The sequence below is a fragment of the Hibiscus syriacus genome, unplaced genomic scaffold (genome assembly GCF_006381635.1).
Source record: "Hibiscus syriacus cultivar Baekdansim isolate YM2019G1 unplaced genomic scaffold, ASM638163v2 tig00111427_pilon, whole genome shotgun sequence".
Classification (NCBI taxonomy): domain Eukaryota; kingdom Viridiplantae; phylum Streptophyta; class Magnoliopsida; order Malvales; family Malvaceae; genus Hibiscus; species Hibiscus syriacus.
This window is the reverse complement of record NW_024063088.1, coordinates 4,343,378-4,415,466: the sequence shown is the minus strand read 5'-3', so window position 1 is coordinate 4,415,466 and position 72,089 is coordinate 4,343,378. Positions and strand designations below refer to the sequence as shown.

Sequence of the window (72,089 nt, the reverse complement as noted above, 5' to 3'; positions counted from 1 at the left end):
TTTATATATATTTCAAGATAATGGATGAGTGGTTGATTGAATACAGGGGTTTGATTTGTTTTTATATATATTTCAAGATAATGGATGAGTGGTTGATTGAATACAGGGGTTTGATTTGTTTTTATATATATTTCAAGATAATGGATGAGTGATTGATTGAATACGAGGGATTGAAAATAAAAGAATTTTCTATTAATAATTTATTTCAAATATTTGGAACCAAATAAAGCAGAAGCTTAAAATCAAGGGATGTTCGCTTTCCTGGTCGTGATAAGGAGAGTTTGGCACCTATTTTTACCCCTTCTCGTTCAGTTTCTGCAACAGAAGTAGATGCTAGTCTTGCAAATCAGTTTCAACATGGCATGCAGCTTCAGGATGATGCGCATCTCCAAACCTTTACCGTTGAACAGACTAAGGAAGCATTTGATGTATCAAGAAATAACATCAAGCTTTTTTTTTTCAACTGTGTTATCCACATCACCACAACAAGACACTCTTGAGGATTATTTGACAACCATGCTTGTCCAGCAATGTTGACAGTCTCAATCCATTGTTCTCAGAATCATCGATACTACTGGAGAAAATGAGGCCCTGCTTTTCGAAGCTTTGAATGTGAACGATGAGATCTAGAAAACTCTCTCAAAGTATGAAGAATTGAAGATACCATCAGCGGTTCGTATGAGCCAGAACCTACTATGAATCTCGTGGCTGTCAAGCGTGATGATTCACTCTATCATGCGAGAGAAGATGTTTGGGATACAATGGTTGTCGGACTATTCGTGCAAGGGAAAAACTAATGAATGGAATGAGTTTTGACCATAGCTTTGGTCTTTGGTTCATTGCCACATCGCTACAACCAGATTTAATAATTAAGAGTGGTGCATTCAAGGGACACTCCACATGGGTTCTGTGGCAATGCTCGACACATCAATTATTTGAAAAATGGAGTTATGATTCCCAAAAGAAAAATCACGTGGGTGGTTAATAAAATAAGTGGAAAATCATCATGAGTCCTCAAGGCTTGGTAAGAACTTGGTCTTGTCTCACAGTTTCCTTTAGTTTTAGTTTATGGCTCAATAGTCAAATTAATTTAGTTGAGTCCCTAATTTTAATGATTAATTATTAATGTAGCCCCACAAGTATTCTATTTTACTAATTAGGTTTTCAAATTATTATTTCAATTCTAATAAGATATCTCTATGGCAAGAGAAATTATTTAGAAACGAGTTAGTAATTTTGATGGCCTGGATCGTGAGGAAAATATTTGAAGTTGAATTAAAGATCGAGGACGTTCGAATGCAATTTTTATGGTCGATCAGTATAACACAAAAATCGAGGTAATACATTACTACCTCTTTATACTTTATAGAACATGTTGGTATTGGTAAATGCATGAATGGAAATGTTTGGTCTCATATGTGTAATTAATGAAGTTCTACACTCGATTCGAATACAGTAAAAATTTTGTAACTGAATATGGATCATATGATTAATATAAGAAATTGATGGACAATTTGAATTCAATTACAAGTTCTGAGATTAAGTGATATAGGAATCAGCGCTGGATATGCAATTTATAATTTATCCCATTTGATAAGGTATGGAAATACTTCGATTAGATAAAATTACGAAATTACCCTTATGTTGGAAAATGACAAGAATTGCCACTGGAAGTTGATTAATAAATCAGAAAAGACATATTAATCTGATAAAACTACTGATGTGCATAAGGAATGTTAATTTTACTTGGAAATTTTGAATAATCGGTTTTGAACCCCAAGAGGGTTTGTGAAAGATATTAAAGTATGTTAAGGAATCATTTCAAGATCAGATAATGTTTGGGAAATCAATTAACTATAGGATCTCTAAATTATAATTATTTTTGTTAAGAGTTAATACTGAAGTTATCTGGTTAAGAAATTTCGAAAATGCCTTTGAGAGGTAAAAATAGTACGAGTTGACCCTGAATAATAAAGTACTTCGAGGATTCGTACTTAACTCGATAAATTACAGATTTAATTGTTAAGATCCTATCTTTGTATAGAAAATTCCTGATAACCTGTTGGTAACTTCTGAGAAGACAATTGACCTGAAAATCTCCGAGTGAAGAATAATTTATTGGGGGTGCTATTTTGTCAGAATTGTTTGAAATGACTGGAGTATATGATAAGTTTGAATTCGATAATAAGATCGGACGGAAGAAAATGATTGTAATACACTGGATCTGTAAAATGACCATAATACCCTGGAATAGAAATGACCCAAGAATAGTACTAAGCTCAGGAATGATTGGATATCCTCGAGCTCTGAAATGAATGAAATAAAATTGAGCACCAAAATGACCAAAATACCTTTATGTCCTAGACTAAGTAAATGTCTTGGATTAATTAAGGAATACAAATAAATAATGATATTGTACTGCTCTTAAAAGGTTTGGAACGCAGCTTAAGTGGTCAACCAACGCTAGTGCTATATCATTACTTGAATGATATAAATACCACTTGAATGTTTGTTCGTCTCATTAAGTATGGATCGATGATAATTTTGGAAGTCATCAGCTCAGCTCAACTCTGGATCACATCCGGTACTAAGAAATGAATATGCGTTAGAGAAATCAACCACGAAGATCAAATTGAATTGAACGAAAATACAATATGTATATGGAATTCAGAAACGTCTGTATTACTCTAGAAAATCCCGAAGTAACCGTAATGGACTTGAATGCTAAATGAACAAAATAATCTCAAGGACTGAGGATTAAATAATTTATTTGGATGAGTCTGGGAATGCTAATGAACTTACATGATGTATTGTACTTCTGGGTCATGAAGTGCAAATCAAACATGTCAGTATTTCATGATATTGTGGAAGCATGAAAATGAAATAAAGACACTGGAAGATCTATTCAGCAATAATTCTGTAGATGATTTATGGACAAGAATTTATGGTATTAAAGAGTAAATTTCCTGGAAGAACAATGAATTGACCAATCGACGAGCATTAGTTCTAGGAACTATTCATCTAAGAGTTGTTTGATAATCAGATCAAACGACATATTTTGTATAAAGGTTTCTGAACACTTTCCTGATGCATATGAATCATAACGAAATTCTAAAGTATCAACCTTAAATGTCAGATTAGATTGGTTAGGAATTGATTCCCTTAAATAGGACCTCATTTTTAGAATCTGATCAAATTACATCAGTTTTATGTTATCCATTTTGATAACTACCAAGTTTCTCTAAGAAATACTTGGATATCCTAGTGTGTTCCATATGCCGATTTTATATGTTTTAAATGAGTTTCACCAAAATTATCTATTTACTAGTTTATGAACCATGGTAACATGTTATATGTTTTTCGATTACTGGTTTCACCGAAAAATATGAATTATTCCTGATTTATGACATCATGGAATCTACTGGTTTTATGAACTATGTTTACTTGAAATATGTTATCGAGTTTCCTATTTTCATTGGAAAATATGTTCTTGATAAATCACATACTAATATTTTTATGAGACAATACCCGATGTTCTGAATACAGTTTATTTTGATATTTGATTTACCACATATTTTGATATAGTTTCTGGTTACGGTATTTTTGTACATGATTTCTAAATATGGAACATTTTCATATTTTAATGGATTAATTGCCGTTATAGCAGGTCCCTTTCCTGTGTGTAAGGGTAAGCCTTACAGTTTCCCAGGTTCCTTTGCTGTGTGCAAGGGTAATCCGTACAGTTTCCTAGGTCCCATTTGTTGTTTGCAAGGGTAAGCCTTACAGTTTCCCTAGGTCCCTTTGCTATGTACAAGGGTAAGCCTTACAGTTTCCCAGGTGTCTTTGCTATGTGCAAAGGTCAGCCTTACAGTTTCCCCAGGCTCTTTTGCTATGTGCAAGGATAAGACTTATAATTTTTGCATGCTCCTCTGCTTTGTTCACAAGGTAAATATGTTTTAAACTGCTAATGTTTTAAAAGATATGTATCTTTTAACTGGTTTTACGAGAACACACTAGATAACCTATTTAAATCTCCTGAACCTAGACATCTGAAATATTTATCTGATATGAAAACTCATTTTTCGTTACCACCTAAAATATCAGTAGGATCTTTGCTCAGCATAAAAATCTATAGATGTCGGAACCAATAAGGAAAGATATGTTTATTTGTATATGCACGTTCTTCAGCATCATTTGGTAGTTTGGTATTACTGAACTTTCCGAAGCTCACCCTATTACTCACCATTGCAGGTTAAAAGAATTGTACCAGTGCAGTTATCAACTTCAGTAAGGGAGTTCTTTCGGCGTTGCTTCCAGAGATTGGTATATGTGATTAGGGGGCATGTAATTGTATTTTGTTTTAAATACGAGTCCGAAAATATATTTTATTTTTTGAATACTGATAAATGATTTTATGAGTTTATATGTTCAGATAAAAAGTTTTAAATTTTTCGAGATTTTTACAGTGGGTCGCTCCGGTGGCCCTAATGTGACACTCCAGATCGGATTGGGTTACCCTCATCGGTATGGGGGTTACACTAGGGGTAAAAAGCTGTATGATTATTTTTGTTTTTAGTTATGAGTCGATTAGAGGATATATAGAATAAATCTATTCGATTATTATCGTTGCTAGCTATAAATTATTTGGAAGGTTATAAGATAAATTATATTAACAATTGATAATGCACACATAACTTATAGATATAACTACTCGAATTCAGGACTTCAATGAATAACATTCTCTTTAACCACTAAGACCACTCAATGAATTATTTAATTTATTTTAATATTAAGCCGAGCTTGAACATGTGTATATAATACATATATGTCATTAGAGATTATATTTTTTAATAAAAACTGTGTTGGGACTTTGAAATGGCTACAATAAGAGGTATACTGTTTTTTGAATAGTTTAGGTTGATTATAAGGTCATATATGTTCAAAACTTTTGAATGTTCTAATTTCATCTTCAAATTCATCCAAATATATAATTAGTTTCAACCATAATTTAATCTATTTTTTTCAAACATATAATAATATAACTTGGCCTAACGGTTTTATTAACAAGGGATGTGATTAATATATACATATAGTTTGGGATGAAATTGTAATATACAAAAACTTAAGGGACCAATTTAGAATGAAAGTTATACTTTGGGGATGAAATTGAAATGCTCAGAAGTCTGAGGACTAATTTAGAATAATAATATAGTACATGGATGAAATTGGAACATTTAAATGTTTAGGGACCAATTTAAATTAAGGGTCATACTTTGGGAATATTTGATGCTACTAACTTTAATAATAATAAGGCTTAATACAAAAATAAGTGCCTAAAGTATACCCAAAATTGACTGTTGGTGCCTAAAGAAATTTTCATTAAAAATATATGTCTAACGTTTTCTCCGTTATAATTTTAAGTGCCCAAGTCTAACTGTCGTTAAAAACGTGTTACGTGTCCTTTAATTTATTTTATGATATTTTCTTTAAACCCAAATATAAAAATAAAATAAAAATGTCACACCCTAATTTAGGGGCTAAATTTTAATAATTTTAAGTATCAAATTATCCTATTTTTATCGGTCAATGAAGAAATAAACCCCTTGATCGAGCTAGCAAAACCCCTAAACATTCAAACCCCAAACCCTAGCCCACCAAACCTCATTAAATCCTCGTCGTTTGGCCATCGTAGAACGCGTCACTACCCCTATTCGACTCCCAATCAGTCGGCGACCAAAGCACGAATATCGTGAAATACCTCATTCCGCTGCGAATCGACATTTAAATCACCGTCAAAACCATCTCCTGTCGCCTCGATTAATCACTTTTTCCGGCCGCCTCCATCGCCGTCTCACCTCACCGCCACCCTAGGAAGACTCCCTAGCTCTGTGCGATCAAAACCCCACCAGTTGGTGAGGCTGTTGCCGCCGATTTCCCTCAATCGCCGGTGTAGGTAAGTCTCGAGTGTTTCCTGATAATTTGGTTATGTTTGGTTAATGTTATTAGTCTGATTTTGGTCTGAAATGATGTATAAATGCTAGAGGAGTAATCGAACGACAACCCCGAGCCCGTCGCCGTCGTCATACGCCGGCACGCGCCTCCGCCTGCTCTTGGGCTTTCTCCCATGCCCTTGAAACATTCTAGAATTGGTCCAATCGATTTGGACCGGCCCGAATCGATCAATCCGATCTGAATAGAGTCTGTTTAACCCCACCAAGTCAACTCGTCAAATTCAACCCGACTTTGACTCGTTGACTTTGATCGAAAAAGTCAAAATTTTTGAAAATTCTTATTTTATGTTTTTTGACGTCCTGAGTCCAAATCCGAAGTATGTTTTTTCAAATTTTCACCTGGTAAGCTATTTTCAATGTTTTATCTTCGAATTCAAGTTAGTTTTTCGATTAAGTTCAGTTTTTTACGTAAATTTGTTTGCTATGTATCCGAGACATTATATGGCGTGGCATTAAATTTTGATGGCGATCGAATGGAGTTTAAATGTTAGATCGGTGGAGCACAAAAATCGAGGTAATACTCTACTACCTTTTGTATGCTTTCCGGAACACATTGATAATTGGTAAATGCATGAATGGAAATAATTGGTCCATGAGGTGTATTTAATTATCATTGGACTTAAAATGAATATGGATTAACGGTAGAACATTGTAGAAGACTCAGACTGCTCGCAAAATAAATTGGTAGTCCGATCGAAAATAATTTTAAGTCCATGAATATGTAATAATAAGTTGATCTCAGAACCCAAAATTTTGATTTATTTCTTTAAAGGTTAAATGTGGGGATTACATAACTATGAAATTATGAAAATACCCTTATGAGATAAAAATAACAAAGTTGAACTGAATGGAAATATCGTATGTATCCGAATTGTGGAAACGACTGAATTACTCTGGAAACTCCGAAGTGACAAATCTGGAATTAAGTGAATAAATTTGATAAGTCTGGAAATGATGATGAATTTATATGTTGTACCGTCCATAAGGGTTTTGAACTACGAATCCATCACGTCGATATTTCGTGATATCGTTGCAACACAGAAATGAATAAATACCATTAAAATACATGTTCGTCTCCATAAGATCCATTCAACGATGATCTTAATTTTGATCAGTTCAACTAGTACGAATGATTGACAAGTATTGTAGTGTTGGCAGTTGTAGTTCAATCAGACTCAGAATCCTGATAATTCAATATTTATATAATCTTGAAATCATAAATAACTCTAAACAGATATATCTGACAAATTACCCAAAAAGGTATATATTGTTTGGATTGAAATGAATTTATCAAAATATCATCGAGCTATGGAATATTAAAATAACATTGATACTCAAATGATTGAAATACCCCTGAATCTCAAAAGGATTAAAAATACCTTGAACTTCAAGATGACTTAAGTAACCTCGAGTGTTTAAGTGACCTGAATATCCTAACGGCTTAAACTAACCGAATTTGTTTGGATAAATTCTAAAAACATAACAAACTTATGTTGTATCATCCCTAAAGGTTATAAAACATAAATCAAGTGTGCTGATTTATTTTTGATACTGATACATCTCAAAAATGTGTAATACAATCAAATACTTGACCGCCTCCTCTAGTTCCGTTCGGTGGTGGTTCTAAAAGTGACTAGTTCAACAAGTGCAATCAATATTAAGAAGTGAATATTCGTGAAGTATATCAGTCCGAAATATTGACAAGTTTTACAGGGTGGAGATCAGTTAGTATGATTTGACTCAAAATCCTGATAATTTGGTATAAATTTGATATATTACAAACTACCATTTTACCCTTATTGGATTAAGTTACTAAGAATCCATCAGAAATTGAAATGCCTGGAATACTCCTAATTGACTGAATAATGGGAACACTTATATTATGATTAAATCTTCCATAATTCTGATGTAAAAGATTATGAATGTCTTCTTGATACTCAATTGCCTACGAAAAATTTATGAATAATGTATGATCTTGATAAATCACTTCCCGATTGAATGAAGAATCAATTAGCTATCAAACCCCCTTGTATAGGATTCTTAGTTAAAAAATCCTATTAAATTACAAAAGTTTCATGGTTCCCCACATGTTAAATATCAAGTATCTATGAATAGTATCTGGATCCTCTAGTCTGTTCCCTATGTGTTACATGACTGTTTCATCTGGTTTGAAATAAGTTTTACTGAAAATTATGATTTACTGGTTAAAAGTTTAAAGACTATGGTGGAATGATATATGTTATTTGAATATTTGTTTTCACTAGAAATATGATTATGCCGAATACAGATCATGGAAATTATTGTTTATTATGTGAAATGTTTTATTGAAACATTTTTTTGGGTAGGATAGAGTATAGAGGTTCAGCTCTAATCAAGCTGGTAAATCCTTACGGACCTAAGACGACCCTTGGGTAGGTTCTGAGGCCCCGAGAACTTTCTTGGGTAGGCTCTCAGGCCCCAAGATGCTCCCTTAAATTGGCTCATTATATCCAATGGGTACAAGGTAAGCCCTATGGATGCAGTTATGAGGAACTCATATGGTGTATGGGTGGAGTGCATTTATATGGTTTATTTCATTGTCGTGGAGTGCATTTATATGGTTTATTTCATTGTCACACTTACTAGATTTTACTGGATCACGATCCAGATATTACTGTTAATGTTAAATCTAATTTTTACTGGATACTATATGGGTAGGATTCTAGAGTATGGAGGTTCAACTCTGATCAAACTGGTAAATCCTTACGGGCCTAAGGTGACTTCCTTAGGGTGGCTCCTCTATTGTGGGCTTAGGTAAGTCTTTATGGATGCAGTTATGGGGAATTATATAAAGGTGTTCGGTTGGAGGGTATTACTATGGTTTTTGAAAATATGTTTTAAATTGTTACTATTTTAAAAAGATATGTACCTTTACACTGGTTTTGGTTGGAACGCACTAGACATCCTATTCTGATCTCCTGAAAACTTGGTACTTTGAATGTTTCTTATGAACTGAAATCTTCATGTCTTTTACTAGATGCAGTATCAGTGGAACCTCAGCTCATTACGAAAGTCTGTAGACGAATGAGTCAATGAGGAAAACTTATGTTCATTTTATCTGCATGTCCTTTAACATCACTTGGTAGTTCTGTATTACTGAGCTTCCTAAAGCTCACTTTTTTTTACTCACCATTTCAGGTTGCAATAATCAATCCAGTGCAACTATCAACTTCAATATTGGGAGTTCCATTCGAATTTACTTACAGAGTATGTTGTATTTGATTAGGGGGCATGTAGGTTGTATTCTATTTTTATATCTGTCTGAAATCTATTTTATTTTTTGGATATTGTTAAATTCTATTTTAATATATAAATTGTTTTATGATACTACACACTTTAACATAAATTTTAAATTTTCTCATATTTTTATCGTTGGTCACTCCGGTGGATCTAATGTGACACCTGGATCGGATCGAGTCACTCACATCGGTCTGCGGGTGTTACATTTAGTGGTATCGGAGCTTAGGTTGAGTCAAGTTTTCTGAGTAGACCGACCAGTCGAATGTCATAGGATGTTTGGTCAGTACATGCCCCTAGACTATAACAGTACTCCTCTAAGACGGAACTCCAAGGTCGAGTCCTTCTTTATAACGAGCTAACCTAATTTTTCTATCCGTTAGGGCTCGACTTATGAAGGATGATTTTGTTCAAATTTTTTTATTGGAATGAGGGAGAGTGTTAACGAGAATATACATTCAATTGGTTAAAGATTAGTAGAGGACCCATACTTCTGTAAAAACTATATGAAGATAATGAAGAATTGCTGAAAACTTCACTTATGTATTTCTGTGACTTGAGTGAATTTCGAGGACGAAATTCTTTTAAGGGGAGGAGATTTATCATACCCAAATTTAGGGGCTAAATTTTAATAATTTTAAGTATTGAATTAAAGTCATAACAAGGGAAAAATTGAGGACCAAATTGTAATTTTTTTAAAATTTGTAGTTTAAATTTGGAATTTATGTGAAATTCAGGGACTTAAACCTGAATTATCCAATTTTTATTGGTTAATAAAAATAAACTCTAGATCAAGCAAGCAAAACCCTAAAATTTATCCTTAAAATTTTAAACCTCGAACCCTAGCCAACTGGCCCTTATTGAATCCTCGCCGTCCAACCACCGTAGAACACGTCGCTACCCCTATTTGACTCTCAATCGGTCGATGACTAAAGCCCAAACATTATCACGCCGTGAAACACCTCATTCTTCCTTGAATCGACACTCAAAACACCATCGAAGCCATCACCCGCCGCCTTGATTAATCATTTTTTTGCCCGCCTCCATCGCCGTCTCGCCTCACCGTCACCCTAGGAAGACTCCCCAGCTCTATGCGATCAAAACCCAACCAGTGGGTGAGGTTGTCACCATTAATTTCCCTCTATCTTTAGTATAAGTAAGTCCCAAGTGTTTTCGGTTAATTTGGCTATGTCTGGTTAATGTTATTGGTCTGATTTTGGTCTGAAATGATGTATAGATGCTAGTGGAGTAATTGGCCGACAACCCCAAGCCCGTCGCCACCGCTACGCACCTCTGCGTGCGCGTGAGCCTCCTTCCCTACCCTAGAAACATTCTAGAATCGGTCTGGACCGACCTGAACCCGGTGTGTTTGACCCAACTGAGTCAACTCGTCCGAGTCAACCCATTGACTTTGACTGTTGACTTTGACCGAAAAAGTTAAAATTTATGGAAAGTCTTATTTTTTGTTTTCCGACATTCTGAATCCGAATCCGAAGTCTGTTTTGCCAAATTCACACCCGATAAGCTATTTTTAAGTGTTTTATCTTTGGATTCAAGTTGGTTTTTTGATTAAGTTCAGTTTCTGATGTAAATTCGTTTGTTATGTATCCGAGACATTATGGGGGCATGAAATTAAAGTTCGAGGGAGATTGAATTGAGTTTAAATGTTCGATCAGTGAAGCATAGAAATCGAGGTAATACTTGTACAGAGAGATTGAATTGAGTTCAAATGTTCGATCAGTGGAGCACAGAAATCGAGATTGAATTGGTAAATGCATGAATGGAAATAATTAGTCCATGAGGTGTATTTAATTATCATTGGACTTAAACTGAATATGGAATAACGGTAGAACGGTAGAACACTGTAGAATACTCAATCTGCTCGCAAAAAAATTAGTAGACAAATCCAAAACAATTTTAAGTCCATGAATTATGTAATAATAAGTTGATCCCATAACCCAAAATTATGATTTATTTATTTAAAGATTAAATGCGGGTATTACGTGACTATGAAATTATACCCTTATGAGGTAAAAATAACCAAGTTGAACTGAAATGAAATAATGTATGTATCCAAATTGTGGAAACGACTGAATTACTTTGGAAACTCCAAAGTGACCGGGCTAAACTTGAATACCAAATTACCTAAGTACACTCAAAGACCTAGAATTAAGCAAATAACTTGGATAACTCTGGAAATGATAATGAATTTATATGTTGTACCGTCCATAAGGGTTTTTAACTACAGATCCATCACATCGACATTTCGTGATACCATTGCAACACAGAAATGAATAAATAACATTGGGATACCTGTTCATCTCCATAAGATCCATTTAACAACGATCTTGATTTTGATCAGTTCAACTAGTGCACTCAATTTTAAGAAATGAATAATAGTGAAGTATCACGATAATTGAGTGCACTCAATATTTATTGAGTTATCAGGATTCCGAGTGCACTCAATTTGTCAGATATATCCGTTCAGGGTTTTTAAGAAATGAATAATAGTGAAGTATCACGATAATTCAATATTTATATAATCTTGAAATCTTAAATAACTCTGAACGGATATATCTGACAAATTACCCAAAAAGGTACATATGGTTTGGATTGAAATGAATTTATTGAAATGTCATCGAGCTGTGGAATATTAAAATAACTCTGATACTCAAATAACTAAAATACCCCTAAACCTCAAAAGAATTAAAAATACCTTGAACTTTAAGATGACTTAAGTAACCTCGAGTGTTGAAGTGACCTAAATATCCTAACAACTTAAAATAAGTGAATGTCTTTGGATAAATTCTAGAAACACCAACAAACTTATGTTGTATCATCCTTAAAGGTTATGGAACATAAATCAAGTGTGCTGATGTATTTTTGATACTGATATATCCCATAAATGTATAATGCCATCAAATACATGGTTGTCTCCTCTAGTTCCGTTTGGTGGTGATTCTGAAAGTGACCAATTCAACAAGTGTAATCAATATTAAGTAGTGATTATTCGTGAAGTATATTAATCCGAAATATTGACAAGTTTTACAGGGTGGAGATCAGTTAGTATATTTGACTCAAAATCATGATAATTTGGTATAAATTTAAAATATTGCAAACTACCATTTTACCCTTATTGGATTAAGTTTCTAAGAATCCATCAGAAATTGAAATGTCCGGAATACTCCTAATTGCCTGAATAATAGGAACACTTGTATTATGTCTAAATCTTCCATAATTCTAATGTAAAAGATTTTGAATATCTTCTTGATACTTAATTGCCTACGAGAAATTTCTGAATATTGTATGATCTTGATAAATCACTTCCCAATTGAATGATGAATCAGTTAGCTATCAAACCTCTTTGTATAGGGATCTTGATTATGAAATCCTATTAAATTACAAAAGTTTCATGGTTCCCTACCTATTAAATACCAAGTATTTCCAAATAGTATCTAGATCCTCTAGTGTGTTTCCTATGTGCTACACGACTGTTTCATCTGCTTTGAAATAAGTTTCACTGAAAATTATGATTTATTGATTTACTGGTTAAAAGTTTATGGACTATGGTGGAATGATATATGTTATTTGAATATTTATTTTCACTAGAAATATGATTATGCCGAATACGGATCATGGAAATTACTACTTATTATGTGAACTATTTTATTAAAACATTTTTTTGGGTTGGCTGGAGTATGGAGGTTCAGCTCTGATCAAGCTGTAAATCCTTACAGACATATGGTGACCCTTGGGTAGGCTCTAAGGCCCCGAGAAATTTGTTGGGTAGGCCCAGAGGCCCGAAGAACTTTCTTGGGTAGGCTCTCAGGCCCCAAGATGCTCCCTTAGGTTGACTTCTTATATCCAGTGGGTATAAGGTAAGCCATATGGATTCATATATGGGGAACTGCATATGGTGTACAGGTGGAGGGCATTTATATATTTTATTTCATTGTCACACTTAAGAGATTTTACTGGATCACAATCCATATATTACTGTTAATGTTAAATCTGATTTCTACTAGATACTGTATGGGTAGGATTTTGGAGTATGGAGGTTCGACTTTGATCAAGCTGGTAAATCCTTACGGACCTAAGGTGACCCTTGGGTAGACCCATAGTCCCCAAGACATTTCCTTAGGGTGGCTCCTCTGCTGTGTGCTTAGGGTAAGTCCTTATGGATGCAGTTATGGAGAACTGCATAAAGGTGTTCGGTTAGAGGGTATTATTATGGTTTTTGAAAATATGTTTTAAATTGTTATTGTTTTAAAAAGATATGTACCTTTACACTGGTTTTGGTTGGAATACATTAGACATCCTATTCCAATCTCCTGAAAACACGGTACTCTGAATGTTTCCTATAAACTGAAATCTTCATGGCTTTTACTATATGCAATATCACTAGAACCTCAGCTCATTATGGAAGTTTGTAGACGGTTGAGTCAATGAGGAAAACTTATCATGTTTCTTTTATCTGCATGTTCTTTAGCATCACTTGGTAGTTATGTATTGATGAGCTTCCCAAAGCTCACTCTTTTACTCACCATTTCAGGTTGCAAGAATTGATCCAGTGCATCTATCAACTTCAGTATTCGGCTTTGCTTGCGGAGTACGGTGCATATGATTAGGGGGCATGTATGTTGTATTCTATTTTTATATCTAAGTCTAGAATCTATTTTATTTTTGGATATTGTTAAATTCTATTTTTAATATCTAAATTGTTTTATGATACTACGCACTTTAACCTAAATTTTAAATTTTCCTGAATTTTTATCGTGGGTCGCTCTGGTAGCCCTAATGTGACACATCGGATCGGATCGGGTCACTCGTATCAGTCTGTGGGTGTTACGAAAAAAAATAACAAATAATATATTTTTAATTTTCATTTATTTTAACCCTATTTTTTCTAAAATTACAAAAAACTTCAAATCCTTAAAAATCTCGAATCCTAAATCTCAAATCTCTAAACTTACTTCCCTCGTCAGTCACAACCGTTGATGCCACCCTTACGATTCTCGTTATCGGCCGTCATCTCTTTTGTCGTCGTGGTTAGAATTGCACGGTGGTTCGAATGGTGGTAGCGGTGTGACTTATGGATATCAGGATCGATGAAAAACGGTAACGGTGGCTTAAAATATGACGAATATTTGAACGTTTATCTACGACAAACGGTGACACTTTACGATGAAAGACCAATGAGGTTTGGTTAGGGGTCGATGCTGATGCCAATGAAGGTGGTGGTAATGGTCACGGCTGGCCGACCGATGACAATAGAAAGGGAAGGGGTAAAATTAAAAGGGGACGAGGGTGACTGTTGGGTTTTTTTAAAATAAAAATATATTTTTAATTTTTTAAATAAATGTTCAAAAATACAAAAACATGACACATGTCACTTAACGGTCAAATTTAATGGTCATTACAGCCCAGATATCTAAAAATCTTCAATGAAAATGTTAGACATATTTTTAATGAAATTTTCTTTAGACACTAAAATATTTTTCGAGACAAAATTTAGACACGTTTTTCTATTAAGACTAAAAAAAACTTGAGGAAGCGCTAAAAGTCCTAAAACCTCGACAAAATTGCTAAACCCCAAGCCCCTGCTAATAGGAAAAAAGAATGGCAACATCGTATCCACTTCAACATTGTGGAATTAGACACAACTTATATTTCCTGCCGGCGACAGTAGATGCTCCGTCGTCGTCTTGGGTTGGAGCGATTCTCAATTCTTCTGCAAAACCCAACCCCCTATCTATCATCTTCGTATCATCAACAAGAAATGCTGTCACAGCAGCATAATCAGGGCCGCCGGCTCCGATTATTATTCAACTTTGAACATCAGTCGTGGTGCCACTTTGCAAGAGATTAAGGCCTCTTACAGGAATCTTGCTCGCTAGGTTCGTCGCTTTTTCCATTTAGTTTTATGCTGGTTTTGGAATTTCACAGTTGGCTTACATTGCATCTTTCTGGAATTACATTGGATTCGTTTTTTTTAAATGAGATGACATACGCTTTGGTTATAGATTGAACTCCTAGAAAAGGAAATCACGAGTTTTTAGTATTTACATGCCATTACTATATATCAGCCTCTATTGTTAGATGAATTGAATTAATCTTTAAGTTATACACTTCCATAGAAATTATCTAGCTCTAATAAGAGTTCGGCCTTACCGAAGCCATAGCAAGACATCTAATCAACTTGATCTCAAGCCAATCACCTAGTTGCTTAAAACATCGGGTGTTCTTTTGAAATATTCATGCAACCTTCAATGATCAGAATAGTGTATTTAGTTGTAGTGATGTCTTTCTATCCTTATTTTCTCTTTATTCAGCAACTATGAACTATCTTTCGTTCTAACACCAGTGAAATCAGTCCAAGAGCTCATTAATTATGCAGAGAAAGAAAACATTTAACTAAAACCTGGAATTTTTAGACTATATTCTAAATATTTCGGGTGCGGTGAACTATCTGGGTTTGCATGTAGGCTGTTTCTGATGATTGGCTTATGATTTTTGCTTAAGAGAACCAATATTTTCAGGATCATATTGAGTCAAGGGATGTATAGTTGTAGTTTGAAGTTGAAATAATGTCCATTAATCAGAGTGAGAATTTCTGTAAAATTTATGATAGTAGAAAGTCAAGAAGAATAGGTAAGATGATCTAAAAGTACTTGTATGTAATATATTCACTATAAGAGTTGCCTAAATTATTGAAATTTCAAATTAAATTCAAAAAGGCTTTGTAGATATATAAAACTGCTCCATTAATGGGGCCCTAATAATGTCCACTGTCCAGTCTTTAGTTTGCCACTGGTACATTGAGATTTTGAACAGATTTACAAAATATTTGGGTGCTTGCTAGTTCATTTGACATTTCGTTAGATGGAATCCCTTGGAATTGGGGGAATTGGAATCAAATTCCACCACTTTTCCATGTTTGGTTCAAGTTTTCCAAGGGAATTGGAATCCCTCATGGCTTCAACTTTCCCTCAAATGAGGGAAAGTGAATTCCATCCAAGAATTGATGAATTCAATTCTCTTGTCGAAGGGAATTGAAATTTGACCATACTACCCTCATCAATCTTTTGGTAATTCATATATTGAATAAAACTATTTTTTATTATTTTGTGTCGGGTCGGGTTTCTAATTCATATATTTGGGTCGGGTCGGGTCGGGTGAAACTTTATTTGGTCGGGTCGGGTCGGTTTTTTTAAGTGTGATATTCGGGTCGGGTCGAGTTCGGGTTTAGGGTGAAAAATACCCAACCTGAAAAATATATATAATTTTACCTTATATATTTAGGAATAATTTCAATAATACCCTCTCTATATATATATTTTTTCAATTAAGTCACTGTTTTTATTGAATAAAAATAATTTTTTATTATTTTGGGTCGGGTCGGATTTCTAATTCATATATTCGGGTCGGGTCGGGTGAAACTTTATTTTGTTCGGGTCGGGTCGGGTTTTTTAAGATTGATATTCGGGTCGAGTTGGGTCGGGTTTTTTTAAGTGTGATATTCGGGTCGGGTCGGGTTTTTTAAAGTGTGATACGGGTCGGGGTCAGGTTCGGGTTTAGGGTGAAAAAAACCGGACCGACCCGAAAAAAATATAATTTTACATTGTATATTTAGGAATAATTACAATAATACCGCTCTATATATAATTTTTTTCAATTAAGTCAATGTTTTTATTGAATAAAAATAATTTTTTTATTATTTTGTGTTGGGTCGGGTCGGGTTTCTAATTCATATGTTGAATAAAAATAGTTTTTGGTATATGATTTGGTAATTAATTAACATACTCCGATTGGAATGTATCGAAATATTGCTCTATCTTTTGGTAACTTATTAACATATTTTGATTGCGATGATTTTAACTTATGATGTTTATTAGCATGATTTTTATAATTTATTGAAATGAATAATCAATCAATAAAATGAAAATTTAATAATTTTTAATTTTTTATAATATATTACTACATGTAAGTTGTAAAACAAACTAAAATAAAGTAAAAAAAACAAGAAGGGCATTTATGTCATTTTACATTACTGAAATCAAATTCATCTGACATGTCTGCGAACCAAACAGAATATAGAATTAGATTCCAATTCCTGACAGATTTCAATTCCCTCATAAACATTCCAGCGAGTCAAACGCCACCTTATTATCCTCAAATTTCCATTTTCTTGACTGAACAAGAGGAAGGAAAAACCATTATCATAAGTCTTTTGATATTTTGTTACCCTCCTTTATTCCCCTTCACTTCTAGGTTGCATAGTGTTCTCTTCTTTCGCTTTCCTATCCCCAGAATTTCAAAGCTATAGTTTGCATCATATTTGGGTGGACTGACTTCCCTAGAATATATTAGATTGAAAAGTAGATCGAATAATAAGACTCATAAAGATATCCACTCTTTAGTTCATTTTATGTCTGCCATTAATTTTTCATTATCCTAACCAATCAAGATGGGAAAAAGAGTTTTCAAAAGTCTTCTAATATTTTCTTTCCCTTCTCTATCCCCCTTTCTTTATGGTAGTTTTTTCCGTAGGATTATAGAGTGGGAGTTGTTTCCTTTTGGGATAACTTTCCTGTAGTGCATTTCTTTGTAAGCATAACAACATTGTTGGTTGGAGAAACGAATGTTTTTCTTTTGTTATTTAAAGTAAATCTGCAGTTTTGAGCTTCGTCCTAAGCTCAATTTTAATAATTTAAAAAGGATAGAATATGATATATGTTGGCATTTGGAAAATGTTATGATCAATTGTACTATTGTTAGTTAAAAACTAGTAGGGTAGGGTCAAGTTATTGGTTCACATGTTGTGCGATAATTGATATATCATTCAAAACAATATCATCCAGATATGAATAAGAGTCCTGGTGCAGAAGAGAAGTTCAAAGAGATAAGTGCTGCATATGAGGTAACTATTGTTGTTTTAAAATCTTTTGTTATAGAAATGCAATTTTTTCATCTATGCTGCTTGTACTCTTAAAAGATGGAGCATTATCTGTGTTGACCTGACACAATCCTTGGCATGATATGGGATCTGTGTTTGGCATAGCAAAGAACTGACAGTTTGGTAACAGAGGGTAGCTTGATGTTGTTTCAATCAAAAGTTCTATTTTTCAAATCTCGTTTTCATTGGTTAGATGTTAAATATAAAAAACTAAAAATAAAGAGAAGATAATAAAGAGAAAATTAATTACCATAAACCTAAAAAAGAGGAAGGGGCCCTAGAGAGATGATGACAAGAAGAGAGCAAATTAATGAGGCCTATTTTCTTATAAATAAAAAAAAAAGAGCAAATGTAGAAGATAATTAAGATGGGTGATTGGCTTAGGATGTTGCTTGAAAGAGTAGGAATAGGGAGCGTGGTGGAAAGAGGTTGGACAAAACCTAAACAGTAGACATAAACACTAAACTTTAAAGAGAAAGAGGTAGAAGAATCATTCAAAGAGTCCTAATACGATTCGAAGAAAAGTAAAACCATATCTTTAAATTAAAATGATTACTCGATAATTTACAATTAAAGAAACATATCCTATTTTATTGAATTTGGAACAAACCCTCGTACCCTTATCCTACTTTTGAACCATATATTTGATTGACGACAATTGTATTGGAGGCCAAGATTGTGCACTGTTGAATCAGATACTCCATTTTTTAGAAGACCAAGCATCAAAGTTATTGGTAGTATTACACTTGCAATACATTAATCTTTTAAGTTGTCATAATGAAGCATTTATGTAGGTCCTATCAGATAATGAGAAAAGATCTTTATATGATCGCCTTGGCGAGGGAGGCTTACAGGGAGGATATGATGGATCAGGTGGTACTTCAGCGGCGGTAAGATAATGACTAATTCTATTTCACCCTGCAAGTATCAAATGGCATGCTTTATGTTCACTAGTAATCTCATCTACCCACGCTGCCCTTTTTTTTCTTCTTTTAATTTGTTTTGGGTCAATGCATAGTATGGGTAGGTGGGGTTGTTTTCTGGTTGTATGTGTGAAATATTTTGGATGCATGATTATGCTTCATGTTTTATGATCAATTTTTATGTTTAGGTTGATCCCTTTGAACTGTATAATGCATTCTTTGGTTGTTCTGATGGCTTCTTCAGTGGAATGGGGTGAACCAGGAGGCTTTAACATCAATTTGAGAAATAAGGGAAACAATGATCTTGACATTTGGTAACTATCTACTTGAACGATTTTTGCTGGTCATCACATGTTTATACTGTGATTTTTAAGAAAAATGTTTAGATCCCAAAAATCAAATTAACAAACTTAAACATAACCTTGTAGTTAATAAAATGCAAACTAAGATTACAAACGGTAATATAAATGTAATATTCTCAGTTAACCCTAATCTATGAAATATTAGATATAAAAGGAGATAGGATATATTTTTCCTTTTGATTAATTAATTAATTATTTTTTGATTTGGCCTAAGAAGTCATTTTTAAGTAAATAATTCCCGTTTTCTAACTTCAAATTTCGTAATGTTGTAGGAATGATCTTCAAGTGAGCTTTGAAGAATCTGTGTTCGGAGGAAAGCGTGAAATTATGGTACCCTGTCTTGAAACATGTGATGATTGCGGTGGAACAGGTGCTAAAACTAGTAGTTGCATAAAATCATGTACCGGTTGTGGAGGTAAAGGAGTGGAAATAAAATCCCAAAGGAGCCCATTTGGAATTGTATCACATGTATTATATCCTCACGACAACATTAAAGTGATTGATGTTGCAATAGTTGTTGATTCTCCAAATTCCCCCCCTAAATTGTTGTTCCCTATTTTCAGTTTTCTTGCCAATTTATGGAGGATATTATAATTGTTCGCATTGTACTATCTATATATGTAATATATAACTTGTATCGTAGGCTTAGCTTAATTCATGTTTCTTTTGAGCTCATTCGCACTAAAACTAATGTGTTCTATTTGAACTTGGCTTATTCATTTAAAATGGGAAGAATGGAATAAATTTTTGTGCATTCATGTTGTGGGAAATAGCTAGTTTTGGGAGGAAAAGAAAATCAAGACATGCAAAAACAAGTAAAAATATAAGCAAAATTTAAATAAAAGAGAGGAAAGTGAAGGAAAGAATAAAGGGGTATCACTTTTTGGTATCTATTAGTGCTTGGATATCTTTAAGGACTCCCTTCATTGCAATTGATGTAGGTTATAGTCTTATAGAGTTGATGTGAGAGAGAATAAAGCATGTGTCAGTTCTAGTTCATTTGGGAGAAGAAATTTTTGTGGTTTCATGTCATAAAAAGTAACCAGATATGAAAGAAAGAAAACAAAATGTAAAGAAAAAGAGGTCTTTTTAAAAGGTGAGAGTGACATCATGGTTGAAGGTTTGCTTTAAAATATATATGGGATGAGTGGTATTAGTATATACTACCATATAGTTGAGAGTATGAGATGGACGGAAGGGTTTTATTGTCGATGAACCTAATCCTCAGTCTGACCTGAAGTGATATGCCTCCTAGTAGATGATTCCTAAATGCAACAATGTATTCTTTTTGGAATGACATGATGTGGCTTTTTTATTCTTCTAAACTCAGCTTTGCACGGTTGCACCCCTTGCTTTGTGACTTAAATAAATCTCTGCCTCTTCTATTTGTTTCTTTTAGTTTATGATTTAGGCAATCCTTATTGTTCTCTCTTTTTTTTCATTTTTTCATCCGACATTTTTTATATTAACGCTAACAGTATTATGATAATTGATTGTGTGTTTCTTTTAATGCTCTCAAGCTGACATAAATACGCTCCATAGACTCATATTTTAAGAAATATTGTTCATTTTGAGGGAATCAATGTTGTTAAGGTGTGTGCCTAAATTCTCCAAACAAAAAATGCATCTCAAACCGCTTTGTACAAGTCATGTTTGATCAGATGCCTACCTAGTGTGCATAGTCACTTTTTTTTATATAAAAAGGGAGGCCTCGTTAAAAACCCCCTTCATAACCGTCAAGCTATAAGAGTGGCTCAACGTACATTGGAAGGAGGAAAAGAGTTCCTCAAAATTTTATTGCATAGATGCCAAGTACAAGAAGAGTACAGTACACCACCAAACACAACCTGACTACCACCTCAACAGTTAACAACATTAAACTACAGAAACACAACAATGACCAAACCCAACTCAAGAAAACTATATTCTAAAAACAATCAACCAAACATAAACATAACACAATTGACAAATATAACCAAAATTGTAGAAATCAAAGTAATTCTCTGTATTTTCTTATTTATTCAATAGGACATATTGCATCTTTATATACAAATTATATCTCTAAATTAGGAAACTCTAAGTAAGGAAATATACTAATCCTAAGAGATATGATCCCTTAAAATAAGGGATTATAGAAAATTATTTACAAAATCCCTTAACTGAAGGGATGGTAACAACTCATATATCTCTATAATTCCTACAATCCCCTCAAGTTGGAGAATAAACATTGTATAATCCCAGCTTGAATATGAATTTATTGAAAACAGGCTTTGGCAAAGCCTTAGTAAGAATGTCTGCAATTTGTCCTTATGAAGGAATGTATGAAAGTGTTGTCGTGTTTTTGTTAACTTGATCAGCAATAAAATGCCTATCAATCTCAACATGCTTTGTCCGATCATGTTGAGCTGGGTTCTTGGCAATCTGAATAGCAGATTGATTATCACACAAAACTTTAAAGTGATCCTCTTGATTAGTACCAAGTTCTTTTAATAGTTTAAGTAGCCAAATTCCTTCGCATATTCCTAATGCTAGTGCTCTAAATTCAACTTCAACACTACTTCTTGAAACGACAGATTGTTTCTTACTTCTCCAAGTTATCAGATTACCCCAAACAAAATTGCAGTAGCCACTAGTGGATCTCCTTTCAGTGAGATCTCCGGCCCAACTAGAGTCTGTAAAAATCTTAACAGTTCTGTCTTGTGTCTTCTTAAACATTAAGTTGTGTCCTGGAGTTTTCTTCAAGTACTTGAGAATTCTATTTGTTGCTGCTATATGCTCTTCAGTAGGATTAGTCATGTCTTGACTTATCACATTTACGGGAAAGGTTATATCTGCCCTTGTCAAGGATAAGTAAATTAGTTTCCCAACTAATCTTTGAAATTTCTCTCTGTCTACTAAGGACCCATCTTCTTTTTTGAATCTTAAGTTTGTCTCCTTTGTTGTATCAGCCGACTTACAACAAAGAAAACCAGTTTCTTTGAGTAAATCAAGTACATACTTTATTTGGTTGATCACAAGTCCTTCTTTTGATCTTGCCACCTCCATTCCTAGGAAAAACCTTAGCTTTCCCAAGTATTTGTTTTCGAATTCCCTATTTAACAACTTCTTCAAATTGCTAATCTCTTCTTCATCATCTCCAGTAAAAATTATGTCATCCACGTACACAATTACTTATTTGTAGAAGTTGCCTTGATGAAAAGAGTACGATCGGCAATGGACTGCTTGTATCCATTTTTAAGAATGACTTTAGTGAACCTCTCAAACCAAGCTCTGGGTGATTGTTTTAACCCGTATAGAGACTTGTTGAGCTTGTAAACCTTGTTGCTACCTTCAACAGACTTTAAGCCAGATGACAATTTCATATAGATTTCATCTTCTAGCTTGCCATTAAGAAATGTGTTTTTTACATCAAGTTGGTGTAATTGACAATTGCAATTTACAATCAAACTTAGGATTACTAGAACAGTGTTAAGCTTCACCACAGGTGCAAAAGTTTCTATGAAATCTATCACATATGTTTTCTTAAAGCCTCTGGCCACTAGTTTAGCTTTATATCGTTGGATACTACCATTTGAATTATACTTTACATCAAAGATCCATTTATAACCAACAACCTTTTTTCCTTTAGGAAGGTTTGTAATAGTCCAAGTAGCATTTTTCTCTCATGTTCAAATTTCCTCTTCAACAATCCTTCTTCATTTTGAATCCTTTAGAGCTTCAACTATACTTGTGGGAACATGTTCTTTATCCAAGGTTGATATAAATGCTTGAAAAGAAGGCATTAATGAATTATAACCAACAAATTTTTCAATATGATGCTTGGTGCACTGTCTAACCCCTTTTCTAATAGCAATAGGGAAGTCATCTAGAGTAGGGGAAGTAGACTTAGTGATTTCTTCTTCCATTTCGACAGCTGGACCCAAATCCAATTCTCGACAAGAATTATATTGCAAAACAACCTCAGGAATATGTTTTCTTTTCCTTGTATAGACAAGAAGTTGTTTGATTGGTATTGTTTTTAGAATATTTTTAATGGCAGTAGGTGTATTTTTAGGAAGGGTGTTTAAAGTAAGTGTGAGTGAATTAGTGATATGTATTACAGATGAATCAATGAGAGTAGTTGCAGGTGACAAATATGTAGGTAAAGGAAAAAATGGTGGCAATTTTGAAGGTTAAGAATGAAGAGTAGGAGGAGATACCTGATGTGGTTGAAAATCCCTTCATGTCTCCCCTTGAATTTCAGCTTGAGTGAAATAGGGATCCTACTCATAAAATGTTATATCCATAGTGATAAAAAATCATTTAGAAGGAGGATGATAGCATTTATAACCCTTCTTAAGTGAAGAATACCCAACTAGTACACGCTTTAAACTTGGACTTATTAGGAGCAATGTTTTGGATAAAAACAGTATAACCAAAGATTTTAAGTGGCATAAAGGAGGAGATGTTTAAAATGGGGAAAATGTTACAAAAATATAGATTGATGTGTTTGAAATTGTAAAATCTTACTAGGCATTCGATTGATTAAATGTGTGGCAGATAATAAGGCTTCCCCCCCACAAATATTTTGGAACATTAGTGGTAAATAGAAGGTGTCTATTTTTTCTTTCGGCAATGTCGTTTTGTTGTGGGGTTCCAACACAAGAACTAAACTGAACTATGCCCTTTTACCTAAAAAAATACCCAAAAACTTAGCAAAAATTTCAATGCCATTATCAGATTTAAAGAGCTGGGTTTTATACCCAAATTGAGTGAGAACCATGTTATAAAATTGGGAAAAAACACAAGCAGTTTCATATTTATCTTTTAGCAAATAAGTCCAAGTTATCCTACTGTGATCATCAATGAAAGTGATAAACCACTTACAATTATCAACATTCTTCACCCGAGAAGGGCCCCAAATATCACTGTGGATTAAAGCAAAATGGTGAGAATGCTTGTATGTAGAAATAGAATAAGATGATTTAGTATGTTTGGCAAGAGAGCAGACTTTGCAAGAAAAAGAATTTGGCATTTATTAATGAATAGATCATGGAACAATTTTGCAAGATAGTGGAAACGAGGATGGCCTAAATGAAAGTGCCATAACATAACATTATCAACTTTTTCTAAAATGTTGAAAGATTTATAGTTCTCGATTGTAGTAGAGAAAAGGATAATTTATAGACCATTCTGCAAGTTGGCCATACCAATCATCTTCTTCGAGTTCAGTGCCTGCAAATTAAAATCAATATCAATAAAAATTGTAGAGCAGTGCAAGTCCATGGAAAGTTTACTAACTGAAATGAGATTGCAAGCCAGATTTGGTACAAAAAGAACGTTTTTAAGTGCAACATGCTTTTTTATAAGAAGAGGATGCCTCGTTAAAAACCCTCTTCATGATTAGAGGAACACCTAATAGAATTCCTTAATTAGCGGAAGAAGGAAAAAAGTGCATCAAATTTTATTAATAAAAAAATATTACAAAGAGAAGACAACATCCAATATCATCCCCCTTACAACTGAAAGCCTGAAAATCAAAAAGAAAAACAACCCAAACAGAAACTCCCTAACTTTGCGAATACCAGATTTAGCTAAACCATCAGCCTTTATATTAGTTGTCCTAGCTACACAGCGAAGTAAACCCTCCAAAACTCTTAACCTATCAACAATATCCTTAACAATAGTAACAAACACATCTAGACATTTATCTAGATTCTTTACCCACTGCACTGACAACTTACTATCACTTTCAATAATTAAATGTTTCTTAAAGCACCATCGAAAGGAATCAAATAAGATTAAACCCTGCTTAATTACCTTAAGCTCCATTAAGGTAGGTGGGCCTAGACAAACAACTTCTTGGAAAGAAACTAGCACCGAACCAGCTTCATCTATTAAAATCCCGCCTAGTCCACTTGACTTCCAATCACCACTGACGGTTGCATCCATATTCAGCTTTAGAAAGCCTTTGGGAGGAGGTGACCAAGGAACCTATTTAGCTATCAAACTTTTAGAAGTCGAGCAGAAATACCCTAGAGAAGGATCACTAATGAGAAAGTCTTTAGAAATATAAACATCTTTAAACTTTGTTAAGAACCAAGAAGCAAGCCTGAACCTTGTTGTGAAAAATAATTCATTCTGATCTAATATACCCCATAAAAATAATAGCATTTATATATTTCCAAATTGTCCAAAGAACAACACCCGGAATGAAGGACCAAATAGATGAATGAGACACCAAATCTTCTCAAGCTAAAAGAAATCTTTGTGCATTTTCGTGGAAAACCGAAGAAATTTTACACAGATTCAGGAACCGATTCCACAGATTCCATGCAACTGAACATGCGAAGAAAATGTGTGAGGAAGATTCTAACTCTTGCTTACATAATGGAAAAAAACATCCACTATTCCTTGAACCCCCTCTCTTAATTAATTCTATTTTTACAGCCAATTTATGATGAACAACCTGCCACAAAAAGGTCTCCACCCTAGGAGGCACCAACCCCCTCTAAAAGAGGCTCTTCCAAAAGGGATTAGCATCCAAACCATAGGAACATAGCTTCACACAAGAGTTGACAGTATAAATACTCTCCCTATTTCCTCTCCAAATAAAACTATCCCTCAAAGCTTCTGAAAGACTAGTTCTATTAATGATTGCCAATAAATCTATCCACTGATCTAATTCACAATCGCTTAAATTCCTTCTCATCTCTATATTCCAAAACCAACCTGCATTTCGAAATTCGCCAAACTTTATTAACTTGTCATTCTAATTTGTAGAAAGGAAAAAAAGTCTAGGAAAAACAGCTTTGAGAGAAGAATCTAAAGCCCAAATGTCATGCCAAAACCAAACGTACTCGCTATTTCCAACTTGGACCCAAAAGAATCTTTTTTGAAATGATTATTCACCACCGATTTCCAAAGCCAATAAGCTTGAGCCAAATCTTACTATTGAACAACAATAAATTATTGTCAATAGTATACTTGTTGCATATCATCTTCCTCCAATCGGATTCCTTATCATTTGCGAACCTCCAATACCATTTTCCAAGAAGATCTCTATTCATAAAGTTGAGGTCCAGCACACCTAGACCCCCATTCTCTTTGGCTTTACATGCTGTCAACCAATTTACCCAATGAATCTTATTCTTCTCTATTCCTCCTCCCCATAAGAATCTTGCCATAATAGAATTGAGGTTTTTATTCACAGAAGAAGGGATCTTAAATAAGGATAAATAATAAGAAGGAAGAGAACATAGGACCACCTTTAATAAGACCAATCTCCTTGCCAAAGAAAGGGTTACTGCCTTCCAACCTGAAAAGCTTCTTGTAAATTTTTTGAACAACCGAATCCCATAAGGCTGCAGAATTTCTATTAGCACCAAGAGGCAGCCCAAGATAATCAGAAGAGAAATTTCCAACTGAGAAACCAATGGCACTCGCCCACTCATTCACCTCCTCTTCACTTTTGTTTGTGCCAAATAGTTTGCTTTTGTTGAGATTCAATTGAAGAACAAACATTATTTCAAAGTTTCGTAAAACTCTCTTAACATTTAAAATATGCATCTTTGAGGTGTTACAGAAAATAATTAGATCATCGACAAATTGTAGATGCGATAAATTAAAAGTACCTTTATATCTTTCGATCACCAAACCACCAAACAGGCCCGAGAAAACCGCCTTGAGTAACAGTAAGTTAAGAAGTTCCCCAATCAAATTAAACAACAATGGTGAAAGAGGACAACCCTGTCTAAGACCCTTTTGCCATTGACATTTCCTCAATAGTCACCCCATTTACCAAAACTAACACCGAGACGAAAGTAACGCATTTTCTTATCTAATTGCACCATTTGGCCCCGAAATCTATCTTCTCCATCACCTTAAAAAGAATTGGCCAATCCACCGTGTTATAAGCCTTAATAAAATCCTTGAATACACAACCCTTTAGTCATTTTTTCAGCCAATAGTCAATTTATTCATTAGCGATAAAAGAACAGTCCAGGATTTGTCGATTAGGGATGAAAGCAAATTACGAAGAACTGATGATATCATTGATACAACATCCCAATCTCCTCAAAAGACACTTCGAAAGAATCTTGTACATCCCCTAACCATACTGATAGGTCTATAGTCATCTAAGCCACCAATGTTGGAACCCTTTGGGATGAGAGTAATGAAGATGTGATTGATTCCGTGCTCCCAATTTTTTCAACGAAAAAATTGTGAAAAAATCTCAAAATATCTTCTTTTAGGAAGGACCAAAACCTCTTGAAAATACCAATATTCAACCCATCCGGCCTTGGAGCTTTATTACTATCGTACGAGTTTAAGGCATCCCAAATTTCTTCATCCGAGAACTCCTTTTCTAGAAGAATGCATTATTCCAAGGAGATTCTAGCAGAATTCAGCTTCACGTCTTCCACTTCCAATGTAGATCGGTTATTGAAAATTTTAAAAAAAAATGGCCTCGGACACTTGCCTTAATAATAATCGTATCTTTGATGATCTTTTCTTTAACATTAATAACATTCAAGGAATTAAACCTCTTCCTAATGAAAGCACAGGTATGGAAGAATCTTGAATTACGATCTCTATCTTTCACCCATTTCACTCTAGATTTTTGGAGCCAAATTTTCTCCTCGATTTTATAAAGCCTTCATAATTCATTCCTCGGAGAAACCAGATCTGCAATATTCTCATTCAAATCATGATTTTGTTGTATCTCCTTTTCTAAACTGTGAATTCTTCCTTCTACATCAATTATCGAAGCACTTGGAAATTGACCCCTCGAACCAATCTAGTCTTTAATGGCAGATTTCATTCTTCCCAATATACTCAAAATTCCAACTCTTTTCTGAGTTTTCTTATAATATTTAATAGACTATAACACAAGCTCCTCAAAACCATCCTCTTCCATTAAATAATTGAACAACTTGAAAGGTCTTTTACTCCAATATGCTCCCCCATTATCAAGAATGATGGCATTATGGTCTGAAACCGACTTGTGAAGAAGGGACTGATTGATCTCAAGAAAGGTTGTCAAGAAATTTGAATCCACCAAGAAGTTGTCCAGTTTAACGAAAGTTGGATATTCCTAATTATTGCACTATGTAAACATTCCTCCAAATAAAGGTAAATCAATTAAGCCAACTTGATGAATAAAATGCCTAAAAATCTCCATAGAATTCTTGTTTTGTGTTCTATCATTCTTCTCTTCTTCTGTTAAATAGACGTTGAAATCGTCTCACACACATAAGGTATTCTATGACTAGCTAGATACGAACAAAGCATCTCGAAAAAGCTAGCTTACTCATCCTCCATGGAAGACCCATAAATGTTAATGAAACCACATCTACAATGATTAAATCTAAAATTCTCAAAGATGGCTATGAACCTTCTATTAACAAAATGATCTTCCACTTCAAAAATGTTTTCATCCCAACAGCTTATGAGACCTCTCGAGGAGCCTTTATTTGGTGAATCTATAACCCCTTGAAGATTATTCAAGCCCTTCCTTCGAAAGAAAGATGTAGGTAAATTCTCCATTTTGGTTTTTTACAAAAATATAACAGATGTATTGTACATGGAAACCAAATTCTGAACTGCTCGTTGTTTCTCCTTCTTACCCAAACCCCTTACATTCCATGTAACAATAGCAAACTTTGGCATCATAAAATGAAAATCTAAGACCCTAACTAACCTACACAAAGGCAACCACCTCACCTGGCCAAACTAATTCCTTTCTCCAAATTCATTATTTTTTCTAGAAAGGCTTTCTTCCCGTCCTTGAAGGAAATACCCAACAACTTGCTAACTTCCCAAGTAGCCAGAGCTTCCTCTATTAACACCAAGAAAGCTAGGGAAGAGATTATAGAAATACTGACCAGATCTAGCACACCCCTTATCAAAGATCTTTTGAACTTCCTGTTAATTTTCTCCTTCATGATGCCATAATTGCAATCTCCCGAATGACAACCTTCATTGGGATTAAAATGACTTTGATATACTGTTTGGACATGAGAATAATTGTCCATGTAACCTTCTTTAGAGATAGATGTCTCCGGGTCTGATAATTGACCCAAACATAAAACTAAAGCCATGTCTCTCTGTTCGTCTTGATCCCCTTCTGTAACAGAAAATGTACATTGCTCCTTTCGAAGCCAGATTTTTCTCACTGTAAACCTACTGTAAACTCTGTTAAAACAAACAGTCCTCTTTCTTCCTTATGAGGAACTCTTGATAGATGATTTATTTGTTTTATGGAAGTTGACTTTGTCGCCTAAAATATTAGAAGAAAATCAGTTTTTTTATTAACCCACAAACCCATACCCCTTTAAATTAATTACTGGCCTAGCAAGAATAATCTTTGAGACATGAGAATCGGGCTCATTGTTGCCCACTGATTAGGCCTGAATACAAGTATATGAAAATACCAAATTTCTTATGCCCAACCCCACATACTCTCCAACATTGTTTCTTCAAAAAATGAGGGAGTCTGACACCATGTTATTAATGCGCTCTTCATTTCTATTTCTAAATAGAGATTGTTGTGCCCACCAACTTTCATCAACCCGAAACCAACCCCATGTCCACTTTTTATCGTGTATTGTCAATTGATTGTTCAATACCTACATCGTCAACTGACAATCGACTGATAACATCCTCCTCCGACGAAGCTTCCTCAGTGACTCTATCATCAGTATCTTTCTCTGCCGATTGACTTAGAAAGAAGCTCAAAAAATTTGACACGGATCCTATCTTTGTACGCTCCTTGAATGACCTTCCATATGAACCTAAATTGATCACCTCTAGGACATCAAACGAACTTACCACCCTGATCAAAATTATTGCCGTCGAGAGATCCTTCCTATTTCGTGTCGGATCTTGAATAGAGTCCACCATCCCCCATCTCCCAGCTAGCCTTTTCAGAAATGAATCTTGTCAGTATAAAAGAGGGACACCATAAAGCTCTACCGGTAGTAAGCCATAGGAACTTCTTCATTCACCAAGGGTGTCAACCGATCAAACCAAAACCATAACTCCTCTTTCTTCTTCATTCATGCCTTCGATATCTCTTCGATCGATTTGAAAGTGACAATGCAAGAATTCCAGACGTAACCCCAACTTGCAATCTAAACTTTAAAACCCTCATTAGACAAAGCCTTCTGCACCAACTCTAGCTTGAAAGAATGTTTTATAAACCCTGTTAATGACCTTTTCATCTAGCTTAAACTTTCAGAAGGGATATTCATCTCTCATATATTCATTTTCCCTATCATTTTTTCTATATTGTTATTCATTTTCTCCTTGTACTCCAAATCACTCCTTTGCCTTCTGTCTGTCAACAGAACATCTTTATAGGATCCGTCATCCCTAATACTCTTCAGCAACTCATCTTTTTCTTTTAACTTAGTTCTTTCTTCTATCTCCGACGCAAAGCAACAATTAGACTTCATTTTGTCCTGACTGTCCTTAATCTATCATTCTGATATTTTGCAACTCCTACTGAAACTTTCCTCCCATCTATAAACGATCCATTTACATTCTCGATAGCCTTCCTTAAACATACCTCAGTGTTGAACTGTACAAAAGCAAAAGTGGAGGATTTGTATTTTGGAATTTTCGTTTTTCTTGGGATGATGACTCTCACTACATACCTCACCGGAGAATGACTAACCTTTCAACTTTTCTCTCACTATGTCTTTGCCTCTCTCACTCATGTTTCGAAATGCTTCAGTCCCTAAGTCTATTTTAGTGCAACATGTTCATTGAGATCAATAATGCCTTGTCTTTTTATTTTGCATAAGGAACCATCAACCATTTTGATAGCTTTACCAAAGTTTGGGAAAAATTACAAAACAAAGCCTTGTTACCAGTCATATGATCTGTAGCACCAGAATTGAGGATCCAATTAGGAATCAACTAGGATGAGAAAAAAATTGTAGTATAAGGGTTACCTTCTGGTTCTTTCATAACCAGATTACTCTTACAAGGCCCTTGAAACTTTCCAAATAGTTTGTGAAGTTCACCAATCTATTCTTTGGTGAAGCTAGTGACAAAAGTGGTAGCGACTAGGCTTGATTTATTATTGCAAGAGTTCTTAGACTTCCAGTCCTGAGGTTTACCATGAAACTTCCAACACTTCTCCTTGGAGTGGACTGGCTTTTTGTAATGGTCACACCAAGGTCTCACTCATTTGGAAGAGGGAGATGATTGATGGGTGAGTAAGACAGATCTTTCAGGAGGGGAATATGGTTCATCAGGCAGCATCACACATATGCGGCTTCCTTCTTTCTTGACAATAGAGAAAGCCTCTCAAAGTGAGGGAAGAGGAGAAATAGCCAGAACACTGCCAAGAACCTCGTCCAGGTCCTTGTTTAAGCCTTGGAGAAATTGAAAATATCTTTGTTGAGTGACAATTTGCTGGTAAAAGATATCATCTCTTGGATCTGCCTAATCATACTGTGCATACATATCTAATTATTGCCAAAGGGTGGTAAGGGTATTGTAGTATAGAGTGACAGTCATTGTTCCCTACTTAAGGGTGGCTGCCTGATCTTCAATATGATATAATTCAAAAATGTTATCAGTGCTAGAGTAGGTTTCATGGACTGCACTCTAGATTTTAGCGGTTGTGTTGTACAGAAGAAAGTTTCTATTGATAGTTGGGGTTATGGAATTGAGGAATCAAGTAATAACCTGACCATTGTCATGCATCCACTTAGCAAAAATAGTGTCAATCGCAACAGGCTTCTGGATTTCACCATTAACGGAGCCCAATCTTTCTCTGCCCAAGTGAAAAATCTTAACCTATTGAGACCATTCAAGAAAGTTGTTGCCATTCAATCGATGGCAGGTGATAGTCAGACCAGATGAATCTGATTGAGCATCAGAACCAGAAAGATTTTCTGAATTTAAAGTGATCTCCGGAGTAAGAGAAGGAGATGTAGGAGAAGAAGTCGCAGACATGGTCTAGGTTGGAAAGAAACCGTAACCTAATTTGATACCTTGTAGAAATCAAAGTAATTCTTTGTATTTTCTTATGTATTCAATAGAACATATTGCATTTTTATATACAAATTATATCTCTAAATTTGGAAACTCTAAGTAAGGAAATAAACTAATCCTAGGAGATATGATCCCTTAAAATAAGGGATTATAGAAAACTATTTACAGAATCCCTTAACTGAAGGGATGATACCAACTCATATATCTTTGTAATTCCTACAAAAACTTCCCCAAAATACAACAAACTCAATGCAATAAATATATCCCAACCAATTAGCCTATCCCTAGCTTAGCAAATTCATCCACTTTCCAGTTAGCTACTCTCAATACATGCCTTACAGTAACACCTTTATCAACCATAATTGAGGCGGTATCTTTAACTATGGACAAGAATAACAGGGTGATGGAACCAAGATTATTGATCCAATCTACAACCACAACACTATCAGATTCTAAAATAAGCCTTTGATTCGCCGACATCCCTGACTTCAAGAAAAACATCAACCCTCTCTAAATTACCATAAATTTTCCCAGAATTGGAGGGCCAGAACCAACTCTCTAAGAAAGATCCAACACCACACCTTTCTCGTCTCTGAGCAGCCCACCAATGCCACCTTTCAGCCATATTCTTTCTATAGCACTATCCACGTTCACTTTAAGAAAACCGGGTAGATGCAAATACCAACTCACAAAATTTGAAGGGATCATTTCAGAACTCGAAACATGATCAACTAATGAAGGATCCCCTACTAGGATATCAAAAGAAATCAACACTCTAGGAAATTTTAAAGTAAACCATGCTGCCACTCTATACCTCGTGAGAAAATATAACAGAGCAAAACCCAACTTCCATTTATTAAAAACGATCTCATTCCTCATCTTCCAGATTGACAACAAAAATACTCCTAGGATGAACCCCCAAATAATTGATCGAGACACAAGATCAAACCAAACAGAAATCAAAGCAGCATGACACTCATGAATAGCAAAAGAAACCTTCCAAAGTTGTAAAAAACTCACCCATAAACCCCATGGCACTTTACACGAAATAAACAAATGAAAAACAATTTACTGAACCAACCCGCAAAATGAATAAGATGGATCTTCAATCCCTTGTACCCCATATTTAATTAAATCCACTTTGATTGCTACCTTATTGTGCACCACTTGCCAGACAAAAGGTTCAACCCGAGGAGGAGCCACACCATACCACACATGTCTTAACCAAAAAAATGTCATTCGAATTATCAAGAAGGATTCTAAGGCAAGATTTAACTGAAAAAAGGCCATCACATTCTCCTGACCGCACAAGGATGTCATCAATCAAAGGCGAGGGATTAAAATTATACAACAATGAAATAAGTCTATTCCATTGCATCATCTCCCAATCGATAAGATTTTTTCTCATATGAGTGTTCCAAAAACAACCAGAAGAGTTTGATTTCCTGAAATCAACAATCTTCCCCTCCTAGTTATTCGAAAGAGTGAACAACCTTGGAAAATGCTCTTTCAATGGAACTCCATCAAGCCAAGCGTCATGCCAAAAAAATTGAATCCTCATTGTCCATCTTAATTTTAAATTACTCCACAAACAAACTCCAAAGTCATCATCCGAATAACAATTTTTAACAACCCCCTTCTATATCCAAGATGCTTTGTAAGAGGTCGAATTTCCCAATCCCATTGAATTCGGATCAATTTTGATATTACAGCAAATAATCCTTGTCCACTAGGAGTTTTTCTCATTAGCAAATTTCCATGCCCATTTTCCTAATAATGCTCTATTCATAAAATCTAAATTTGGAACCCCAAGCCCTCCCAAAGCCTTAGGCTTGCAAATGGTAGACCAGTTAACCCAATGAATTCTGCTTTTAACAGTCGAATCCCCCAAAGAAATTTCATCATAATTGAATTAAGCCTCTTCGATACACAACTTGACATTCTGAAAATTTACATAAAATATATTGCCAGAGAGCAAAGAACATATTTTATCAACACAACTCTACCAAAAATAGATAATGAAATTGCCTTCCACCCAGCCAAATTCCAGTTAAATAGGCCTTGGGATATGTAATGGTTCTATGTCTAGAGTGCACCTTACACCCTGGTAACACTGAAGGGGATAATATTTTTTATGTTGCACAATTTTTTTCATAAATGAAAATTATAAATAGTAAGCCCAAGTCCAATTATCTTCAACCTTGTAATTTTATTTTTATAATTCATTCCCTATCTTTAGCATATGTTCTACAGATAATATGCCATATTTCTAGGTTTTTACTTGCTCAAACTATGATGGCAAGGGCAAGATAATCACAAATACTTATCGAAGATGTGGTGGCAGCTGTAAAGTAAATATGAGATGAAGTATGAGTCATTAGAGCCCCTGGCGTTACTGATGGTTCCACTATGCAAATACAAGTGGAAGGCAATTTTGATAAGAAAAGGTATTAATACAGTAGAAAATTTCTTTTTATTGTGTAATTTTTTGTTATAAGCATGGTCTTTGCATACAAGTCTTTTTTATTTCTTTATTATTTTCTTTTATTTAGATAAATTTATTTGGAGATCTGAAGTTGAGTGAGTTTCTATTTTTTCTTTTTTCCATTGGCGGCAAGTTGGGTGAGTTGCTAGTAGATTTTTTCTCTGGTATATTGGCTTCTGATGTGTAATAGGCTAAGATGACGAATTGAATGGGATCTGATCTTAGGATTGAAAATTGAGAGAAGTGAAAAGAAACATGAAGAAGTGAAGCATGCAATAAAACTTAGGAATCTTGGTTATCTTTTATGAATAGGGGGTATTTTCTTTTGTTATTTTTGTTATGTGGTGTTACCCCACTTTTATATTAGGTTTCTTGTGTGAGCTTATATTAAAGTTGGACCCTCCAAGCTTAACAAGGTCAAACTGTTATGTTTTTTTCATTTCATTTCTTTTTTCTTTGAATATATTCATATTCAGGAATATTTTTCTTTAATATTGAATACATATGTTGTTTTTATTTTTTTATATAGTCATTTGATTTCCATTCACCTTTTCATTTGTTTTTATTGTTATGCAAGAGTAATGCTATAAACAATGAAGGCGAGTGCTTGGATATAAAGCAACTAATTTATTAATACAATTTATTTCTCGACCATTACATTTTTAGTACAAAAAAAAAGAAATAGAAAAAAAGGAGATTCAACTTCTTCTTTGAGCATCTTATTTTATTTAGTAATTTTTAGGAGAAATTTATTGATTTAATTTATGTTCTCATCTTTTTTCATGTTATATATTTTGGTTAGAATTTTTTTGTACCTAGGAAACTTTTATCACGCAATAACATTACCATTTATCTCTTTATAGGGGATTAGCTGGTGATCTCTTCGTAGTCATTCATATAGGAGTAAAGAAAGGAATTTGGAGGGAAGGTCTCAATCTTTATTTAAAGATCAATGTTGACTACACTGAGGCAATATTGGGGTCGGTGATGAAGGTACTTCTTAACATTTAATTCCCTCGTGTTCATTGTTTGGCTAGTATATTACAAAGTGAAAGTAGTATTGAAGGGGTTTCAATTCTTTGTAAGGTCAAGGCTAGGCCTTAATACATTAGAGGGAATTTAGTTACAAATTTGTTCAGAGAGCATCTTTCCAAATTGGATATACAAGTTTCCCCTTATAGGTACATTAGTATAAAAAGTGAAGAAATTTTTAATTGCATTCATGCATGTATTTCTAATCAAAATACAAAGTTATATACACTAATTTGTTTAATTTTGGAAATAAATAATAATTGAAAAATATTTAACTATAAACCCAAGAATCTGCCATTAGGTGTCTGTCAGTTGTGGTCAGCATGCTAAGCTGTCACTTAGTTAACACTATCTCTCAAGTTGGTGTATAGATATCACACATGCCCAACTTTAAGACTAGAGTGTGATAAGTCTTGTTCCCAAACCCTATAGCGGACACGTCAACTAACTGCTTGTTAGATGTCATGTGAGATAAAATACCATCAGTCACCTTTTTCTTAATTTTTTTTTATAAGAAGATGAGGCCTCATTAAAAAAAAACCCCTTCATGATTAAAGGAGCGCCAAGAGGTGCTCCTTAATCAGCGGAAGGATGAAAAGAGTGCCTCAAAATTCATTAATAATAGTAAGAACATAATGTTTAAAAAAAGCCAAAACCCCCTTACAATGAACAGCCCGAAAGACTTAAACAAAAACCCTAAATAGAACAATGAAACTAGCCAATACCAGCCTTAGCTAAATCATCAGCCTCAATATTAGGTGTCCTAGCAACCCATATAATAACACCCTCCATATCACTTAACTTAGCAGCAATGTCCTTCATTAAATCAACATAAACAAATGGACATCTATCTAAATTCTTAACCCATTCCATTGCTAGTTTACTATCACTTTCAACAATAAAACGCTTCTTGAACCGCTGTCGAAGAGAATCAAAGAAAATTAAACCCTTCTTAATGGATTTAAGCTCCGTCAAAGAAGGAAGACCTAGTCCAGTAGCCTCTTGGTAAGAATCCATGACCGAACCATCCTCATCTCTTAATAAACCACCTATACCACTTATCCTCCAATCACCACTCACAGCATAAATTCCTGGAAAAATAGCATAAATCCCCAATAGAGGGATCACTAATGAGAGATTCCTTAGAAATAGACACATCCTTGAACTTAGATGTAATACCCATCTCCCGTATACCTTTACGTATACGAGCTACAGATGTCACATCACTTTCAAAACAGTTTCCCATTTGAAAATCCGTACAATTTTGTTTCATTTTATAAACCATTAGAATTTAGTTATAATTAAAACATACATTAACTTACATTTACAAATAAAAAGAGATGTATAACATTTCACCATTTTACAGTAGTTTAATTCAAAAGTTTTACAGAGCGTTTTTACTAAGCCTATTATATGCTGACTAAAATATATCAAAAGTAGACAGGTATGTCATCTGTTACTGATTAGGAAACTCTGACTCAATGTCCGATGATCTCTTTACTCAGCTGGTATTCAACCTACGCGTGAAATAAACACACTTTAAGTATTACTTAGTGAGGCATACTTAATCATAAGCAACATATAGATAACAATTTTAATATCGAGCAACCCTTTACAATTTATTGTAAACCTTACAACTTTGCACCATTGGTGCTATTATAGTCATTTACCCACTTTCTCTTCATGTTAATTTGTTAGAATGCACAATTAGTTCCTATACGGAAATTCATCAACTCGTGATAAATTATGTGGTTTTGTACACAAAGTGCTTGTATGGTGATTCATCAACCCATGATGAATTCCGTGAATATGCACACAAAGTGCCTCTACGGTGATTCATCAATCCAAGATGAATTCCGTTAATATGCACACAAAGTGCATCTACGGTGATTCATCAACCTATGATGAATTTCGTGAATATGCACACGAAGTGTCTGTACGGTGATTCATCAACCCATGATGAATTCCATTAATATGCACACAAAGTACCTGTATGGTGATTCATCAACCCATGGTGAATTCCGTGAATATGCACACAAAGTGCCTGTGGTACACATACTACTGATATATCGAGGCAATATATATTTTTAACAACATATATTTATAACCCTTAATGTACAAAATAAATGCACTCACCTGACTATCCTCGCTATGTATCCAAAAGGTAAGGTTGATTACTCTGGTAGTTTGCCTTTGCCCTTAGTTTTGCTTATTTCAGGATCCTGGTTCCGATCTACTCAAGCATCCATAAAAACATATACCATACTCAATGTTAGAATATTTCCTAACCATTATACTTAAAAAACACTCAAAAGAACATATCATTAATTTTCTATACCAATATCAGCTTATTTTTAACATTTCTGGCCCCATAGTATCGATACTATTACCTTGGTACCGATATTTTTATAATATGGTACTGATACGCCCATTCGGTATGAATACCAAAATTAGGTTCGATGTTGCCTGGTACCGATACCCTTACCATGGTATCGATACTACCATACTATGGTACCGATACCCCCTTTCAGTATCGATACCAAAATTAGATTCGATGTTGCTAGGTATTGATACCCCTTATCATGGTATCGATACTACCTCGTCGGTATCGATACTGATTGAATCAATATTGATACTACTCATCTAATTTATCTTATTTTAGCATATAGTATCAGCACTGTTCTTAGCAGTACTGATACCCTTGGCCAGAATTTCTAGTTTTTAACCCGATTTTCATCTAAATGTGGTCAATTCTTGTTATATTTACCCCATACAATACTATTAAACTCTTCCTTAACTATCCATACTAACATTCATTTATTTAGCCTCTTAGAATATCTAAAATCTTTCAAGAACATTCAATTCTAAAAATCAAACCACTTTTTCTAATATGTTCTTAATCCCATCTAATACTTCTAATCTTTCATTTACCTCTTTGGCAAGTCAAATCTACCAATAAACCTCAATAAACACCAATATACTAACATATCATTTCAAAACTCATTTTCTAGAATCTCTAATATTTTCTCTATTTCATGGTTTTAATCTCAATTAATCCTTCCTTAAGCTTTAATATCACTTAAGGTTGTAAAAACAACCCACAATCAAAAAGAAAAACTAAATAATTTAAACTTTCCTTTGAAGCTATGGAGAAGACTTCACCCACGTGAAAGAAGAAGAAAAGGGAATGACTCTTTTATGTTTACTTTCCTTTTCCCTTAAATTTAGTACTTTACTAACTAATAATTTTAAATTCATTATCTTGTAAAGGACCAAAATTCCCTATTAATAATCAATTGCCACAATTTAGTCTAAACCATTAATCCCAATCATTCTCATCATTATCATTTAATCAAATAAATCCTCCTAATTTTTAAATTATTTTCAATAAAGTCCTTAATTCAAAATTTGGGGGTATTACAATTCTCCCCCTTAATAAAGTCCTTGAATTTAAAGAAGTACCTGAACCGAAGAGATGTGGAAACTATTTTTTCATATCCTCCTCTCTCTTCCGGGTAGCCTCTTCCATATTATGATTCTGCGAAAGTACTTTAACCAACGGAATTCTTTTGTTACGCAATTCCTTGATTTTCTTCCATATTGGTTCTTCCTCATAAGTCAAATATGGTCATATATTTATTTCTTTAGGAGTGATAACATGCGAGGGATCTGATCTGTACCTCCTAAGCATCGATACATGAAAATCATTGTGGATCTTGTCCATGTCCAGAGTCAAAACTAACTGATAAACTACGAGTCCAACCCTTATCAATATTTCATACGATCTAATGAACCTCGAACTCAGCTTTCCTTTTCTCCCAAAACGTAATACCTTCTTCCAATGCAATACTTTCAAAAATATTTTTTCCCTCTTGGTATTCTATTTCTTTTTTTTTAAAATCCGCATAGGACTTCTGTCGATCTGAGGCTATCTTTAGATTGCTCTGAATAATCTTCACTTTATCCTCCATATTTTTCATCAAATTTGGACCAAACAAATCTCGATCTTTCAATTCATACCAATTTAATGGCATTCTGTATTTTTTCCCATATAGAACTTCATACAGGGCCATCTTAATACTTGATTGATAACTATTGTTATATGCAAATTTTGCTAAAGGCAAATACCTTTCCCATGATTCCTTAAACTCAATCACACATGCCCTAAGCATATCCTCTAGTATCTAAATAGCTCGCTCTGACTGCCCATCTACCTGCGGATGAAAAGTTATACTAAAGTTCAATTGAGTATCCAATGTCTCATGCAAGGACTTCTAAAACCTTGAAGTAAATCTTGGGTATCGATCGGACACTATCGATATTGGTACTCCGTATAGTCTAACAATCTTTTTTATATACATCTCCGCATACTTATCCATTAAGTAGTCTACTCGAACTGGAATAAAATGAGTTATCTTTGTCAATATGTCTACTATTACCCAAATCGAGTCCTTTTTACCCGATGACAACGGTAACCCCGAAATAAAATCCATTGTGGCTCGCTCCAACTTCCACTCGGGAATGGATATTGGTTGTAGTAACCCGGATGGCACTTGATGTTTAGCTTTTACTTGCTGACATGTCAAACATTTGGCAACAAACTCTGTGACAGTTCTCTTAATGCCAGACCACCAGTAACGACTTTTCAAATCTTGATACATCTTATTTCCACCTGCGTGCATCGTCAACGGGCTATAATGTGCCTCACCAAGAATATCTCTCCTCAATTCATCGTCATCAGGAATGCAAAGTCTTCCATGGTAATATAAACATCCATTATCCCCTAATTCAAAATCTTTGGCCTCTCTTTTTTCGACTTGTGCCAAGCATTTCTTATCTCTACCTTGCAGCTCTTTAACCCGATCCAAAAACATCGGCCTTAATTTTAATTCGGCAATCAAAGTACCATCTTCTTTTAAATACATACGTGCATCTAAAGGCCTTAAAGCTACAAAAGTCTTTCGACTGAGAGCATCTGCTACCACATTAGCCTTTCCCGGATGATAATCAATGACCAAATCATAATCCTTTAGGAGCTCAATCTATCTTCTCTGCCTTAAGTTTAGCTCTTTCTGAGTCAACAAATACTTTAGACTTTTATGTTATGTGTAAACATAGCAACGCTCACCGTACAGATAATGGCGCCAGATTTTCAAATCAAACACTACTGCCGGTAATTCCAAATCATGAGTTGGGTAAATTCTCTCATGATTCTTCAGCTGTCTTGAGGCATAGGCCATAACTTTCCCCTCTTGCATCAGTACAGATCCCAATCCGTTATGGGATGCATCATTGAAAATGACATAATCCTTACCTGACTTAGGTTGCACAAGAACGGTAGCCTCCGTTACTATTCTCTTGATCATATCAAAACTTTCCTGACATCTTTCCATCTAAAAAAAAGGCATATCTTTCTGCAACAACTTAGTTTGAGGCAGAGCTAACATTGAAATTATTTTCACAAAACGCCTATAATAACCAGATAGCCCCAAGAAACTCCAAACTTTAGAAACATTCTTTGGGGGTTGCCAATCCACTATAGCTTGAATCTTTTTGGGATCTACTCTTATGCCGTCTATAGAGACTATATGACCAAGGAAAGCAATCTTTACTAACCAAAATTCACATTTAGACAGTTTTACATACAACTTTTTTTCACGAAGTATCTGAAGCACCATCCGAAGATGAGCATCATGTTTCTCCCTTGACTTGGAATATACCAAAATATCATTTATAAACACTACCACGAACTGATCCAAGTACGGTTGGAATATTCTATTCATTAAATCCATAAATGTTGCAGGAGCATTTGTTAATCCAAACGGCATTACCACAAATTCATAGTGTTCGTACAGAGTCCAAAAAGTTGTCTTGAAAATATCCTTCTTTTCAATCCTTAACTGATGATACCCTGACCTCATATCTATATTAGAAAACACTGCTCCGCCTTTCAACTGATCAAAACAGGTCATCAATCCTTGGAAGAGGATACTTGTTCTTTATTGTTACCTTGTTTAATTGGCGATAGTCAATATATAACCTCATAGACCCATCATTCTTTTTCACGAATAGCACAGACGCTCCCCAAGGAGAAACACTTGTTCGGATGAATCCTTTATTAAGCATCTCCTGCGATTGTGCTTTTAGTTCCCTTAACTCTGTTGGGGTCATTCTATACAAATCCATAGAAACAGGTTCAGTACCCAGATAAACCTTAATTCTAAATTCTACTTCACGATCGAGAGACAAACTCGGTAACTCTTCTGGAAAAACCTCTGGAAACTCCCTAATTGTAGGAATATCCTGTAATCTCACTTCCAGAACTCTAGTGTCTATTATATTAGCTAGAAAAGCTACATATCCTTTTGACATCATTCTCTTTGCGGTCATGGTTGATATCACATTGGAGAGGGACTTCGCTTTATCACCAATCACTATAATCTTGGAGCCTTCCGCATCTTTTAAAAATAATTGTTTCTGAGACAATATACTCATCCATGATGTGGAGACAACCAATCCATGCCCAGAATGATTTCAAACTCATCAAAGGGAAACTCCATTAAGTTTTCCAAGAAGACAACCACTTGAATTTTAATTGGACACTTTCTACACACCCGTGTTACCCTTGCATTATGACCCATTGGGTTTACCGCTACCATTTCACTAAAAATTGGTTCTAAGGGAATTCCTCTAGTTCTAATCAACTTTGTACTAATATAAAAGTGCGTAGAACTCGGGTTAACTAGAACAAAAACAGGCTCATCAAATAGGTGAAATGTACCTGTTATGATTTCCAGACCCTCCATATCTTCATTGGTCTTTATATTATAAACTCAGGCCACTCCCCGAGTATCTTGTCTCTAACTGGACTCATATTGACCACCTGATCTTCCTCTTTCTCTACTTCTACTTGGTACGGCCACCAATCTTTCGGTTTGTGCTGATATATACCCAGACTTTTACGGACAATTCCGAGCATAGCGACCCGATTCTCTACAAACAAAATAAGTGCCAGAAAGCACTCTATATGTTCCCCGGTGAAATATGCCACATATCTGACATTGATTACTTCTTTCTCCAAAAGCTCTATCTGAGCTCGCAACAAAATAATGGGACTGCTTAGACTTCTATGCAGCTGCATCAACATCTGCTCTATCAGTATATCAGGAACCTGAGCCTTTGCCTCTTTTAGCATGAGACGTAGATGAAGACATCCCAAACCTATTTCCTAATTGTACACTTAGCTCTTTCAACTTTGGCCTCAGTCCCTCAATAAACCAATCCCATCGATCTTTGTCATTAGGGGCCACCTCAGTAGTGTAACGACTAAACATGTTGTATTAAGCTTCATATTCATGCACCGCTCGGTCACCTTGTTTTAGGTTGAGAAACTTCAACATCATTGATCTCATGAATTGTTCCCTAATATACTTATTTTTAAACTCCTCTTGAAAGAACTGCCAGTTCACTTGCTTGGGAGACGTATACATTATCGTGTTTGTCAACCATACCCGAGTCGATCCTTTGAGTAACGATACAGCTCCTCCCAGTTTTTATGATTAGAGCACTACAGACTTTCCCACATCATCATCACATCGTTCAACCATAAGTTTGTGTCCATATGACCTTCACCTTCTTCTTCTCTGAACTCAGGAGCTCTCAAACTTCTTAACTCACTCAGAATTAGCATTCGCGGTACTTGAGGAGCAGGGGGAGGCAAGGGAGGTTAGAACCTTGTCAAAATAGCGTCGAGAGCTTGCATAAAAGCTATAAACTCTTAAACAAACATAATTTGAGCTACGGATGCGATAGCGTTCTCAGAAGGAATCAGATGTTCGTTATTCTCTTCATAAATTTCATTACCCGACTCATCTTTACTCTCTAAACCAGCCGCTCTTCTCGAATTCGTAGAATCTGACATCTATCATAACATTTATAAAGATAATAATTAAGTTAGTAAGGAGAGACATCTTATCCTATTCATTATATACCCTATCAATAACCTTGACATCTTAGTGGCATGTAAACTCTTTTTACATTAAAATTACACTTAATTTGGTTGAGAATCGGCTAAACCTATGGCTCTGATACCAATAAATGTAACACTCATCTCCCGTATACATTTACGCATATGAGCTACAGATGTCACATCACTTTTAAAACAGTTTCCCATTTTAAAATTCGGACAATTTTGTTTCATTTTATAAACCATTAGAATTTAGTTATAATTAAAACATGCATTAACTTACATTTACTAATAAAAAGAGATGTACTACATTTCACCATTTTACAGCACTTTAATTCAAAAGTTTTACAGAGCGTTTTTACTAAACCTATTACATGTCGACTAAAATATATCAAAAGTAGACATGTATGTCTTACTGTTACTGATTAGGCGACTCTGACTCGATGTCCGATGATCTTCTTACTCAGCTGGTATTCAACCTACGCGTGAAATGAACACACGTTAAGTATTACTTAGTGAGGCATACTTAATCATAAGCAACATATAAACATAAATATAGGTAACAATTTTAATAACGAGCAACTCTTTACAATTTATTGTAAACCTTACAATTTTGCACCATTGGTTCTACTATAGTTATTTACCCACTTTCTATTCATGTTCATTTGTTAGAATGCACACTTAGTGCCTATACGAAAATTCATCAACTCATGACAAATTCCGTGGTTTTGCACACAAAGTGCTTGTACGGTGATTCATCAACCCATAATAAATTTCGTAAATATGCACACAAAGTGCGTGTACGGTGATTCATCAACCCATGATAAATTTCGGGAATATGCACACAAAGTTCATGTACGATGATTCATCAACCCATGATAAATTCCGTGAATATGCACAAGAAGTGCATGTACGGTGATTCATCAACCCATGATGAATTTTGTGAATATGCACACAAAGTACCTGTACGGTGATTCATCAACCCATGATGAATTTTGTTAATATGCACACAAAGTGCATGTAGTCACATAGTAGTGATATATCGAGGCAAAATATATTTTTAACAACATATCTTTATAACCCTTAATGTACAAAATAAATGCACTCACTTGACTATCCTCTCTATGTATCCAAAAGGTAAGGCTGATCACTCTGGTACTTTGCCTTTGCCCTTAGTTTTGCTTGTTTTGAGAGCTTGGTTCTGATCTACTCAAGCATCCATAAAAACATATACCATACCCAGTGTTAGAATATTTCCTAACTATTATACTTAAACAATACTTAAAAGAACATATCATTAACTTTCTATACCAATATTAGCCTATTTTTAACATTTATGGCTCCATAGTATCGATACTATTACCTTAGTACCGATATTTCTATATTATGGTATCGATACCCTCATTCGGTATCGATACCAAAATTAGGTTCGATGTTGCCTGAAACCGATACCCTTACCATGGTATCGATACTACCATACTATGGTACCGATACCCCCTTTCGGTATGGATACCAAAATTAGATTCGATGTTGCTTGGTATCGATACCCCTTATCATGGTATCGATACTACCTCATCGGTATCGATACTGATTGAATCAGTATCGGTACTACTCATCTAATTTATCTCATTTTAGCATATAGTATCGGTACTGTTCTTAGCAGTACCGATACCATTGCCCAGAATTTCCAGTTTTTAACCTAATTTTCATCCAAATGTGGTCAATTCTCGTTATATTTACCCTATACAATACTATTAAATTCTTCCTTAACTATCCGTACTAACATTCCTTCATTTAGCCTATTAGAATATCTAAAATCTTTCAAGAACATTCAATTCTAAGAATCAAACCACTTTTTCTAATATGTTCTTAATCCTATATAATACTTCTAATCTCTCATTTTCCTCTTTGGAAAGTCAAATCTACCAATAAACCTCAATAAACACCAATATACTAACATATCATTTCAAACCCCATTTTCTAGAATCTCTAATATTTTCTCCTTTTCATGGTTTCAATCTCAATTAATCATTCCTTAAGCTTTAATATTACTTAAGGTTGTAAAAACAACCCACAATTAAAAAGAAAAACCAAATAATTGAAACTTACCTTTGGAGCTATAGAGAAGACTTCACCCACGTGAAAGAAGAAGAAAAGGGAATGGCTTTTTTGTGTTTATTTTCCATTTTTCCTTAAATTTAATACTTTACTAACTAATAATTTTAAATTCATTATCTTGTAAAGGACCAAAATGCCCTCTTAATAATCCATTGCCACAATTTAGTCTAAACCATTAAACCCAATCATTCGCATCCTTATCATTTAATCAAATAAATCCTCTTAATTTTTAAATTCTTTTCAATAAAGTCTTAATTCAAAATTTGGGGTATTACATTAGCTAGGAACCAAGAAGCGAGCCTAAATCTTTCCATAAAAAATAGATCACTCTGATCTAACAATCCTCTTCAAACACAATGGCATTTCTGAATTTCTAAATAGTCCAAAGAACAACTCCCGGAATAAAGGACCAAATAGATGAATAAGACACCAAATCATCCCAATCTAATAAAAAAACTTTGAGCATTTCCATGAAAAACCAAACTAACTTTCCCAAAATTTAGAAACCTATTCCATAGGGACAACGCCACAGAGCAGGTGAAGAATAAATAAGAGAAAGATCTGATCTCCCTTTTACAAAAAAGACATGCAATGTCTACAATCCTAAAAACCCCTCGCTTCTGTAATTCAGAAATTACTGCCAATTTCTGATGCACTACATGCCACATAAAAGTCTCCACTCTTGGAGGCACCAATCTCCTCCAAATGTTTTTCATCCAAAAATTCTCAGCTGCCAGATCAAAGTAGCATAACTTCACACAAGAGTTGACTGAATAAATACCTTCCCCATTTCCTCTCCAGATCAGACCATCTCTCAACTCTTGGGAAAGACTAATATTATGAATGATAGCCAGTAAGTTTGAAAACTGATCCAGTTCCTAATCACACAAGTTTCTTCTCATCTGAACATGCCAAGACCAACCTACTGATCGAAACTCACCAAACTCAATTAACTTTCCATTATAATTCAAAGAAAGAGCAAATAATCTCGGGAAAACAACTTTAAAAGGAGAATAAAACGCCCAACTGCCAAAGCCAAAATTGGACACTCTCTCCATTGCCCACTTGGAATTTAAACAAGATTTGAAACTTAGCACCAAACTGATCTTCTATAAAATGATTATTAACCACCGATTTTCAAATCCAAGAAGCATATGCAGGAAGTTTCCTCTTGAACAATAACAAATTAGTGTCCAGATTATATTTGTTACAAATCACCTTCTTCCACACGGACTCCCTATCATTAGCAAACCTCCAAGACTATTTCCCTAGTAGAGCTCTATTCATGATATTGAGGTCCAACACTCCTAGACCACCAAAACTTTTTTCTTTACACACTATCGACCAGTTAACCTATTGAATCTTTTTTCACTATACCCCTCCTCCCCATAAAAAATTGGCCATGATGGAATTGAGTTTTAAATTCACTGAAGAAAGAATCTTGAATAAAGACAAAAAATATGTAGGTAAAGAGCACAACACTGCCTTCAATAAGACCAATATCCCTGCCAATGAAAGGGTTTTTGCCTTCCAATCGGCCAGCTTCTTGAAAAATTTCTGAACAACCGAATCCCACAAAGCTAAATAATTCATGTTTGCACCAAGCGACATCCCAAGATAATCATAAGGGAAACGACCAACTGAACAACCAATATCACCCGCCCACTCCTTAACCTCTTCCTCACTAATGTTAATGCCAAATAATTTTCTTTTATTGAGGCTCAATTGAGGATCAGGCATAACTTCAAAAACTCGTAAAACTCTCTTTACATTTAAAATTTGTGTCTTCGAGATATTACAAAAAAATAATGAGATCATCTGCAAATTGCAGATGAAATAAATTAAAAGAACCCTTATCTTTGCCTAAAACCAAACCACAGAACATGCCCGAAGAAACCACCTTAATAAAAAATAGGTTAAGAAGGTCTCCTATAAAATTAAACAGTAGTGGGAAAAGGAAGAAGCCCTGTCTAAGGCCTCTAGCCATTGAAAATTCCTCAGTTGGCACACAATTAACCAAAACTGACACCGAGGCGGATGAAACACATTTTTTAATCCAACTACACCATTTGATTCCGAAACCCATTTTTACCATCATTTTAAAAAGAATATCCCAATCCACTGTATCATAAGCCTTCCTGAAATCCACCTTAAACACGCAACCCTTTAGTCCTTTCCTTCTCCAAAAGTCAATTCCTTCATTAGCAACAAAAGAGCAATCCAAGATTTGTCGATTAGGAATGAAAGTAAATTTCAAAGTACTGATAATATCATTGATGCCACTTTATAACCTTCTCGAAAAACACTTCGAAATAATCTTGTACATCCCTCATACTAAACTGATAGGTATGAAGTCATCTAAACAACCAATGTTAGAACCCTTCGAGATGAGAGTTATGAAATAGTGATTAATACCATGCTCCCAATCTTTTCCCAAGAAAAAAATTGTGAAAACATTTCAGAATATCATCTTTCAGCGAATACCAAAACCTTTTAAAAAAAACCCTATATTCAACCCATCAGGCTCTGGAGCTTTATTGCTATCACAAGAATTTAAAGCCTCCCAAATTTCTAATTTCGTAAACTCCTTTTCTAAAATAAGGCTCTGCTCCAAAGAGATTCTTGAAAATTCAGCTTAATATCATCCACTTCCATAGTTGAACGGTAATTAGAAGGTTCAAAAAAATGATCTCGTACACTTACCTTGATAAGAACCGGATCATTAATGATTTCACCTTTAACTTTGAGAGTATTCAAAGAATTCATCCTCCTCCTAATGGTAGCATAAGTATGAAAAAATTTAGAATTCTAGTCTCCATCATTTACCCATTTCACTCTTGAATATTGAAACCAGATTTGCTCCTTAATCCTGTATAATCTCCACAGTTCATTTCTCGAAGAACTCAATTCTGTTACACTTTCTCTACCCTCAAAAATTGCTTTTGCTGAAAACCCTTTTCTAAATGATGAATCTTCTCTTGTATGACAGTAATTAAAGCACTTGGAAACTGTTCTCTACTTCTAGACCATTTTTTAATAGCAGATTTCGTTCTTCTAAGAATACTCAGAATTTTAGTTCTTCTCTGATATTTATTGCACTTTTTTATAGACGCTACAACCTGCTCCTCAAACCCATCCTCATTCATTAAATAATTGAACAGTCTGAAAGGTCTCCTACCCCTAATTAGTTCCCCCCATTCTCAAGTATGATTGCATTATGATCATAAATAGACTTCAAAAGTAAGGATTGGGTGATATCTGAAAAGGCAGTTGAGAAATTAATGTTTACCAAAAAAAACTGTCCAATCTGTCAACAGTATGATCTTCATGATTATTTCCCAAAGTAAAACTTCCCCCAAATAATGGTAGATCAATTAGGCCAGTTTGTTGAATAAAAAGCCTAAAAATCTCCATAGAATTTTTGTTTTGAGCTCTTCCTTCTTTCTCATCTTCTGTTAAATAAGCATTAAAGTCCCCTCCCACACATAAAGGTATATTGAACCCATTTAGAAACAAACACAACTCCTAAAAAAAACCAGTTTTCTCTTCCTCGACAGAAACACCATAGACATTAATAAAACCACACCTAAATTGATTAGTTTTAAATTTTCTAAAAATGGCAATAAATCTCCTATGGATATGCTGATTTTCTAATTCAAAAACCTATCATCCCAACAACTTAAAATACCACCTAAGGAACATTCTGATGGTGATTCAACAAACCCATGAAAATTATTCAAACCACTTCTTCTCAATAAAGAACTTGGAAATATCTCCACTTTTGTTTCTTACAGAAAAAGAATCGATGGTTTCTTCTCAGAAACCATTTTTTGAACAGCTCGATGTTTTTCTTTTTTTCTCAAACCTCTGACATTCCATGACATAATTACTATATTTGGCATCATAAAATAATGAACTAATACCAAACTTTCCCCCAAATTATCTTCGAACTCGCCTATCCCCACTCAAGCCTTTCTCTAAATTCATGATTTTATCCAAAAAAAAAAAGCTTTCTTACCTTCATTGAAAGATATACCCAACATCTTTCTTATTTCCCAAGTAGCTAGATCTTCCTCCAACAACAATGAAAAAGCTGAGGAAGATATAGTAGAAATACTAACTTGATCTAAAGCATCCATAATCATAGACCTTTTAAATCTCTTGTTGAATCTCCTCTTCCTCGACCCAACATTATCCCCTTCTGTATTATAAATAACCTCTGGATTTTCAGATTGAACTGATCTTGAAATTATAGCACTTTTCTTCTGTTTACTTAAATCCCCCTTTGTTACAATACTAAAACCCTACATATTTTAAAGCCATATATTCATTTCCCTAAACCTTCTATATACTCTCTTATAACTTCCGATCATCCTCCTTCAATCCGGAGCACTATTCATGGATAATGAACTTGATGAACGATTTTGCGAACCACCCTTTGAGCTTTTCACATTAAAACCATCAACAGACCCCATATTTTTTGTATTCACTATTAGGTCCTCTAAACCAACCTCTATTATTAACTCACAGGGGTTTTTCCACCCTTTACATGCTTCCTCTGAACTGCTGGAAGAAGTCAGACTCTGTTTTTGACTTACAAACCCGAGCTCATTTATTTTTACTGCTGGACCAGTAGGAATTATCTTCTTTATATGAGAAACAGGCTTAGTACTCACCCACTGATTAGGCATGTGTGCTAAATTTTGAAATATCCAAATTTCTAATGCCCAGCCCAACATACTCTCCCATTTTTCTACTCCCAAAACTGAGAAAATCTGACACCCCTTCATTAATGCCTTTCTCATCTCTGCTTTTTCTTGGAAACTGATTTCCTCTACCAGCTTCAACAAATCCGGAAGAAACTCCCTGATCAATCCATGTGTCAACTTTCTTGTGTGCATCCTTGACAAACCGAACAGAATTTACCTTGTCAGGTGAGTTTAGACTGTCAGATTCCTCCTCTCACGGCTCTATGGCAGTTTCACTTTCATCGGAATCTTTCTCCGACAATTTTCTTGGAAAAAACTCAAAAAATTAAATTTCGATCCCAGTTTAATACTTACCTAGAAAGATCTTCCATACGACCCTAAGGTGATCACTTTTGGGACGTCAAATGGGCTTGCCACCTTGACCAAAATTTTCACCATCATGAGATCTTCCCTACTTAATGTCGATTTCTGAATGCCTTCCACTGTCCCCTAACTCCCAGCTAACTTTTCCAGAAAAGCCTTTTGCCAACATAACAAAGGAACACCATAAAGCTCCACCATACAATAAGCCATTGGCACCCCAACTTTATTCAGCAGAGGTGTCAACCGGTCAAAACATAACACCTCACCCTTATTTGTCCAAGCCTCCTTCATATCCTCAGTTGATTTGAACGTGACAACACAAGAGTTCCAAAAGTATCCCCAACTAGCAATATGGACTTCAAAACCTTCATTATCCAGAGCACTCTGAACAATCTCCAGTTCGAACGATTGTTTGACGATACCCATTAGTGACCGTTTCACCTAGCTTAAGCTTTCAGTAGGAATATACATCTCCCAAAATATTCTTCTTCCATCTCCTTCTGTCTAAACTATCATTTCTATTCTCTCTATCATCCAAATCCCTCATGTGCGTGCTGCTCGTCAACAAGGCATCCTTATATGATTCATCATCCTTATATGATTCATCATCCCTTATACTTCTCGGAAGCTCAGCTTTCTCCTTTGGTTTAGATTTTTCTTATGTAATCATATTTGAAGCATCAGTTAGTGACCGAGATGTTCCTACTATCCTTGATCGATCTTTCTGATATTTTGCAACTCCAATAAATACTTTCCTCTCATCTATCCACGACCTGTTAATATTCTCAATTACCTTTCTCATACTTGCTTCATTACCAAACAGCACAAAAGCGAATGTGGAATATTTATACTTTGGTTTATTCATCTCATTTGAAATGAAAACTCTCACCACATGGCCCTAGAAGAGAAACAAATCCCTTAACACTCTTCTAGATACTCTCTTACTAAGATTGTCTACGAAAACAGTCCAACTCTCGTAGGAGGAAGACTGACCTTTCTCTCTTTCTCTCTCTACGTTTCTAACTCTCTCACTAATGACTTTCCTTTTATCCATTTATCACCTTTTCCTTAATGAAGTGTCTATCTATCTCTATATGCTTTGTCTGATCATGTTTTGTTGGGTTTTGGTTGTACTAATGGTATTTAATTAGAGATAAATAATAATAGCACATGATGAACTTGGATTGGTCTAATTTTTTCTCCTTCACAGTGGTATATATTTACACAGTGGTCTAACTCTAGGAAATAAAGAATACACGAATCCCTAACAATATTAGGTGTTTGTTAGCTAAAGCCAACATGCTAAGCTGTCACTTAGTCAACAGAAGGTTATAAATATGCTCAGAGAATGAACACAAGCGTTACCTCTCACAAAATACATGAAAATACTTTTGAGTTCAGAAAATGAACATACACATTACCAGTGAAATAAAGAACTACAATGTTACTGAATTAAGTTGTAAAATGCTAAATTATATTCTTGTCCTCTTTAAGACTTTTACCATTATGCTAGAACCATTGAAACCCACAAATCAATTGGAGGAACAAATTTAAATCCTCAACATACTAAATTATAAGCGTCTTATTTGATGATTTTTCTAAACATAGATCAATAGCACCTTTTAAATTATGACATAGTAAAAGCCAAGTAAAAGATATTAGCTATAAACTGCGGTTGAAGATGATGTCCATGCCTTTTTCAACCTTTTGTTTTTAGAATCCTGCCTAGGAATGCAAGAATTGAAAGTAGGATTGAGCATGACTTGTCTTTTACATTCTTGTCCAATTTCTGGAGGCTGTTAGTGAGTCATATTATCCCTTAAATAAGAAGCTTGTGCTAAGGTTGAGCCTAGTTTTTTCTCTATACCCCATGGCATTTGAATTCTCCCTGCTTCAAGGTTAACTTCAAAATACCTCCAAAAGCATATGCTGATAACTGAACCTATTAGTTTTCTGTTACAGACGTTATCCAATACAAAACTTGATCATCTTTTGTATTATATTTTGGCCATTCTATGTTTTAGTCATCAACTTTTAGGAAAATCACATTCTTAATATTGCCTATTTTTTTAGATGCTTAGGAGCCTAGAACCTTTGTTTTCCTACAACCGATGAAGGCCATGGGTGGAAAGTAGAGAGGTCCAAGTGAATATAGGTCCATCAAAAACTCCAAAGAAACCTATGTGGGATAGTAGTTCCCAAGTGCTGGCCCACTAGAATTCCTAAGACAATGCAACTTCAAAAACTGAGGCTACTATGGACAAATGTGGTAATAAACTACTTGGCTATCATGCCATGTTACGCATCCAATCTAAAATGACTCGTGCAGGGCTACTGTTAAAATTAGATTACTATGGGAATAGAAGAATTAGAAAAGAATTTTATTTTTCACTTGTGTTTCATTGACAATCAAATGCAGCCTTTTATCGTCTACAAGAGTGTTCAAATATTTTAGAATATTAGCATAAACTAGGGAAGTCTAATTCACAAAGAAATTAGAATTGATTTCAGTATTTACAGCTTGCATTGGCTTTTTAGGAAATTATTCCTTAATTCATTGCCAGATTTTTAGGGATGTCTTACTAAAAATTCGGGTAAAAAATCTGCTAGATTCTGTCAACAGCTACAGGAATACATGGCCACAATAGACTCCAAACTAAAAATTCAGGGTAAAACCATTTAAAAATGGTTACTTTGGATACATTCCGGTTGATATCGCGCATTTGTATTTTGGTGCTCATATCAAGTACAAAATTGCAAAGCAAGTATACATTTGTTTCCGTTTGTCTTTAAGCAAGCTCATTATAGATTTAAGCGTTTCTGGTCCTTAATTTTCTACGTGCCTGAGAGTTTATTTTTCTCATCTTTGTTTTTAATCATTAATCTGAAATAACTTCAGGTAGAAACTGCTGAAGGTATTAAAAATCTTACAATCCCCTGTGGGGTTCAGCCTGGTGATAAGGTGAAACTGTCACGCTTAGGAGTTCCAGATATCAATAAACCTTCAGTTAGAGGTGATCATCACTTTATTGTGAATGTTCTGATCCCCAAAGATATCAGGTATTTCTCTGGCAATACCCACTTACCACTTCATGCATCTTAAATAGTTACAAGTGCAGTAATTTAGTTTCTATGGTCCTTATTTCTTAATTTTTTTTGTACCATATTATTGAGGCCTAGTTCTATAGTTACAAATAGGAACAGTGAAAAGTTTGTTTTTATTACACGATTAACATTGAACTTAAAGCTTGTTGGAAGATACCTTGGAATGAGGTGATTGTGACTAGAATGGGAGGGGAAAATGATGACATATAAACTTTAAATTGAAAACAAGAATTGGAGAGGAGGGGGAAATTGAGATGCATAGAAGAACTAGGGTGAGAAAACCACAATAATCAATAGAAGGAGAAATGTTGCCAACTCAATTTTCTTTGTCGTCGAAACCTACATGAAAGTGAAATAATATAAATATTTAATGAACTAAACCAAATCCGAATAAGAGCGTGAATTACTAAATACAACCATGACTAAAAGTAGCTCTATATATATAAATGCAAAACACAATAAACCAAGTGTTTGTTGAGCAAATATGCTCAAAACTAACTTGACTCAGCTACTTCATTTACACCCATGCTTTGTTTCAAGTTCAAATATTGATTGTTTTCAGTGTTGTCAAGGCTCGTGCCTAGGCACACCTGTGCCTTAGCATTGTACTACAAAAGCGCCTCGGACCCTTACATTCCAGGCCCATTTAGTCATGCACTCGCCTAGTGCGCCTAGAGGCATTTTTTTGTCTAAGGCTATTGGCATGAAAAAGGCCATCCTCATTGAATCTATTAATGTCTTTTATTTTTCACTTTTTTTCATTGATATACCTTTACTCGTAAGAAAGGGATAACATCAAACTCTATACTTCATGATATTTGAGCATTAAATGACAAACATTGACCACAAGGAAATCATGCATATTGACCTGTAAAAAAAGTATGTGCCACAGATAAACTAGAAACCAAATTTATCTGGATTTTAAAACACAACATTGATTGTCACAATAGTTTTTAATCTGGTTGTCTTCTGGGAATTTTTCCTTACCTGCAACTTGGTATGTTGCTGTAATGATAGCTACAAAGAACGTGCGCTTGTTGAGGAATTAGCTTCACTCAAAGCATCTAAGAGAAGCTCTCCTTCTGATGGTGTTGGTTCTTTCTCCTCCTAATTTGGTGGATGCACTTTAAAAATTTTAATGTTTGATTTGTTCTGATGGGATTTGTATCTTCTAGGGATGCATGAAGCTAGCAAATCCATCAAGGCTTCAAACGAAAGGACCAGCCGTGTTGCATCTTTGTGGAACTCAATTAAAGCCTTCTTGGGGTAGGTTTTACTGTAATTCTATATTCTTTGATCTTCCACATTAAAACCGAAGAAAATCATACTCGGATTTATTATTTCATTGGAGCATTCAGGCTCTTTGATATTCTAGATGAACTTGATCAATGTGAGCATAAAATGTTAGGGTATCCAACTAGCAAAGAAGGCTGATATTTTGATCTGTAAAACTGATGAATAAGAAGAGCGACCTCATTTTTGCAGGAAAAGACAGTCCCAAGAACGGTTTGCGTCAATTACCGCAGACACGACATCAGCATCGTTGTTGCGGTCCCATTGCAAGTCAGATTGCATCCTAGTAACAGTCTCGTATCTTACGGTTTTCGTATTTATTTTAATTTCGACATGGATGCAGAGGAAGTTGAATCATAGAAACCATTCATCGTAGTTGGAGACCCAAGCAGCAACAAGTGATTAATCGAGGAATCTTAGTAAAATCGTTTTTGACTACTCTCCATCTCTCTTGTATGTTCCTTGAATCAAGTTTTGCTTGATAGACCAAGGTAAAAACTGTACCAATTAATCATGAATTATCTTTTTGTATTTGATTAAATTATTTCAATTTTTATATTCTTTTTGCCTGTCGTATACCTAATTTATAATTAAAAAAAATATTTGATGTATTGTGAAAGATTTTTTTTTCCGCAAACAGTAGTAGAATCATGGTTGTGAATGCACATTCTTTTCGAAATTATATTAAAAAAAGCATTTTCTTTAAAATTTCAATTGTACAAAAAAAAACCTTCAAATTCTAATTTTTGAAATTTGAAAAAAAATTTCAAATTTATCCCCAAACTATGACTCTCATTCTAAATTAGTCTTTAAAATTCTAAACATTATAATTTCATCCCTAAACTATGACCCTCTTTTTAAATTAACCTCTAAACTTTTGAATATTTCAATTTCATCCCTAAATTCATCTAAATATTTAAGTTGTTTCAACCATAGTTTAACCTAATGTTTTTCAAACATATAATAATATAGCTTGGCCTAACGATTTTATTAGCAATGGATGTGTATATACTAATGGATGTGATTAGTATATATGTATAATTTGGTATGGAATTGAAATGTTCACAAATTTAAGGATTCGTTTAAAATGATAATCATAATATAGAGATGAAATTGGAATATTTAAAAGTTTAGAGACCAATTCAAAATAAAAGCCATACTTTAAGGGCATATGATGCAATTAACTCAATCAAATAGATTGATATTATTACTATATGAGCCTCATTAGATGCATTTGTCTCTACAGGAAAACTGTTCTGTAGCGGCGTTTGGAGAGTAAACGCCACAAATTTTAAACATATAGTGGCATTTACAATCCAAACGCCACAAATTTATACTTTAGCGGCGTTTTTTCCACAAACGCCGTAATAGGGCTGTTAATAGTGGTGTTTTTCCAACAAACGCCGCAATAAAGAATATTTTTGCGTCGTTTTTAGACAAACGCCACAGAAGGGTTAATCAATAGTGGAGTTTCTTGTAAAAACTCTGCAATAGAGTAGTAATTTCGTGACGTTTTAGCCTAAACTTTGCAATAGAGTAGTAATTTAGAGGTGTTTATACCACATATGCCGTATAGGGTTTTTAGTGGCATTTTTTGAACAAACGCCGTAATAAATAATACTTTAGCGTCATTTTAGACAAACGCCACAATAGTGTTAATCAATAGTGGCGTGTTTTTGTATAAACGCCGCAAAAACATGTGATATAATGGCATTTTTTTTAAAATGCCACCATATGTTAAATATATGCTCCACCCTTTTCTCTTACTCGATCCCTGAAATCATTTCAACTCTTCTTCCCTCAAAGTTTCTTCTCTGGTACAACAACAGCCCTCACACGATTCCAAGCGACGTCGTCTTTTGTCTGCCCCGGCGACCAAATCGGTCCTCTCACCGGCGAACTATAACACAATTGCACGGTTTGATCCCTCTTCTCACTACTGATCTTTTTCATTTTTTTTGTTGGTATTCTGAAAATGGGGAAAACCCAGAAAGCTAACGTATTTGAGAAAAAAAATAGTTTTCGAATAGGAAAACAATATCTATACATAGTGTTTTACTGGTTTATTGCTTGGGAGCAGTGTTTTACTGCTTTCGAATAGAAAAATAATAGATCTGCTTCCGAAAAGGGAAATAATAGATTTTGAAAACGTGAACAAATGGTTGTCGTACAAAGAGCAGGTGTTGCCTTGAGTAAAAGAAATTATCGTCGGAATGTCTACGTGACGTATTTGCTCTGACGATGGATCAAATTATTGTTGGGAGGCTATCAGTTCGGTCTTGCCGTCGAAACTCGATGATGACCTGAAAGGAACTCCTATTGCTCCATGCCCTTCCATGGTTGATCTCCTACTTCAAGGTAATAATCGCTGAAAGTTTTTGTCGCTATATTTTTATTTTGTACTCTCAAATTTCATAGATCGTACACATGTAGGATGTTCGAAGCTTATTGAGAATGATGATAGATGAGTGGATAAATACCCGATGTTTATAACCAAATTTGGTAACTCTGTGGCGTTAAAAGAATCTTCAATTGCAAAAGCATTATATATCCTCAATGAAGACGACGTTGCCTCTACTGATACTCCAAGTAAACGTTTATATCTTCTATTTAAAAAAAATTTAATGTTTGATTGAGTTCCGAAACCACCTCCAATCAAGTTTCATATTGTAGGTGGAAGGTCGTTATCTGTTTCAAGTGAAGCACTGAAGCACGCAAGGAGCCTTCTTGGTGAACCGGATGTAGGGGATTTATTTGGTGAAATGGATGAAGAGTTTCTCCATATAGAGTTTACACGGAGGAAAAACTTAACGATGTGTCGTCAAACAAGGAAAACAACTTTCTTACGTCATTTCCCCCATGAAGGAGCAATGAAGACTAAATTCTAGTGAATAATATGGTGAAGACTATTTATGCATAACTTTAATGTTTCTAAATTTTAATGTATTTTGTTGTTAAGTATTTTTATGCATAACTTCTGGCTTAATTAAAATGTATGGTTGCTGTTAATTACATAAAACTACATGATAGTAAATTTAGTTTATGTAGATTAGGATTATTATGTTTTTAGGAGACTCTTTTTATTAAACATCTGCTCTCTATTTTAATTTTCTTTTAATTTTTGGGTTGTAGTTAAATTTTCATTTTTTTTCTTGTTTTTGAATCTGCGGTTCTGATTAGTTTATGGAGATTAAGATTATTATGTTTTTAAGAAACTCTTTTTATTAAAGGAAAAAATTAGGGGGAAAAGGCCACAAACTTTAAAAATATAGCGGCGTTTACAACCCAAACGCCACAAAATGAAACTTTGGCGGCGTTTCTTTAAAAAACGACGCTATAGAATAGTAATTTGTGGCATTTTTAGCACAAACGCCCCAATAGGATTAGTTTATAGTGGCATTTTTCGAAAAACGTCGCAAAAAATTAGGAATTTTGTTACTTTTTTATATCGGTATTTATAGCGGTATTTTTTTATTAAACACCGCAAAATACTCTTAATTTAGTGGCGTTTGTGAGAAAACGCCGCAATAGCATTGTACTTTAGTGGCGTTTGTGACCAAACGCCGCAATATCCATATACTTTAGCGACGTTTGTAAAAAATACCGCAATAGTTTTGTCCTTAAGTGGCATTTTTTAATAAACGTCGCGGTAGTTTTGTCCCTTAGTGGCATTTTTAATATAAATGCCACCATTGTCCATTCAAATATCAGATATCCCCAATTATGGTTGATCCCTTATTTGTTTATCCCCAATTCTTCATCCGATTAGTAGTGTGTCTTCATCAAATTGGTGCACCACTCACCACCGTTGAACCTCTAGTGACCAACATTGCGCCACCAATCATCCTGGTCGCACCGCCGGTCACCCCTCAAGGCTAAAATTCTGGTAATCTTTGACTGGTTTAACCCTTTTCAAAGCAAAATTGAGTTGTTTTGACCTAGTGCATCCATTATAATCTGTCTCATTTATGTTTCTCTCTCCTATGTTATCCTTAGCTACTTTAATATTTCTTCTCGGGGTTTTTGACTGCATATATATGCTCGTATTGTAAGCTTCTTTCTGGTGGATTAATCCCTCCAAACAGAGGTTGCTTCCAGGTATGCATTTACATTTGAATCATCTTTATGTGAATTATTATTTGTATTTTAATGGATTTTGCTCTTTATTTTCAATTCGTTTTTTGAGTTTATTGTTTAGGTAGTTTAAGTATAAGCTTATGAGAGAATTATGTGTTTTCCATAAAGCATTTTAGGTGACATCCTATTGCTTTCGTTCGTCATTAATTTTTTCTGGTTTAATGGATTTATGGTTGGTCTGTCAGGATAATGAAGGCAAGAAGAGACTTAATCCCTATGGTTTCACACATTGCATTGTCTAAACTTCTAAACATTACCTCTTCAAATGATCTAGAGACCATATTTTTATTTTTCCAGCTCTATGCTACTAGACTACCCCAAGAAACATGCAATGCCCATATGTTAAATGCTTATCATCCACATTAATTCCTCAATTTGAATCTGAATAACTTGTTAACTCAGTTAGGATGTAAAAGCTGGAAACAATAGCTCATGATTTATAGTTTCTTTGAGATACCTTAGGATACGTTTAACCGCCTTCAAATGTTTGTTTAACAGAAAGTGTGTGAATTGATTGACCTTGTTGACTGCAAAATTAATGTTAGGCCTTGTATTAGATATATGTTGAAGAGAACCTATGACCTGCCTGTATTGTGTGTGATCCGGGAAAGAATCACCATCACTTGTTGAGAGGTAAAGAGTAGTAATCATAGGTGTTGGAGTTGGAGTAGCATCTAACATATCAGTTTTCTGAAGAAGCTCGAGAATATACTTTTTTTTTACTTGGAATAAGTCCATTTTCCACATGATGAACATCCATACCAAGAAAAAAATTTACATTTCCAAGATCTTTAAGCGAAAAAATAAAATTAACTCTCTTATGACCTCATTAACCTTTTCTGCATTTGAACCACAAATTACCACAACATCTACATAAACCATAACATAGACTTTATGGCCTTTAAACTCTCAATAATATAGAGTGGCATTCTTTTGAAAAAGGAACTAAACCCCACGTTTTCCCCCACTAAAGTAGTAAGTTCCTTATCTATTGCTCGACGTCATTCTTTTGAAAGCATAGCTTGATGAATGTTAGTAGGTTTACAATGACTAAGTATTCCACAAAACACCTTTAGCTTAAAGATTCCAACTTTAGATATTGTAACCATCGGATGTGCCCTTATGGTATGGGTAGTAGATTTCAAGATTACAGAATGTTGAGGAGGTGCATGTGAAGTGCTTCGAACAATATCAATTGTTAGAGTATTAACATTACATTGAAACATATCATCATCCTATGATTCAATAAATTGATAGCTGATTGATTGAAGACTGCTCATATTATCTCTTTCAGGCTCAACAGAAGACACATTTGTGTTAAACTGTGCAGTAGATGAAGAAGCAATGGATTGTAACAAATAGTTATGCTTGGAAACATTTACTTGAGTTTGAGCATCAAGGCGAGATTTAAGGTTTGGACTAACATTAGATTAAACATCTAAACTAGCATAGGAATGTAACTCATTGGTTGGACTAAAACTCAATAGTATCATACTCGATTTGAAATAAATTATTAGATTGTGTATAACAAACTCTTGGTAACAAAAATTAGGCTTGGATTTTATTAAGGTAATAATGTCATTATAATAGATACTCTATAATTTATACTTACGTTGAACACTTATTTGTTGTATAGGAGAAATTTTCTTTAGAGGTCTCTGACGATTATGTGAAGCAAGCGTTAGAGAAGAGATAGAGAGACCACAAGAGATCATTAAAAAAGAAATACTTCAAGAATGATCTCAGCCTTGAAGAGAAGCTACAAACAGTCCCATCTGGAATGCTCATGTACCAATGGGAAGATGCAGTCAAATTTTGGAGTTCACAAAAAGGACGGGTATGATGTATTTTTCAAGAATAATTTTAACGATTTATAAATCATCATTAAAAGTGGTTGTTTGACATTGTAGGACCGAGAGCATGTTGGTGTTGCTAGCATGCAACAACAAAAGTTCACGTACACAGCTGGATCGAAGAATTTTGCTTGTATAGCTAATGAGGAGGTATTATAGATTATTCACATATTTATTTGTATTCCATGTACATACTAACTCAAACTAATTATATTATGGTACATTGTAGGAAAATACATCTGGTTCTAAAGTTGGTCAAATCAAACTCTTCGACATGACACATACAAAGAAGGATGGCACTCCTATGACTGTTGAAGCTGTAGAAATTATGGTACGTTTATTAGATAGAGGTTTTAAATTTACCTGACTTTATTTATATCTGTAGCATGACATTTTTATTTGAATTAATTATTTACTTTATTATTAGGAAAAATTTAGGGAGAAAAAGGTGGAGTATCAAGCTACGGCTTCGAGTCAAGGTCTTGTTAATGAGGATGAGTACCAAACTATTAATGATGTTTTAGGTCCTGAAAGATATGGTCGGATGCGCTGTCAATGATCATTCATTACTCCCACCAAATATTTTGGATCCATTTCATCTCAATACATGTCATCACAGTCTCAGTCTTCCCAATTAGAAGTTAGTCGTTTAAAACAAAAGTTGACTGAAATTGAACAACAAATGGCTAACATGAAAGCCAAAAATGAAGCAGCGGCAGCACAGAGAGAGTAGCATATCAGTAGAAATGTCAAGAATTTGAAAAACGACTCGATGTTATGATGCAGATGTTAAAGAAAATGTAACCTCAGAATCCACCATCATAGTCTCATTTATGTTATCAGCGGTCTGTTAATGTTACTGAACCGTGTTTAACTGAATTGATATTACGTTAATGAAAACTTTTATATATTATATTGGATTTGATGTTGCTTGTTATGGATATAGAGTTTGATGTTATTGATGTCCTGTTTGTTGGATAATGTAACAGGTTAAAAAAAACAAATTTGGGGTAATCGAAGAAAATATTTAAATTGTTTAAATTATGCGTTCTTTAGCGGCGTTTGTAAAAAAACACTGCTAAATATCAAAAACAATATCGGCGTTTGTAACAAGAAATACCGTTTATATACCATACCTTTTGCGGCGTTTGTATCCTAAAAACGCAGCTATATATCACACTTTTAGCGACGTTTATATCCGACAAACGCCGCTATATACCAGACCTTTCGCGGTGTTTGTATCCAAAAAACGTCGCTATATACCAGACCTTTCGCGGCATTTGTATCAAAAAAACGCCGCTATATACCAGACCTTTTGTGGCATTTGTATCCAAAAAGTGCCACAAAATATCTTAACCTTTTGAGGAGTTTATAAAAACGCCGCTATAGACGTACGTATTTTGCGGTGTTTGTGGGGAAATGCCGCTAAATCTCAACACCTATTGCGACGTTTGTGGGAAAAACGTCATTAAATCTCAACACCTATTGCTGCGTTGGTGGGACAAACGCCGCTATATCTCGTTGCCTATTGCGGCATTTTTTGTTATCAAACGCCGCAAACTTTAGCAGCGCTATTTTCCCCGGTGCTTTTGCGGCGTTTGTCATATCACCGTAAGTATTTTTTGTGGCGTTTAAAAATGCCGCTATAGGTAGAAAAAAACGCCGCAAATGTACAGTTTTGCTGTAGTGTGTCAAAGGATAATTATATTATTGAGGGTTTAGTTTTATTTGGAGTTTCTTAATACTTTGATTTTCTTCGACCTTCATTTAAGTCAATAAATTTAAGTTATCTTTTATATTGATTGATGATTATGCTTCATCTTTGGTCTTGTGTTGATTATAACCTCACGAGTTGTTAAACTCATCTTGTAGTTAAATGATCTGAAGATTAATGGCTTAAGGAGTTAAAGGAGGATCAAAATTCAATTAAGAGGAGCCAATGATTTTATCCATCAATTATGTGGATGCTTCAATCTAAGTGATATGTAGACTGACTGAAATCAGTCGAATATGGGGAAGTTTAAGGAGCGACAATTTAATTTAAGGTTAAAAACAATAATTTTGAGGCATAACCGAAAATATTAGTAAAAATATAACATTTTAGGTTGTACTCAATCTAAAATGTTATGATATTTTAATAACATTGATATTTTGAAATCCGTCAAATCTCTACCCAAATATACCCGTCCAAATTGATCTTTTCGACTCGACTCGATTCGAATTAATTTCGAGTCATAATTTCATAAACTCGACTCGATTCGAAAAATTCAAATTCGAGTCAAGTTATCAAATTTGAATGACTCAAAATTTTTAATAACTAGTAGATTAATTTTTAAGTTTAGGTCGAGTCATTCGACTCTATATAATATATGTTCATCACATATTAAAAAAATAAAAAAAAAAGGAAATATATATGTATTGTATATGGATATAAAAAACCGTTTAAGTTGGAATCATATACTATTATAATATTATAAATATTTACAATTAAATTTATATAGAAACTTGAATAACTCGACTCGACTCAAATTTGATAAACTAAACTCGACTCGAAAATATTCTAAATTCGATTCGAATTATAAAATAAGATTCGTCAACTCAAATAACTCAAATTTCTATGACTTGACTCGATCAAATGCTCACCCCAATACAGAGAAAGTATTATGCTCTTTGGACCCTTTTCCACAGTGAAATTAATGGTTGATCGATCTGTTGAATTATTTAAGGATACTTACGAATTGATTAAATTGGAAAAAAAATGATGGCTTTGTGAATTTAGTTTCAAACGTTACACTTTACACTATTTTCACGGAGCTATTTCGTGAGCAAGTGGCATAAGAAGATGTTACTATCAGATAAGAGGAAATGGTGCCAGAATAGTTCTATTGTATGACAATCTCATTTTTTTTTTTTAATCTTAAGTTAGGTTGTCATTCGTTAGACTTCCCATGCTATCAAAGGTTTCCAAGTTCAAGAATTAGTTTGATTTGTGATATGGATGCCAAGCTCTCGCGTGGTTCTATTGTGCGCAATAACTAATTTAAGGCTAATGTAAGATAATTTTTAATTTAAAATGTTATTCTATTCAATTTAAAAAATTATATAAATTTATAATATTCTTGGTGTCGCGACCGTCTTTCGGTTGGATCTGGAATTGGGCTTCGACTTAAGAAAATGGTTAGACTCGCCACCGATCATTTTAAAAACATTTAGGTAGATCGGACACAATCTTATCTGATCTGTATTTTACCAAAAATGTGTCGGGTTCGGGAGTCGATTACGGTCAATGAAGGATTAGCACCCTTGAACGGCTCTTTCGGTACCAATTAAATTGTCGGTTGTCTTTAATTACGAAAATTAAAAATTTAAATTGAAATTTAAAAACTCTATTCAAATTACTCATTTTTGATTAGTTGAAAAAAAGTTAAAAATGTTAGAAAATAAATAAATAAAATACTAAAATAATAAATGGAAAAAAGTTAAAAGGAAAAAAAGAATTGAATAAAAAAATTAAAGAAAAAATGAGAAAAAAAAAAGAATAAATCAAAAGAAAAAAATAAACATAGAAAAAAATAAAAAATATAATAATAATAAATTAAATTAAATAGATAAGTAAAAATAATAATAATGAAAATAAAATAAAAATAAAAATAAAAAAATAAATTAATTTAAATTAAAAAGAAAAAGAAAAAAAAGTTAAATATTAAAGAATAAAAAATGAAAAGAAACATGAAAATAAATAATAAATAACTAAATAAATAAATAAATAAAAAGGAATTAAAATGTGAACATATTAAATTTAGAATCTACATTGAAATGAAAATTAAACTCAATAACGAGAGTATAAATACTACAAAATCTGAGGACCGCAGAGGTCGTTTACCCATAATATTTGAAGGACAAAGGGAGAGCTTACCCCCGAAGTCCACTTTCACGTGGGATTTGTTTCATTTCCACGCAACATTTTCAATTTATTTGCAAAAGCTCAGATTGCTTTTGCCTCCTCCCCTCATTCTTTTTCACGAAACCTTAGAATTGATATTGTTTCAATTCAGATTGTTTCAATTCTAAGGTTTTCGGATGACCGCTTTCCCTTCCTCGGTGCACGACACCCCACACAGCTCGCAAGCGTAGGTACCGGACCTGATGAGCGGCGAATTGAATATCCTTGGGCATAATGGTCAGAAACTCGAAACCCATATTGCAAAGCGAGGTCTTTTGAGTCGGGGTCGGTGGAGAAAGTGGATTAAAGGTAAAGCAGTGAGTTGAAATGGTGTTGGTTGAGGCGAGTTTTGTTGGAAATGGCGGACTCGTAGAGCGAAATTGCTTCTTTGACGTCCTTGGATTTGTAAGAACCTCCCTTGTTTGCTGCCAACCCCCCCCCCCCATTTTCAGAATCGAAGGTTGCCCCCCCCCCCACATTTTCAGAATCGAAGGTGAGTTCCCCCTAGCTGTAGTTCTCTCTATTTTCTCCTTTCCATTATTATGTGTTGCTTTCGAAACTAATGCCCCCTTCCTTGTGTTCTTCCTATTTATTTATAGTGTTTTAAAACTCTAATTTTAGGTTCGATTTAGAGTTTTGTTTAGGTTGAAACACTGTATTTATTGGGTTATGGTTGTTGACTGTGCCGAGAATCGGGGGAGGTGGGTTGAGATTTTAGCGGCGAAAAATTAGTGTCCACACTTGGTTATCTAAAATATTATTATGTCCAATCTAAACAATTGTGCTCTTAATAATATTTTAGATTGTAACAGATTTATAATATTTTGTAACCTTACATTATTAGTGTTACTACAAATTGGGAACACCATGCAGTGTCACTGGCGATAGATTATTCAATGACGATAGATAATTTTGAATTAAAATTAACTTAAAGAAATTAAATTAAGCTGATTTATCAATGACGATAGATAATTTTGAATTAAAATTAACTTAAAGAAATTAAATTAAGCTGATTTATCAATGAAGATAGATAATTCAAATAAAATTAGGCTTATTTTAAATTTGTTTCTTCAAAAAGCCTATAATTTTTTAATAAATTAAATTATAAGAAATATTAATAATGATAATATATAAATATAAATAAATATATATATATATATATATATATATGGAATATAGGTATAGTTAAATTTGAAATAAAAAACCAATATGGTTGCAGCTTGATATTACTTAAGCAAGATCTTGAGTTCGAGTCTTTGTGTATGTAGAAAATTCTTACTAGAAGACTCACCTACTAAAGTCAGGTGTGCGATGCAGATTAGTCCATATTAGTCAAGGTGAAACCTTAGAATTGGAAAGGCAACAAAAAGAAAATTGAAAGTGGGTGGGGCAGTCACCCTGATAATTTTAAATTCTCTTATATTTAAGATTTTTTATATGTATTTTCTATTGATAATTTATTTCGCCCTCTAAAGTTTTATAAGTTCACTCATCTCTAAAATTTTATAAGTTTACCCCGTAACATAAAATCTTGCGTCTATCTCTGTCTATAATATTCTATTTAAATTAATCGTTCAATAAATTAAATATTGATGATCAAACTAAAAAATATCAAAAGACAAATGCATTTATCTTTATTTAATTATCGTTATTTTAATATATGTTTAATATAAAATAGGTGCCTCGATTGTAACACCTGTTGAAAGAGCCCATTAAGTAACATGTGTCACCTTTAGGGGGTGTTTGGTTCAAGGAATGTGGGATTCCCATGGGATGGGAATCCCACATTCCCATGTTTGGTTGGCTGGGAATCTCATTCCCGGTAATGTTTTATTACCAATAGTAGATTTTTTGGGGTATATTACCGGGAATGTCATTACCTCCCTTCCCTTAGGTATTGTAACATTACCGGCGTTTTGGACTAAAATGCCCTTAAATTTTTATTTTTTTTCAAAAATATCCTTCTTCTGTCATTGAATAATAAAAATTCTACGAAGGTTAAATTACAAATTTATCCTTAAATTATTTTAGATTTACAAAAAAAGTCTATAATTAAAATTTTATATGAAGTTTAGGGGTTAAATTTTTTTTACCCTTTCATTAAATATTTTTTATATTTTTAATTTTGTAAAAAAATTATATAAATATTATGAATTTAATTTTTTAAAGAAAATATATAAATATTTTACAATTTGTAATATTATACAAATATATAATAAGGACAATTTGGTCAAATATACATTCCAATAATCTTTTATTCCTTTGACCAAACACGATAATCTTACATTCCTGCTAAACCAACCAAACACAAAATACAACATTCCCAGTAATCCTATTCCCTGGTAATCTTTTATTCCCACTGGTAATCTTACATTCCGTGAACCAAACACACCCTTAGATAATTTTAAAATTTTATTTTAAAAAAGTAAAAATATTTTCAAATTTTAAAAATCCTAATTTCTCTTAAATTACAAAAAAAACTCCAAATCTCTAAAAATCTCAAATCCCTAACTTTACCTCTCTTGTCAGTCACGACTGTCGTCATCGACGTCGTCCTTGCTATCACCATAGTTAGGCATCGTCATCCTTGCCGTAAATGACTGTCAAGATCGCGTGAGCTCACAATTTACAACTTTGTTCTTCATGGGGTCGCATGATTCATCGTTTATTGGCTCCTGTTCTAGTGGTTATTTGTGGGATTATTGGTCGTTAGGTGGACGTAAGATCGGATGGAGGTTCAACGACAGCAAAGGGCGGCGGCCAGCATGAGTTTAAGGATTGAAATAAAGGTTTTCAAAGTTTTAGAATTTTTTTAAAGATTTCTGAAAATGTAGGTTTTAAAAAATATATTTTAAATAAAATTTTCTGAAATTATCAGAACGTGACACGTGTCACATAACGAAGTATTTAACTGTCGTTAAAGCCGATGCACCTAAATTGATAATATTTATAACGTTAGACACTTAGATTTACTCAAAAAAATAGACATTATTTTAAGAAAAATCATATAATTTTAACATTTATTTTTATATTAAGTTTTTGATCTATGTTTGAAGTAATTTATGTTACTGTTGTCTGAATGGTATATGAGCAGCAACGGCAAGTATATACCTACTTTTTTTTTGTTTGAGCATCTTAACTTATTGTCTTATTTTTATTTTTATCACATTGACAGGACAAGAACCAACAGTTGAAAAAGATTGAAGAATAAATTTCAAACCAACCAACTCTAACAGCTCATTTCTCCTATAAAATTAAATTAATATCTGAGTTAGTTGAGATGAATGCGATCCTCCTAACTTAAGTTGTTCCATTTGTGAACGTTAGGATTTAAATTTTTGACCTTACTTTAATGGATCTAGTGTCTCATCTCACTAAATCAACTAATTATTAGTATTACTATAATGTATTTGAACTTATATCAAATAAATTTAGATAGAATTGTATACAGGGGTCGATCGAAGAGCAGTCACTCTTGAAAATTTAAAATTATTATATAATTTTTTTTACTTTTTCTATGTATTTTTTTTATTGAAAATATGTTTTTCTCTCTTAAAATTTTATAATTTCGACACTAGCATAAAATTTTGTATATGTCCTTAATGATATATATATATATATATATATATATATATATATATTAAATTTTAAACAAAAATTATATCGAGAATATATGATAATTTTAAATAAATTCATTTTCTTATTAAAGAAGCAGAAAAACAATTGCAATCGAATCATGGTAAACAAATCAATAATATATAATAAAAAATAAACTGTCGTAAGATTTTATATTAAGGGACGAACTTATAAAAATAGAATTTTTAAGAAAAATATAAACGCGGTACATTTTAAATAATACATTTTTGTAATGATCGTGACGGACCAGACACTTAAAATAATAATATCGATAACATTAAACACCTACAATAATCGAAAAAATTTAAACACATAAAATGTTTTTGGATATTTTTTATATTAAGTCTTTTAAAAATCACTACAACCTCCCTCCCTGTATCTTAGATACATCCATCCCTATCTCGGTATGTTCCGAATCTATTGATTTTTGTTAATTTCTTTTAATACTTTTAAAAGAAAAGTAAATAAAAAGGAATAATTTTTCAAAAAAAATATATAGAGTAAACATAAAAAATGGTATATTTTCTACAATTATAAAAATACAAGCTATAGAGAAGAATTTAAAGTTTTTATAGTATTTTTATTTATATATTTTTCATTGAAAAAAGTTCTAACTAATAGTTTTAATTTTAGATTATCAAACGTAATTAAAATATTATTGTTAAAATCGTTTTTAGGTTGAACAATATATTTCTTGAAAATGTATATATGTTTTGACAAAATAGAATCGTTGTCGTTTATTTTAGACTGAATAAGATTAAATACCTATACAATCATCCATTCTAAAAAGTTTTATGAAAATTAGCTTTAAAAAGATAAATTTAGTGGTTTGTAGTTAAAATTAAAGCGAAAATTAGGTTCGTAAGTTGATTATGCACGTAGGGATGGCAACTCAACCCAAACCCGACGGGTTCCGATCTGACCCGATCGGGTTGAATTTTTTTTAAAAAATCGTGTTCGGGTCAGGTCGGATTTTTTTTTAAATGCACTGTTTGGGTCAGGTTTAGGGTGGAAAAATCCGACCCGACCCAAAAATATATATAATTTTACCCTATATATTTAGGGATAATTACAATAATACCCCTCTATATATAATTTTATCAATTAAGTCACTGTTTTTATTGAATAAAAATATATTCTTTTTATTATTTCGGGTCGGGACCCGACCCGACCCATTGCCATCCCTTTATGCACGAGAAAAGTTAAAACACTCTAATGACGTCCAAAATTGTTGTCTTAAGAAGCATAATGTGTTGTCTCAATTTTTGAAAAGTTACAAATATGACTTTAGCTTTGATCTATGACTTTTGCATTGTATAAAATATTACTGTAAATTATGACCTCCATTCTAATTTAGTACTTAAACTTTAAAACATCATATGTCAATCCCTAAACTATTCCTTATTCTATATTGATCCCTAAACTTTTAAACATTTTTTATCAATCTTCAAACTATCAATACCATTCTATTTTGATCATTATGGCAACGTGTCATTAAATTAATTGATTAAAAAAGTTAATATGTTTTTTAAGGTCTTGGGAATTTAATCCATGACTAGGGATTAGCAAAACTCGACTCAACTTGAAAATTTGACTTTTTTTACTCGACTCGAATTAACTTCTTGTAATTTCATAAACTCGACTCGACTCGAAAAAAATTCAAATTTGAGTTGAGTTATAAAATAGAACTCGAATAACTTGAAATTTTTAGTAATTAGTGGATTAATTTTCAAGTTTGAATAGAGTATCTCGACTCTGTATGATATATGTATATACTAGTTTGAAGACTAGTATCCAAATGTTTTAAAATTCAATGATCAATTTAAAATAAGGGTCATAGTTTAGGGTCCTTCTATGCAATTAACTATATACTATTTCTTTTTTATTTTGAGTTAATTGTATCATATGTCCCCAAAACTATGACCCTCATTCTAAATTGGTCCCTAAACTTTTGAATATTTTAATTTCACCCTCAAACTATGATACTCATTTTAAATTAATCCTTAAACTTTTGAACGTTCCAATTTCATCATTAAATTAAGACCCTCATTCTAAATTGATTCCCAAACTTGTAAATCTTCCAATTTCATCCCCAAATTCATCCAAATATGCAATTAGTTTTAATCATAGTTTAACCTAGACTTTATCTTTTTCAAACATATAATAATATAGTTTGACCTAACGATTTTATTAACATGAATTCTGGTTAGTATGTACATATAATTTGGAATGAAATTTAAATGTTGAAAAAGTTTAGGGACTAATTTAGAATGAATGATATAGTTTAAGGATGAAACTAAAGTGTTCAACAGTTTGAGGACAAATTTAGAATGATAGTCATAGTTTAGGGATAAAATTAGAATATTTAAAAGTATAGGGACCAATTTAGAAAGAGTGTCATAGCTTGAGGACATATGATGGAATTAACTCTTTAACTTTAAAGTATATATATTTTTATTAATCTAGGGTGATTGCAATGTAGTATATATTCTAAAGATTTTCAAACATTTGATAATAAAAGCTTAAACATCATTGTAATCTTTGGTGCTCGATTATAAGTTCTATCGAGATAACAATCTTCCTTTAATCATTGAGATAACTTGGTTTGTCTTTTAAAGTATATTTTTAAAATGCTTGAGTTTGACTTTCCTTATTTCAATGCACCAATTCAGTTGGGAAAATATAAAAATCAAATCAAAGTATATTAATTACTAATTATTATAAAACATTTTTAAATTCTTTTAAAAATAAAATTTTAAGAATAGGACACGTAATGAGCAATATTCTTTGTATAAAGAAATGTTTTGTTCAAAAAGGTGTTCAGAGATGAAAACTATCTACCCATTATTATTTATGATATTAATTGCTTCTTTATTCAAATTCTTCTTCCATGACGAAATTCCTTTGTCTTAAGCAACTCAAGAAGTTGAT

The 72,089-nt window shown here is 33.8% G+C and overlaps 1 pseudogene; it reads left to right on the top strand.

Moving 5' to 3' along the window:
• The first annotated feature begins 15,063 nt into the window (after positions 1 to 15,063).
• On the top strand, positions 15,064 to 55,965 carry LOC120163186 (annotated as a pseudogene).
• Positions 55,966 to 72,089: the final 16,124 nt, after the last annotated feature.